The 71,088-nt window shown below is 38.6% G+C and overlaps 5 protein-coding genes and 2 non-coding genes across 7 annotated transcripts; 1 reads left to right on the forward strand and 6 right to left on the reverse strand.

Annotated features, from left to right (window-relative positions):
- The first annotated feature begins 17,766 nt into the window (after window positions 1-17,766).
- ino80c (INO80 complex subunit C) lies at window positions 17,767-22,381 on the forward strand. Its single transcript, XM_073847647.1, has 5 exons — window positions 17,767-18,072; window positions 18,152-18,250; window positions 21,000-21,111; window positions 21,245-21,312; window positions 21,420-22,381. The coding sequence occupies exons 1-5, from the start codon at window positions 17,857-17,859 to the stop codon at window positions 21,549-21,551; spliced, it is 627 nt and encodes a 208-aa protein (XP_073703748.1). The 5' UTR covers window positions 17,767-17,856; the 3' UTR covers window positions 21,552-22,381.
- Window positions 22,382-25,604: 3,223 nt separating this feature from the next.
- Window positions 25,605-29,284, reverse strand: LOC141343186 (nuclear factor 7, ovary-like). Its single transcript, XM_073847788.1, has 6 exons — window positions 28,892-29,284; window positions 28,339-28,434; window positions 28,014-28,244; window positions 27,872-27,894; window positions 27,678-27,796; window positions 25,605-26,155 (listed from the first exon to the last, which is right to left on the reverse strand). The coding sequence occupies exons 1-6, from the start codon at window positions 29,282-29,284 to the stop codon at window positions 25,605-25,607; spliced, it is 1,413 nt and encodes a 470-aa protein (XP_073703889.1).
- A 739-nt stretch (window positions 29,285-30,023) lies between these two features.
- Window positions 30,024-32,941, reverse strand: LOC141343018 (nuclear factor 7, brain-like). The gene is made up of 6 exons (XM_073847615.1): window positions 32,540-32,941; window positions 32,342-32,437; window positions 32,027-32,257; window positions 31,885-31,907; window positions 31,688-31,806; window positions 30,024-31,518 (listed from the first exon to the last, which is right to left on the reverse strand). Exons 1-6 carry the CDS (start codon window positions 32,930-32,932, stop codon window positions 30,929-30,931), a joined length of 1,452 nt encoding a protein of 483 aa, XP_073703716.1. The 5' UTR covers window positions 32,933-32,941; the 3' UTR covers window positions 30,024-30,928.
- Window positions 32,942-34,272: 1,331 nt separating this feature from the next.
- On the reverse strand, window positions 34,273-34,345 carry trnat-ugu (transfer RNA threonine (anticodon UGU)). Its single transcript has one exon. It is a non-coding gene; the product is annotated as a tRNA-Thr (tRNA).
- Window positions 34,346-35,906: 1,561 nt separating this feature from the next.
- Window positions 35,907-41,924, reverse strand: LOC141342972 (zinc-binding protein A33-like). The gene is made up of 6 exons (XM_073847564.1): window positions 41,532-41,924; window positions 41,245-41,340; window positions 40,914-41,144; window positions 39,877-39,899; window positions 39,668-39,786; window positions 35,907-36,830 (listed from the first exon to the last, which is right to left on the reverse strand). The coding sequence occupies exons 1-6, from the start codon at window positions 41,922-41,924 to the stop codon at window positions 36,280-36,282; spliced, it is 1,413 nt and encodes a 470-aa protein (XP_073703665.1). The 3' UTR covers window positions 35,907-36,279.
- Window positions 41,925-52,112: 10,188 nt separating this feature from the next.
- Window positions 52,113-56,229, reverse strand: LOC141343307 (zinc-binding protein A33-like). The gene is made up of 6 exons (XM_073847902.1): window positions 55,786-56,229; window positions 55,236-55,331; window positions 53,329-53,559; window positions 53,181-53,203; window positions 52,985-53,103; window positions 52,113-52,829 (listed from the first exon to the last, which is right to left on the reverse strand). The coding sequence occupies exons 1-6, from the start codon at window positions 56,179-56,181 to the stop codon at window positions 52,279-52,281; spliced, it is 1,416 nt and encodes a 471-aa protein (XP_073704003.1). The 5' UTR covers window positions 56,182-56,229; the 3' UTR covers window positions 52,113-52,278.
- Window positions 56,230-58,978: 2,749 nt separating this feature from the next.
- Window positions 58,979-59,051, reverse strand: trnat-ugu (transfer RNA threonine (anticodon UGU)). The gene has a single exon. It is a non-coding gene; the product is annotated as a tRNA-Thr (tRNA).
- Between the last annotated feature and the right edge of the window lie 12,037 nt (window positions 59,052-71,088).

A 71,088-nucleotide genomic window follows, 5' to 3' on the forward strand; every position in this document is an offset into this window, starting at 1 on the left:
AATAAAATAGTGTTACCTTGAGATCTCAGTTAAAATAAGGTTTTCCAGTTAATGTTTATTTCATTTCAAGTAACGAAAATGTTTTTATGGCTTTAGTTTTAGTTAACAATAATAGTTCTGTTGTGACTTCACAATAAAAGTAGTAACAGTTTGCTAGCATAACAGCTACGGCTAATCATAACAAGAACTGTGACACTAATAGGAGAGATTCAATTAGTCCTAAAAGACTTTTCCCAAATTCTGGAGTGGAACATGCAAAAGCTGGCCTGTCCATTAATGGTACTGTTTTGCATAGGCTGTGTTAACAGGTTCAACTCAGCGCTGTCCCTTTAGACAAGCCTGTCTCTGATCCCTTTTGGCTAAGGATGACCCATTTCCATAAAACACTATCTGTACTTGGAGAAGGCCGGAAGCACTGTCAAACACACACGCTAACAGCGGGCCATCCAGCACATGCACACGCACTTGCAGTTTTCATCCAATCCGCACTTCAGAAGACATTTCAGTGATGTCATGAAGCAGAGAATGAGCTCACCGGTCATCTCAGTGTCTAATGCTTTATTGCTGTAACATGTGCTTAATCTTAGCACCAGAAAAAACTGTGAAACTATAAAGTTATTAATGGTACTGTTCACTAAAAAGTGAAAATTCTATCATTAAATACTCCCTCATGTTGTTACAAACTCGTAAGACCTTTGTTTATCTTCGGAACACAAATTAAGATATTTTTTTATTAAATCTGACAGTTTTCTGACCCTGCGTAGACAGCAATGTAACTGAAACGTTCCCAGGCCCAGAGAGGTAGTAAGGGCATTGATCAAATAGTCCATGTGACATCAATTATTCAACCTTAATTTTACAAAGCTACGAGAATACTTTTTGTGTGCAAAGAAAACTAAAATAACAACCTTATTCAACAATTCCTGAAGAGCCACCCCTATGCAGGGTCAGAAAGCTCTCGGATTTCATCCAAAATATCTTAAAGCTGTAGTCTACGATGTTGAAAATCAGTCGAGAAAGCCTGAATTTTTAAAAAACTCATCCCGCCCCTCCACCCGCACACCCCTCCCCTCTGTGCTACCTGATCCCTCCCACCGGGAAACGACCTGAACAACGTCACTCAGTCAAGCAGGAGTAAACATGGAACAGAGATGTACCATGTGCGATGTCGGATTGCTTAGTCGCTTCAATCTAATGACCTCGCTAATGACACATCATATGTAAAGTTAACTTTCGACACTTGAACGTAGTTGCTTCATCAACAATGCAATGTCACCATTGTCCTAACAAAATAGCTCAGAGGCACACGTTTAAGTTCACGCACACGCAAGATTAGCAACACATGCAATGTTCTATCGGCTCGAACAGAAAACCGCTAACGTTAGGCATACTGAAATAGTCAAGCACTTCAAGAAATATAATTACTTTGACCCGCGATAGGCGATGCTGAACGGCTAACATTCCAATGCGTCTGCATGATCATGTTGTCAGACTGATAAAAAGCTATTTATGTAATACACCACACCATAAAAGTATAAATAAATGCTTAAGTTACCTGCTAAACAAAAAGTCAGCCATGTCAGCGTCGGTTTTAAGTCCAAGGTTTCTCTGAAGCTTCCACCAACGGGCAATGGTGGACCCTATATTGATTCGGCTTTGAGTCCGGCGTTTTTCACATTTTTTTTTTTTAAATCTCTGCTCTTTCCTCAATTGACTTTCTCTTTCTTCCAACCTTGACGTTTGGGGCGAGCAGGGGCCGCTTGCTGCTGTCTGTTTGTTGGTTTTTCTCCATTGCTGAGTTGATGCTGCCTAATTTCGCGCGAAATTTCATGTCGCAGGAGGGGGCGGGGTGGAGACGCGAGTGGAGCAGGGGATTGGATGAGAGCAGTTAACCAATGTAAGCTGTCCGGCCGGACAGCTTACATTGGTCAATTTCTCTGCGGGTGTACACCCAATAGAGTGAATGGATTTTTTTCATTCTTTTTTCTCTTTATATTATTAGGATTATACTGTAGAACCATAACCAGCATCTAAACGAGGTTATTAATAATGAACAATCTTTGAAATTGTAGACCATAGCTTTAATTTGTGTTCCGAATTTGAATGAAGGTCTAATGGGTTTGGAACGACATGAGGGTGAGAAATGAATGAAAGAATTTTCATCTTTTGGGTGAACTAACCCCTTACTGTTACCTAAAGTTAGTGGCGGACCAGGTCAGGCCACAAAATAAAATGCCACAAACAATGCTACAGTTAATAATAATACACATTACTCCAGGAAAACACATCCAATTTCATTTATTTTAGGGTCAGTAAGTTTCTCTGAAAGAAATCAATACTGTTATTCAGCAAGGATATTAGTAAATGAATCAAAAGTGACAGTAAAGACCTTTATATTGTTATAAAAAATCAATTTCAAATAAATGCTGTTCTTTTAAACTTTCTATTCATCAAAATTCTAAAAACAAGTATCACAGTTTCCACAAAAATATTAAGCAGCACAACTGTTTCTTGAGCAGTTCAGAATGACGCTTGAAATATATTAAAATAGAAAACAGTCATTTGAAATGGTAATATTTCTAAATATTACTGTTTTTACTGTATATTAATCTAATAAATGTATGTCATTGGTAAGCATAAGAGACTAATAATGATTGATATACAGTAATGCATATCAAGTACATCAAAAGTATATTTTAATAATATCTTCCAAAAATCAATGTGTGACCCTAGACCACAAAACCAGTCAATTTTTTAAATTGATAAATAAGCTTTCCATTGTATGGTTTGGTAGGATAGAACAATATTTGGTCGAGATACCACTATTTGAAAATCTGGAATCTGAGGGTGCAAAAAAAATATCTAAATATTGAGAAAATCGCCTTTAAAGTTGTCCAAATGAAGTTCTTAGCAATGCAAATTACTAATCACAAGTTTTGATATATTTACGGTAGGAAATTTACAAAATATCCTCATGGAACATGATGTTTACTTAACGTCCTAATGATTTTTAGTATTAAAAAAAATCGATAATTTTAACCCATACAATGTATTGTTGGCTACTGCTACAAATATACCTGTGCTACAGAAGACTTATATTTTTAGATTTATCTTTTCTTTTTTTTTTTTAAATGTCAGTCAAGTAAGATTCAAACCCGCAACCTCTCACACATTTTCACATCAGCTCAAGCGAGAAGCCAAGCCCCCGCAAGACTGAAATCCTAGAATCGCCCCCGTCTCAATGTCACATCCCCTCTTTACCTCCACTCACATCCACACAACGCCGCTCTCTCTTCAGTGTAACTCAACCTCCATTCCAGGTTCTGTTCACTTCAGTACACGCGCCTGTAACTCGACCAACAGCCCAGTTTCTATAGTTCTGTTCAGCGCACGTCTCTTTATCACAATGTAATCTGCCTGTTTCCTTTGTGCCCCTGTTATCCGATCTAAATCCAGTCACTTTACATCCTGAGCCATTATACCATCCGCCACTTAATATAGTTTAATGTCTCTGACTTCATTAGAAGACGGAAACAAGTGGACAACTAACTCATTCCTCCAGTTTAATTCCGAAGTTCTGCCGGATGCTCTATTGAACCATTTCCAGATATATATTTCACTTATATTGCAACTGAAAGAGTTTCAAATGAGTTTTACTAGCACAATGCTTGCCTATAATATTTTGCCCATCACAAAACATCAATTTAGATCACTGTCTCTCAAGTGACACAGATCAGAAAATTTTGATATTGCATTTAGGTCCTTACACTCGAAGGCAAAATGAATCATTGCTAAATATGACTGAGGCAAGAGAAAGAATCTCAGAGAAAGATAGACTGAACGCAACAGAGGAGGAGGGAAAGAAAAAGAGAGAGGGAATCATAGCAAAGGAGATGTGAGGAGCGAAGATGAAAGAAAATCAAAGTAGAATCCCAATGCGTGGAGAAGGGGATCTCCTGTGATTAATCATCCTCCAGCCCACTATGGGAAGAAATAATCTTGTTAATGTCAACAATGCCAAATATGCTCCAAATGCAGTTTCAAGAAGTGGAGATTCAAAATGGCAGCTGGAAGATGATGTCACGCAATCTGTTAGACAGCCCAACGTAAAGAACATGCAACGCAGATCAAATCAGTCCTAATGAGCTTTAATTTCATTTCAGATCAGCGTTGAACAGCGCAACATCGGCACAAAAAAAGCCTGTCAACATTTTTTACAGATATTGCCCCCAATCGAATGAGAAATCTCAGAGATCATCATTATGGTGAATTTGTTAGCCAGTGGACCATGAGCTGGAGATCTGCATCACCACAGCAATAAGAGTCTGGAGCAAATCTAATTACGGCCCAGCTGCCTCTGTTAGACAAACACATTGTTGGAACTTCAAGGGAGAGTTTACCCAAAAAATACAAATTTTGATTTCATTTACTCACCCTTATGTCATTTCATACCTGTGTGACTTTTTCTTTCTTTTCCAGAACAATGTTTAAGGTGTCATAGAATGCATTGATACAATATTTTAAATTGTTCTCTGATATCTACATAGAAGGTATGTGGCTTAGGTAAGGGCAAAAAGTCTCCAGAAATGGTTTTACAGGTCCATTTACAACCCTAGGATTTGTCCCTAGAATGAAATGCTCTGTTATTACCTTATTTGGAAGGTTCATGAATAATAATGATGAGCTCTGCTTGATTGGCTGTTTCACAGAGCGGCTCATTTAGCAGCACAGCAGGAAGGAAACACATGGAGGAAAATATATATTTAATTACGAAGCTCGAACCGCTATTAATATGCGGGACATTGAAACTGCCGTTTTGAATGCACGATAACTTTTTACTTTCACTTTTGAGATTTGCATTCGCAGGTGCTCGGTGCTCTTTTTCAGTGGTCTTTTGCAAACACCAGATTTATATAAGAAGGAGGAAACAATGGTGTTTAAGACTCACGTTATGTCATGTCCATGTACAGAACTGCTATTATTCAACTATGCCAAGGTAAATACAGTTTTCCATTCAATGGCACATTTAAAGAACATTTGTAACCACACCATTTTGGTGAAATAACACAAAATATCTTTTTGCATATGCATTTCTCTTAATTGTTAGACACATACAAGACATCTTACACTGCTCAGAACTTACCAGTAGGTGGCATTTTCATATTTTCGCTTTCCTTTTTCAAAAGTAACTTTGGTTTCGGAGGAATATTATGCTGATCTCATCTGTCTACTGTTCCACCGCTCACAGGACAGTTCCCCCTCTCTGTCTGGCTGTCTTTCTTTCTACATCCACCAATGTTTCAGTTCCTCACCCTTTTTTAAGGTTAATACAGTTAACATGCACGGTTATTACAGTTCACTAAAACTACAACCATTAAAAAAAGTTGTTTTTTGAAATATTAACTAACACTTAATGTTTAAGTTTTCGATTTGCTTTCAGTTCAAGCCATTAATAGATTGATTTCCTCAAAAAAATGCAAATACTGTGGTTGTGTGGTGCTAAATATTGTTCTGTTTGAGTTTTCCAACCTGTTCAACATAGCAACACAGCCTCAACCAATGGTCTGAGTTTGGGGGCAGGACTATCTTACATCCTAAAATTGTTTTAAAGGGAAAGTTAACCCGAAAATGAAAATTACCTCATGATTTACTCACCCTCAAGCCATACTAGGTGTATATGACTTTCTTCTTTCAGATAAATACAATCTGAGATATATAAAAAAAATTGTCCTGGCTCTTCCAAGTTTATAATGGCAGTGAATGGCTGTTGAGATTTTGAAGTCCACTAAGTTCATCCATCCATCATAAAAAAAGTGCTCCACGTGGCTGCTCCAGGGGGTTAATAAAGGCCTCCTGAAGCACACTGATGTATTTGTGTAAGAATAATATTTCCATATTTAAAACCGTAATCTCTAAATAATCCGCTAAATGTCATATGTTCATAAGAGAGTGACGTTCCAGCGGACGACGTAGGATGTACACTCTTACAAATAAAGGTGCTTAAACGGTTCTTCACAGAAATGCCATAAAAGAACCATTTAGTCAAAGGTTCTTTAATAAAAACCATCTCTTTCTTACCTTTTAATAATCTGAAGAACCTTCTTTCGCCACAAAGAACCTTTTGTGAAACAGGTTTATAAAGTTTTAAATACAGATATTTTGTGAAACAGGTTTTAAAGAAACAGGTTTATAAAGTTTTATAAACCTATAAAGTTTTAATTATAGATATTTAAATATAGAAAAACTTTAGTAAGAAGCTTTTTATGGATGGATGGATGCACTTTATCGGATTTTAAAAAAATTTAAAAGCCATTCACTGCCATTATAAAGCTTGGAAGAGCCAGGACATTTTTTAATATAACTCAGACTGTATTTATCTTATTATATAAGAAAAAAAGTCATATATACCTAGGATGGCTTGAGAGAGAGTAAATCATGGGGTCATTTTTATTTCTGGGTGAACTATCCCCTTAAAACTATATATCTTTTCAAAAAATTAAACTCTTCTAAATCTTTAAAAAAGTTCAATAATTTAGCTAATTTTCATGAGGAAAAAAAAACTCTACCACCTATTTAAACTCCTGCTATTCTCTCTAACATATAATAGTACTTGCACAATTTATTTTTTAAAATCATTTCAGCTATAACTAAATGAGTCTCTGCTATGCATTCAAGGAGGTCAATGTGGGGAATACGGGAGTCTGATGCATACAAGAATGATCACAAAGAGCAAACCATATTTTAGAATAGAAACACATTTAAACCATTTACAACAGTGACTATTTCTAATAACTTAGCTCTGCAGTCTTGACGACCTCAGGCTGGGCAAACTTAAAACCGAACAAACAGATTGAGGTTAGAAATTAAGCTTGAGCAAACGGTGGTTTCTGTCTGCGAGGAACCAGCAGGAAAGGTTATGAAACATTATTTGTTTGCGGTCATTTCTATTTAAGGCCTATGTATTAAAATATGGCCTTTAAGGTCCATCCTCGTCTAGCAGCCGCCATCAACCGGTCCTCTGGAGATCCCCATTAACCCGAATGTCAATATCAGAGTGCTTCACAAGTGCTAACGGAGGGTCTTAATCTAATCCATTACCGATGACCCTGGACAACAGTCCTAGGATTTGCTTCATAAGCTTTCGCTTTCCCAAGCTCTCATGTCAGACGTTGCCAATGACGGTCAACACCACTCTAACTGTTATTCATTGCGTCATGCGACTTATCATTCACTTCCACCCTCGTTTCGACATTGCCTGTCCAGGAAAGCGAGTCGGACGCTGGGTTACTGAGGAACAATGGCATTCCTGTGCTCTGTGATGCCAGGTGCCGGCAGGAACACGATCCCTTCCATCTGTCTGTCTGTTCTGGCAAGCGTTCGGCCAGGCCCGGGCAGCAGCTAGGGAGAGTCACAGAATGGGACTATTGTTCCAAAGCCTCTTGGAGGAACACACTAAACAGCCTCCCCCCTTCCCCAACACAAACATCGGCAAACACACACCAGCATAAACTCGCACATCAAGAACCAAGCTCAAGGCGAACGCACAGTAGCGTGTCAAACGCAGAGCCGCTCCCACTGTCAGTCTGACAACATGCGGCTCACTCGCGCAATCGAGCGTGCGCATGCACATGCCGAGCACTGTACGCATTAGGGATGCACATCTGCAGTTCTGCTGAGGTCTTGCTGAGAGGGGAAACAGCATGCTGCGCTGCACAGCCCGGTCCCGTGGAATATGATTCATTTCCTATAAATGTAGGACCCGGCAGTCTCCCCTCTCCGAGATTTCTCAGCACTGAGCTACTTTCACATCTGCCTGACCTTATCTATTGCCAAGAACATTGCATTATTAATGACTTTTTGTGTTTTCAAGTTAGTCACCATGAAATGGAAGTAGCAGTAGATGTAGATATTTTATTCCACACTGTGACATAAATCTGAGTATAACAGATTATCAAAAAAGAAAAAAAAGTGTGGGGTTGGAATCTGTTTCTATCCAGCTGTTGTTGTCTGGATTTTGAGATGTGGGTGATTGTAAAGAGGCGGACTTAAATGATTGGAGAAGTCTGCTATATGTCACCAGTAAGTTATGACATTACGATTATGAGGTCAGTTAAAAAAACATGCATTTATTAAACAGTGTGAATTTTTATTTCATGCCTACTGTAAGTATCAATTATTAGATAAATCTAGTAATTAAAGGAGTAGTACACTTTCAGAACAAAAATTTACAGATAGTAAAACATTTCAGGATTTCTCGCCATATAATGGACTTCTATGGTGCCCCTGAGTTTGAACTTTCAAAATGCAGCTTCAAATGGCTCTAAACGATCACAGCCGAGGAAAGAAGGGTCTTATCTAGCAAAACGATTGGATATTTTATAAAAAAAAAAAAATAAATACAATTTATATACGGTTTAACGTCAAATGCTCATCTTGTCTAGCTCGGCAGAACGAGCGTTTGAGATTAAAAAGTATATAAATTGCAAATGTATTTTGGAAGTTCAACCTCGTGGGCACCATAGAAGTCCATTATATTGGAGAGAAATCCTGAAACGTTTTTCTCAAAAAACAGCATTTCTTCATGACTGAAGAAAGAAAAACATGAACATCTTGGATGACAAGGGGGTGAGTAAATTATCTGTAAATTTTGGTTCTGAAACTGAACTACTCCTTTAATAAAAGGGACAGTTCACCCAGTGGATTATGTAGGACGCAGATGTAGCATAAGCTCCAGTGAAAAGTGATGAACGCAGAAGCGCAAAAGAAGAGCGCAAAACAAAACACCACGAATTAGAAGTACAAAACAAGGATTTGTACAGAAAAATGTTAGAGGATTTTGATATAAGCCAGTGGGAGACTGGTTTTCCTTTGCTGTAAACAAAACTTGGTTCCCACAAGACTGGCATATTCTCACTAGAGCTTATGCTACATCTGCATCCGGGAATGACACTATCTTGTGAATGTGAGTACGATAGTTAACGGAAGCTAGAGATTATGGTTTATGAAGTTTGAAATGTGGATATTTTTCTCATACAAAAGCATTGATTCACTTCAGGAGGCCTTTATGAACTATCCTTTTAAATCTACCAATATATCAATGAAAAAAAGACTGCTGCATTAGAATACTGCCTATTGCAATTTAGCAAACTATGTTGTCCATTTATTAATTTATCACAGCTGAATAAATTTTTTGTTTTCTATTAGGAATGCCACCATTTTTATCCATTTTTTTTTTCAACTGCATGAAATGATTATCATATTAGTATTTGCCTATGATTATTTTCCTTTAAAATGGTTCATTATATTTTCATTTTATTTGTTTTGCTCTTTTTCCACCAGTTTAAATTACTCTACTTAGGGATGTAACAATATCAAAATCTCACAATACGATAATAATGCCATGTGAAGTCTGCGATATTTAAAAAAAAAAAAAAAAATGAAGAATTGCAAAAAAAAAAATTAAAGTTAAATTATTCTATCTTTAACTTTGACAGTTCAAAATTATTTAAAATTTAAAATAAAACTAAAGTCAGAAAAAGTCACTGAACTGACTTGTACCTGAACTTTAAAGGGCTCTCAACCCTCTTTTTATTTGTGATATGGTATCTTAGTCTAAATTACATTCACACTAGTGTTTTAGGAAGCCAAACAAATTAGAATATAAAAACTATAATAACAACAATGACAGTAATAGCCATATATTGTAAAACAATTGGACTGCAAATTATAATAAATATAAGATACATATTATTTTTGCTTTACACTACAGTAGGGAAATTACAATAGTTCACCTATGTCTACACTTGATATTTTGACTTTGGACTGCAGTAACGTTTACCCATTTAAACCGCTAACTGTCAGCAATTCATACTGCACATTTAAGCTTTTAATTTTGACTGAAATGGAAGTATACCTTTAGTGAAAACAGGCTTACAAAAACACGTCTCACTACAAATCTAGTGAAATGCAGTAATCATCTGCCACGTAAATAAAGCAGAACTGGTGGCCGTTGTGTTCCCAAATGTGTGCTACACTCACAGAACATGCAATAATCGAGTTCACTGCATTCAATCACTGTGAACCGAGATGTTCTGAGGTGCGAAAAACACCGGATTATGAGCTGATCCCCTCAACAGTGTGCGTGCTTCGCTTTGAAATGCAGTGAAAACCAACTTGATAAAGGGATTAAGTTATATTGCACTTTCGGTTTTAGTTTGTTTGAGAGATACTGTGTCAAATGGCCCAAAACACAACTTTAAAGACCTTTTATTCTTACAATAATATGTTTAAATATTTTTAAAAACTACACTTTTTGCCTGGACGACCTATCGTTTCATACCGTCATGTGATCATGCTAATATCGAGACTACCGCAATATCACGTCACGACATTGATAATATCATTACATCCCTACTCTACATCCATTATAAATTTAAATCTCATGTCCCTTATCTTTTTCATTTTATTCTACTGCTTTATTCTACACTTTTTGTACAATACTATAATTTTTTGTAATGTTATTGTCAGTTGTGGTTTTGGAGTTTTAAAAACAGTAGCTGTAAAAATAAATTCCAAAAGTTATTCAAATCTGCCTGACACACAAAATCTTGTGTTGCTGCTATGAATTATTTACCAAAAAAAGTATCAAAACAATACTGCACAGACTAGAGATATATTACAGTCTCAAAGCGATGCTTTGCCTCTACCCTTTCTGGTTTAACGTATTCTCCAAGCTCAGCTACTATTTGATGCCCTCAGGCTACGCTTTACCCCCTCACACACTGGGACTATCAATTCCCCCCAACTAAGGCACGCATGTAGCCGGGGGTCTGTCCAAAGTCCACTGTTTAGAGCCAAGAAGAAGGCCAGTGAAAGTAGCAGCAGATAAATAATGGATTGCTCGTTTTCTCCTCTGAGAAAAAACATGACAGATCCGTTCCTTCACCCTCTGCTTGTACAGCTTCATTTTTGACTCAGAGGCCCGCCGCATGCTGTCTCCATGCTCTCATCTTCTAATGGTCCTTCCAGTGATTACTGAGGCATAAGTGCAGCGTCTGTCTTGATGATCAATCATCCGCTGGATCTATAAAGACAGACCCACCACAGAGCTCCAAAAGTAATCAAATTTAAAGGAGTGGACGCTGCCCGATTTGCCAGCAGTTCGAGGGGCGTCATTGGCTGTAAGCATGACTGACAACTTATTTAGTTGTGCTTAAGCAGCACGCAACACAATACGTGATGATGACAACTCGGGGCGTTCAACAAAAGCATGCTCAATTTCGCCTGTCATGTCATCAATGTGCTCCTGAGAGCCACTGAACCATAAAACAGCTCTTTTAGCAGACAAGTGCTATTCAGTAATAAAGCATAGCTGAATTATATAATTCAAACACACAAACAAAGCATCTGGGGGTCAAAGTTTCATATCAGTGAATTCGACAGCGGAAGAATAGATGCAGCTCACTAAGGATCAACTCCATGATCACTTCTTTTTAACGTCAGCCTACTTCTCTGACTCTTCCTACACGCTGTAGCGCACAGTAGCAGCCCTCAAAAGAGCAAATGTCTGAACAGAAATGTCAATCTGAACAGCGAAGTGCTTATGGCAAGGCATTTCAAGTAACCCAACAGTGACTAGTTGTCTTTTCCACAGTATTTTTGTCAAGTGTTTATACTTCACTGGTAGCTATTCATTACATACTAGATCTGACTACTTTTTCCATTCGTGACTATCCTTTGAATAAGAGATGTAGGCCATTTATTTTGGACTAGAATGTATTTAAAATACTAAATGTTTAGTACTAATGTCTACTTTCAGGGTTACTAACATCTCTTCCAGTTTTCCTAATGACAGCTGAATAGTTCCTGTTTATGAGACAGATATTCAAATTGTTGTACCTATAAAGCAGCCATTTTGGCTAATAATTATATTTGCCAAGTAAAAAAATGTGCAGCTAGTACTATAAGGAATGTTACTAGTAACACCTAAGATACTCCAATCTGTACTAGGATGGGATAGACATTACTACTAACTACTAGAATGAATACAAGAACCTGAATAAGTAGCCTAATAGTGAAAAATATAGGTAAACAAATGTTTCATTTGTTGACACCAGTCGACTCTGGTAGTTAACATGAACTAACAATGAAAAGCAATACTTAAATCCTACTTAATAAGCCATTTCAACACATACATGAATACAAAAGTTGTATCTGTTAGAATACTGAATGGGTTTGAACTAACATGAACTAGCAATGAATAGCTGTTTTATTAACGTTATTAACGTTAGAGAATAATAACGCCAATATAGCAGCAAATGTATTGCTCATTGCTTACTTATTAGTAAAATACTCAATAAGTAACGTTAGTATACCAAACATACATCTAGCGTTAAATTTGTTATAACGGTTTGCCATTCATGCCTTCACTCTGTCCGTTTGCGATTTCTTACAAGAAATTTTATAGACGCTTAAAAAAGTCGAATTCCTGTATTGAAACACTGCTGCTCCTGTTTAACCTCCTGTCTTTCTGCTTAACACTGACATATGAACAGACCAGACACCCAGTCGGCTACAGAAGAGCCCGAAAAACCGACTTGGGAGCGGTAATTCTGCGGGTTGAACGTTAGATGTGAGAATGAAATGATTTTACCTTCTCTCGTTTCGACAGCGCTGAGTCCTTTCGCTTCGTCCCAGTGCAGATCTGAGGCTCCACACGCTGGAAAAAAATGTGATCTTCAACCCGTAGTACCTCAAAAATTAATCCCAAACATGATCGAGCATAGAACTGGCCCGAAATACAGCGCTTTTCTCCAAATCCGCCGTCTCGTTCCGAGGGGAATGTTAACCCGTTAGTTTAGTGGGCGCAGGGCGGCCTGTTCGCTGGTAATTGTGATGTAAATTAGCCGAAGATCGAGGACACTTCGTCCGCTGGATGAGCGCTGCGCTCCGGCTGAAAGCACTGAGCGCCGCTACTCGGTCTAACGGAGACGGAGCATCTGAAGAGACCCGCCCACTCTGTCAACCCGGAAGAGAACTGTCAATGCAAAGGCATCAATGGCCTCTGTTGGACAACAGTTGGAGAGCCATGGGTGGACAGGGGAAAGATTATTATAAACCATCTAACTGTCTGAATTAATGAATAATACATCACTGTGAAAAAAAAAAAGAAAGTGAGAGAGTTACATACAGCTTTATTCCTTTGCTAACCCAATCAGTGCACAGCACCCAGTTGCTGTTCTAACAGTTTTTTCAGTTTTAAAATAAATACATGATGGTTATCTAGCTTTATTCATGCTATAATTCTGATTCATGAACTGCACTGGCCGACCAAACTGCAAAAATGACTAAAATGAACTAGGCCAAAGGAAAATTCCTGTATTGAAACGCCGCTGCTCCTGTTGAACCTCCTGTCTTTCTGCTTAACACTGACATATGAACAGACTAGAAAATCATTTGGCTACAGAAGAGTCAGAGAAATTGTTTCGGGAGTGGTAATTATGTGGGTTAGATGCTTTATTCGTGATATGACCCTGGCCCACAAAACCAGTCATAAGGGTCAATTTTTGGAAATTGAGATTTATACATCTGAAAGTTGAATAAATAATCATGTATGGTTTGTTAGGATATGACAATATTTGACCAAGGTACAACTATTTAAAAAACTGAGGGTGCAAAAAAATCGAAACACTGAGAAAATTGCCTTTAAAGATGTTCAAATGAAGTTCTTAGCAATGCAAATCAAATCAAAAATTAAGTTTTGAAATATTTACGGTAAGAAATTCACAAAATATCTTCATGGAACATGATCATTGCTTAATATGTTAATGATTTTTGGCATAAAACTGTTTTTGTTGGTCCAGGCTCACATATTCATGATTTAATACTGATTAATGAACTGCACTGGCCCAACAAAATGCAGAATGACTAAAACGAAAATCAGGAAAATGAACACTTTGTTCCTCGTAAGCACATATAGCGTTTGTATGAACAACTTCAGAAATGTGATAGCCCATCAATGAAACACTGATCCAAATACTGTATTAGGCATGTTATCAAGTGACAGGTGAATTTGCACCAAAATACTCTAGTGTTGATCATATACACAACCTTTGATGTGAACAACAAAAGTCCATTCCTCCATACCTCTTCAGAGTTTTTGGTGCATTTTGGGCACCATTTGAGACCACTGGGTTGCAGTTATGTCACGGTTTTTGTCAGTTACCTGGATGCGCAGCCATATTGGAGATTTTGATGATTGATTGCACTGTTAATGTACTACTGAATATGTTGCTCTGCTAATTTATACCGTCTAAACCACAGAACAAAATGTGTGAAAGCTGCTAAATCATATAGAGAAGAACTTAGTAAGCAGGAAAGGGTGCAATAGTTTGACAAACTAAGGTTAATAGATGGTAAAGATACACACAAGAAGTATTAATTAAGATATTAGCATAATATGTCACCTACCTAACCCGAAATGTTAAGAACAAACATGAATGTTGTCAAGATTCTTGCCCTGGAAATCCTGGTTCAGTTTGGCCAACCACAGACGCCCTTTGCTCCTCAGACAGTTTTTTGCACTCCTCTCCTTGATTTATTATAACTTTTGGCTGGCTATAGTACTCCAAATGTTTTTCCCGGTCTGACCGATTACTACAACCCAATTACTGAGTACATGACAATACTTGACCATTTTCAGCAGCAATAATCAGCAAAATATGCAAATTTCATTCAGTTCATTGGCATTAGTGCCGCCAATATGACTGATTGATGACGCAACGTAAAAACACTTTATTACAGGTGTGATCAGTTTCATGCTGTGATGTGGGTCTGCTGTTGGGAAAGTTTTACAATAACAGCACTAACTATGTTTACACTTTTCAATATGATACTTTCACCTTTTATTGCTTATATATTTATATATAATATCACCCCTCATCATCATCCTCTCTCTACCACATTGTTTTGCACTGCTTTGATATAAACTGCTCCATAATGTTGACATCCTGTAGTGAGATTATTTCTGCACTTTGGAAAAAAACACACACTCACTTCCTGATTTGTGGAAAATACAAAATGGCAACAGCAACATGACCCTTGCTCTGTGTGTTTGGCAGCTGTAAAACCTCCCAGAGAATTATATGATTCGTCATAATGATTAATGTTAATGTTTTTCTAGAATAAAATTCAGGTTCTTTACTGTACTTTGTGCTATACAGTACCAGTCATAAGTTTGGACACACTTCCTCATTCCCTTTAATGGAGAAGTGTGTCCAGACTTTTGACTGGTAGTGCATATACATTAGTTTTTAACTTTATGTCACATCAGAATTTAGCTTGTTTAGTAAAAACCTAAACATAAATAAAAATGAAGATGTTTCTTAAGTATGCTTGTTTGACTTTGCATTGACTTTTAGTAAAGTAGTAATATATCTTTGAGGAAAACAACAGCGCCATATCTGGTGCTAATAAACCTAAAGACTATAATATTATTTGTCAAAACTTACGCTCTTTGTACATTTGTTCCATAGACTAACATTATCACACACACACAGCCAACATCTCTCTGTATTCAGTTGTGTACTTGAGCTTTGTTGAGATGGAGTGACTTTCTAAACAATGACCCAGGAAAAAGCCCTTCTTTTCTTCAATCTGTCATTTATTGCATTTTAAGTTTGTCTCATGAAATATTCATGGTTGTTTGCAACTGAACCCCACACAGAATCTCCATCTATAGTTTATTTATGTATTGCATGCGCCAGCCACTTGTAGCAGCATCGTCTTGATGAAATATAAATGAGACGTCAAGTGCATTCAGTGCGTTCTTTGCCCCGTTCCTCTCTCAACCTTTTATAAAAACAGTAACTCAGCCATAGTACATCCAAAATACAACAGCAGGACTAAATTGAGGTGAACCAAACAGATGTATTCAGGTCAACTTCTAAAAGAGGATGCAGACCCAGCACTACAGCAGGAAAGAGGAGCTCTGTTCTTTCTTATCAGCAGCCGCCTGCAACATCTCAGTTGTTTTCTTCAAGGAAGAGGAGTGAGTGTATGTGCAGGATAATAGTGATAATTATCGAGCAATGTCAACAGGATACCAGGAGAAACTGTGGGAAAGTTTCATTCACTATAAGACAGCAGAAGCACTAGAGGAAATATCTTAGCCTATATGAGCACGTCCTTGAATATTGGCTAAAAAAAAAAAAAGATTGAGAACTAATATGAGGTACTACAACAACACCTGGTTCAGTTTGGCCAACCACAAACGCCTTTTGTTCCTCAGACAGTTTTTTGCACTCCTCTCCCTGATGTGTAATAACTTTTGGCAGTCTATAGTACTCCAAATGTTTTTTTTTTCCCTGTCCAACCGATTAGTATAGCCCAAAATGACAATGACTGATCATTTTCAGCAACAATTTTCATTCATTTTTTATTCACTATATAAAACAGCAGAAGCACCAGAGGAAATATCTTAGCCTACATATGAGCATGTCTTTGAATATTGGTAAAAAAAGGTTGAGAACTAATATGAGGTTGGCCTAATGTTCACAAAATCAAATATGCTACAACAACACCTTTGCTTTTAAAACAGCAGGATCACATTTTCTCATTAATTTTTTATAGAATCCAGGCAGAATAAAGTAAATACATCGCCTGCTTTTTGAATAGAAGTTTGGGTGATAAATGCACTGGCAGAACTGAATAAACTCAAGGACAACATAATGTTCTACTGAGCGTGTAGCTCGGCATGGGGTGATTTCTCTGTCGCATTTTTCTCTTTATGTCTCCGACAATATTTCACTTCAAAACATTCAGAGGGGTCCATATGAAAGAGAACGAAGTGAACTCTGAAGTTGACATTTGCGATGGCAGAAAAGGTGAAATGACAAGTAATGGCATTCAAAGAAAGGACAAGAACAGAGAGAATGAAATGAAGAAAGGTAACACTCACCTCTTTGAAGTCTTATCTCTGTGGATATGATGTAAAATAGACATATTGCTAGCTATAATTCCATATCTGGCTGCTGCAAAAAATAATCTCAAATTAGACATCCTTAATAAGAAAAAAAACTATGCTTTCATATGCAGGCTTACTGTGGTTTGGTCTGTACATCAGATGAAATCACAATTCATAGCTACACTGACAAATTGAAACATCTATTTTTATTGCTGTGTACATTTTCGCTACCTTTCTCTCAGTGAAAGAAAGACAAGAAGGGAGATGTAAAGGACAATGCCACTGTGCTGTCTGTTGTATCAGACTCTACAGAGAGAGGAGAAATAATTACCTGACATCTGTTTTTAACAAAGTTAATTAGTCATTTATTTCCCCCAGCAACACATGTGATTGAAATATAAATGCCATTATCCTCTTGTATTCTATAATGAGCCTGTCATAGAGCATAAATCAAACTTCACTTCAGTGCTAACTGCTGTGAAAGGGAATAGGCAATGTCTTGGCCCTATTTCAAATGAAATTACAAGTATATTGCAGAGATGTTAGGCTCAGTCACTTTATGTTGAACATCCATTTTATTGTTTTCAGTTCAGATTAGAACAAGTGTTGGGCATACTAACTAAAAACAGCACGAAAGATTATTCATTTCAGAACAGTTATATATAAGAATCAACCATCTTGAATTTTGTTTTTTATATTTGTTCTACAATAATCATATTCTAACACCAGCGGAACCATGCAGGCAATCGAGTGTAGCAACGGAATACAAACCTCTGGTACTTTCTCATCACTTCCGGGTGAACGGGATGTTGTGATTATTTGCAGGCTAACGTGCTCACAACAAAATATGTACGTAATTTCAAGTTATGTTTGTTGAATGTCAGTAAAGACAAATGTCTAGCTCTTCTGAACCGGGAGTATCAAAAGCAAAGGATTTAAATCCAGCGACGCTCTCGGCAGGTAAAGCTGTTACAGCGGCGGCGTTAGTTGCTCAGGCCCGGAGCAAGAAACGACCCATTAGTCCCGCGACCCACACAACCCCGCAGCCAAATAATAACAGCAGCAAAAAGAAAAAAACACAACCTATATCGTCAGCTACTCCGGCTCAAGTAAGAGTTCAGGCAAGCGCCTCGACATGTTTTATTTATAACGAAATGCTTCTCATTGGTGTTGCTGCTTTTGTTACAGGTTGCTCCAGTGGAGTCGACTTCTGAGGGAAAACTAGTGGGAGCTGTTGATGTAGAGACTTCTACCAAATGCCTTCCTTTTAAAAACCCCAACTTTGTGGTAAGATTGTTTTAGAATACTAGAAATCTAAAATCTTATGTTATAGATTAATACATTCATTAGGGGTGTGTAACGATATTACAAACCGAACCGAAATATCGCGATACACCAACCACGATACGTATCGCGAAACTCTCGTGGCGTACCGCGGTACTCTCACGCCCCCTGCTGCCCATTTTTGGGGTTGACGTCACTTGTCCCTAACTAATTTAACCAATTTAAACACATCTTTATTTTATCACATTTTGATTAAATTGTATTAGTAATGATGAGCTTTTGTTCTAAATTTTGTTCTAAATATTATATTCTAAAGTTAGTATTTTCCAAGTGCCTGTCATGTCATGTGACTTGAGTGAGCGATCACACTCGGTTACTACTCAGGGCAAGACATTAACGCTAGTCCGGGACAAGTGGATTTTGTGAAAGGGCAAGTGAAAGGGGATTTTACTTGTCCGACCGGACAAGTAACCTGATTAAAACGTCAAGTACAAACAATAACTAGCGCAGCAACGAAACTTTGGTGAGCATAATTCTGATTTTATTACTTAAGATAACTGAAAACGGACGGTATCAAGCTCGTGCAGGCTATCTGACTCACAGAAAATCAACACTAACAGGCTCAACAGTACACAAAGAAACAAGCATGAACAAACATACTGCGGTAGGAAAGCACTATTACGATTGCAAACGTGAGTGACATTGATTTTATACAACAGTAGTTCAATAAACTAGTAGTTAATATTAACTGACTTACATTTTAGACACATCATTAACCATTTTTGCAAACGAAAATAGTTCTAAGCAACAGCAGAACCTCCGTGAATCTCCGAGCAACACAGCGGTATTTCAGTACTGAATGATTTAGCATTTTTTTTTTATGAATCGAGTCAGTGAACGAACTGGGTGATTCCATCTATGGTTGAATCCGTGACTCGCTCATTAAGACAGTGACTACTGCCACCTATTGGTGGTTCGATTTTATATTTAAAGGTATTGCATTTTTCCAATAGCCTGGCAAGCCAGACCCACATAAATGTAGGGTCTGGGCACTCTCCATAGACAGGGCTCAACCGGAGGGGTGGGATAAACGGTTGTCTTTCAAACTCCTCTCCACGCAATAGGATAGCGCTACAACCAATCAGAGACGTAGTCGGTCAGGTGACGTAGTCAGAGCGACGAAGATTTTTAACAAAAATCAGTGCACTGTGCAGTCTGTCAGCTAAATAATAGACATAGATGGGCACTAAACCTTTAAAAGTAAACAAAAACATGCACAGACAAATCCAAATTACACCCTGCGGCTCGTGACGATACATTGATGTCCTAAGACACGAAACGATCGTTTTTTGCAAGAAAATGAACAGTATTTATATAATTTTCTTTTTACCTTTGATACACACCCACGTCCATCTGTCATGAGCACGAGTTTAGCATATCTATGATTCGACTCGTCACATGTGAACGCGCTTTGATGTAGTATACGCAAACACCGAAAGGGGAAATATGTAAAAAAAAAAAAAGTCCAGGATGAGTTTGCGCAAGCAAACGTAATCTTTTTCAGCTTTAAATGGGTTTGAACAACCAGGACAAGCGCAAGTAATTACCATTTTGAATAGCCGCTATATCCACAATCTCTTGTGCTGTGTAAACAATGAGTGTCGTATACACGCCACAGATCGCTTCCGGTGTTTGCGTATTCTACACCACAGCGCGTTCAGATGTAACGAGCTCCTGCTCAGGACACATGGACGTGGCTGTGTATCAAAAGTAAAAAAATATATAAATACTGTTCAGTTTTCCACGCTTAATTCACGGAACCAGGAATTCATGTCTGACGGAACTTATGGTCGCAGGTCAGTCGTCATCATGTTAAGCCCGCCCACCGACTTGTGATTGGCCAGGTACATCTTGGATTTTTCGGAAATTTAAGTGAATTGAGAGTAACTAGACTGACCTTGGAAGCAAATGTAATTTGCTGCCGCTAGGGGCGCGTCTAGATTCTAGGCTATTTTTCCAATATTTTTGTATAACATTAATCTTATTACATTATTTATGTATTTGCAATTTTACTGTGTAAATGCATTTTTTGGAACCTCTTATCTTCATTAAACAGTCTAAGTAAATACAGTTAAATGTCAATTTCATTGCAGGTCCGGTTTTTCCTGTGCAATGGAAAGATGGAGTTTGTTGATACTGATTTAATTTGTGCAACCATACAGAGTCTAATTATTATAATTTGATGTATTGATAAAATTTAATAATTTGATGTGAATGATGACACATACAGTTAGTAAGGTTAGGAAAATAAAGTTAAAAAGTGTCCTAGAAATCAATTTAAGGCAAATATCACAAATATTCAGATTAAAGTAAGACCTTATAGAGTAGTGATTAGACTATTGCTTCAGAATGGATTAATTTACAGCAAAAAAGGCATTTTTTTGCCCCGGACAAGTAAATTTTTAACTCGGACAAGTGAATGTCTAATTTTCACTAACTTACTCAGGTATCCTGACTGTACTAAAATGGGTTGGCAGAGTTAATAAAGAAAAAGTTTAGTTGTTCTTGTTATTAAGTGAATCTATTGTTCCTTAGCATTGCTGTTAAGATGACATCAACCCTAACCCCACAGCAAACAGAAACCGAACCGAACCGAACCGTGGCTCCAAAACCGTGAACCGAACCGAATCGTGCCTTTGGTGTATCGTTACACCCCTAACATTCATAAATTTCTGTATATCTCCTTCACTAGCATTCCGGTATTGGTGGAGCAGCAGCAGGAAAGAAGAATCGGACGTGGAAGAATCTGAAGCAGATTTTAGCAGCAGAGAAAGCACTGCCCTGGAATATAAACGATCCTAACTGTGAGTCTGACCTGCAAAAGTAATAAAACATAATATTACGAACATCTAATCTAACTGTCAAATCATGTCAGTAAACTAATGCCCTGTGTGTGTTGATTTCATTTGGCAACATGTTTTCTATTTGGTTTGTCAGACTGCAACATAGATGCGCCTCCTTCTATGAAACCTGCTAAAAAGTACTCTGACATCTCAGGTCTGCCGGTGAGTTTGTGGGAGAATGTTTTCTGTTTAATAATTTAAAAGCAGTCATTATTTTATGAGAGTAGTTGGTTATCTAATTATGCTTAATGTTTGTATCTGTGTCCCAGGCAAACTACACTGACCCTCAGACTAAACTGCGCTTTGCATCGACAGAGGAATTTTCCTACATCCGTCAGTTGCCCACAGATGCGGTGACTGGATACCTGGCTCTCCGTAAAGCCACCTGCATTGTCCCATGAGAGAGAATATAAATCTTTCCAAAATGCAAATGTATACACCGAATGACCACCGGATGCAACTGGATGTAAAGGACTAGTATACACATACTCGTATCATATCACATTCTGTTCCTTGTGAATGTTTCTATTTGCCTTCATTGTGAATTTGATTGGTCTACTACAAAATAAAGAAGTTTTTTTTTATTTAGATTTTCACTGGGTTGTTTAAATAAACTACTTGAATTCTTATTATGTGTTTGGTAAAATGAAATCTGAGATCACCTGTATGTGTAACTTTGTTAAACCAGAAACAATACAAAGCACAGCGTTGTTACAGTTGGCTTAATATATTTTTATTTTGCTGCCTTTTACCAGCATCATGACATATTTACAGTAAAGAAAAACCATCAAACCCAAAATTTCTCACCCATTGTTCTAACCAAGAAAGCCTCAACTTTTTAAATAACTTAAGCTATGTTAAGAGAGCATTGTAAACTAAACACCTGTAAGTTATATAATAACTTAATAGATATAACACCAGAATGAATTGATTTCCAAGGGCATTTTTGTCACCACCTTAATAATTGTCTGTGTTATCTTTAATGTCAAATATTTCAATTTAATCCATAACTTCAATCAATCAAAATACTTAAACTGTTGCCAGTAACAATCAACCCTTCACCATAAGTTTGACTGGCAGGTGATCTGACCAATCATAATGGTAAATATGCCAAAATTAGTCTGTTAAACAAATCAGACAGGAGAGTAGATTAAAGTTGGTGGACTTGAACTTGGAAAATAGTGTTTACTGACATCATTCTGTGGTTGAAATAAAATAACTTCTGATGGAATTCATGTTTATTTTGTTATATAACTAGTAAAGAGGAAGATGAGATTCATATAACTCTTAATTGCATTATGAAACAGACATTTGCAATGTTTAACCAGCCAGCATGTTTGTTTGCTGTGTGCTGCTGCAGAACAGAAGAGAATGATATAAAAAAGCTCCTGAATAACAATTTGTTGCTGTATTGTTTATCCCAAAGGGAGTGTTATCCTGTAAACTATATAGTAATCCTGTGATATCTCTCATGTGTAAAACTATTTTTGTATTGTTACAACCATTTTAGCTGGTAATATTTTCAGAGAGGAGTCTACATTATAGGAATGAAAGAATGGAAAGACTCACTCTGTGAAGGTGGTTGTCAGTGTGCACAAATGCGTGTTAGTGTGTACAGGATCACAAAATGATAGTTTTCCCCTGTCCCAGTCCAGCTCCAATCTTACCCTATGAAACGTTTCCTTAACTGGAAAGGGACACACTCTTTGCAGACATTGTGGCCACATGACAGAATAACAGGAAAACTGAAGATTTCACAGCACACTGGACAAGTAAGATCTTCCACGGATATCGTTTTCACAGAAGCCATTCTTTTACTTTTACTTTCTCTTCTTTGGTTTCATAAATAACCATCAGAATCAGCAGGCCTGCTGTCTATTCTGTTTTCAGTCCAGTAGGAATATATGCCTAAAATTCTTTTTAAGTATGTTTTTTTCTCTACATCACAGAATCCTTTCTGCTTTTGTCCAAGAGCTTAGAGAAGTGTCAATCTGTGACAAGAAAGCGACCATAAGAGTTTAAGTTCCTGTAGGGAAACAAGCATGTGAGTCAAGAAATAGGTATTTGGTTAAACTGTCACTAGATATCTTATGATAAATAAGTTTTGATGAGCTTAAACCATTCTGTGGATAGACAAGGAGGTTATTGTAGTAGTTTGTTGATTCATTTAAACTCACAAAGCAAAGCCACAGATTTGCTTTATATGACCAAACATGTTGAATTGAACTGAAAAGTTCCTTGTCATAATCCTACTCCGATGTGCTGTCATACAGTTTAATATATTCATAAGTCATTCATTTTTCACAATCTTGCCTATAAATAAAGACTTGACTGATTTGGATGATGGTGCCTGGTTGAACCTTTTTTCCACAGTTACTAACCAGTAAGAATTGTCCCCTGTAAAGATTCACATTCATTCATGTCAGTACTGAGTGTCATGTCATGTATAGACCAAATTTCCAGTCATTTTCAGAACTTTATAGGTTACATTATGAAATCTAATCACTGAGATATGGAGTCTCACCTTCAATTAATATTTTAATATTATGTCAAAAATGCTTCTCAATTGTTACAAAGGTGTTGAGTCAAAGAGGAGTGTTGGATTGACATGCAATGACAATTTTATTAAGACAAAATAACAAGCAATAAAGGCATCCATCATCAGCTCAAGCTCAGGATTGACTCTAGTTCTCTACATGACAGGTCTAACGTTTACTCATTTTACTCATTGATGGTGCTGCATTTGTCACAGGTTGCTCCAGTGGAGTTGACTTCTGATGCCAGCGGGAGCGGTTGATAGAGACTTCTACGAAAGTCTGCCTTTTTAAAAAAACAACTTTGTGGTAAGATTGTTTTAGAATACTAAAATGTTATGTTACAGTTGAATACATTCATGAGTTCTTCCTCTTTTACTACCACCCAGGTATTGGTGGAGAATAGCAGGAAAGAAGAATCGGACGTGGAAGAATTTTAACGTAAAGCAGATTTTAACAGCATATCCACGTTGCTTGTATATTAGGTGATGAATTCAAGTTTGCACTGTTATCAGTGTTTTATGATGATCATATTGATATTGTGGTGCCTGGTTTTTGTGCTCACACCAACAAGAGATAGATGGACATTGGGCCTGCTGTATAAATGTTGACAGGTCCCAACATGGTTTAAGTTAGTGATGTGCAATTCTTGAATTAATCGTTCACAAAATCAAACCAAACTTTTATAAACATGCAGCTTTTCTCTTCTCAAGACAATAATTAATGCAAAGGAGTCGTGTGGATTACTGTGATGTTTTAATTAGCTGTTTGAACTCTTATTCTGACAACACTTATTCACTGCAGAAGATCCATTCAAAGTCAAGTCAAAGTCAGCTTTATTGTCAATTCTGCCACATGTACAGGACATACAGAGAATTGAAATTGAATTAGTTCCAGACCCTTGGTGCATAACAGATACTATTAAATACATTTATATTTAAAATTTTGAATAAATACAATTATACATACAATGTAAAAATATATATACAATATACAAGGAAGGGCATGTGTTAAGCAAGTGATATAATGACAAATTTCTCCAAAATGTTGATGAAGAAACAAACATTTACATTTTGGATGGCCTCAGGGTGAGCAAATTTTCATTTTTGGGTGAACTATTCCTTTTACAACTATCAAAATGTCAATCAAGACTGCAGGTCAGACCACTGATCTATAATAGAGAACAAACACTGGGATTGACTACAGCAGGGCTGCCAACTTTTGATTTCAGCTTGGTGTGAGAATTCCAACAGCAGTCTCTGTAGGGGGGTCCAGGGGCATGCTCCCACGTAAGAAAATTTTATACATTTTACAGTTATACAATTCATCTATCTGGTGCACTTTGAGAGTTCACAATTAAGAGCTCCAATACAGTTTCAGTGTGCAAACTAAACAAAGAAAAAAGCTGGTCAATTGACTTGATCTTGAGGTTTAAAGGGGACTCAATCCTCTTTTTAGTTGTGATATAGTGTCTCAGTCTAAATTACTCTCACACTGGTATATTTAGAAACCAAACAAATTAGAATAAAAAAAGAATTAGAAAAAAGAATAATGATAATAATAATAATAATAATAAAAATAATAATTTTAAATTATTATTCTAACGACAGTAATATTGAAAACAGTTCTGTAAAGTAAATAAAAACAAGTGTTTCACCGGTATGTTATTTTTTAAAGCATCTCTCAGTTTAGTAAATTTGCAAACAAACAATCAACGAGCCTTTCTATGAAATGAAAACATTACATAATGAGCATTTATAATATTAAAGACTAAACCTTGTACAAATGAAAATTAGTGAACATTTATTTTACTATTTATAACCAACTATTATACATTTTCCTCTCATTGTGTTATTCTTTCTTTAAAAATATTTATTTTGCATTGGTTGCCTCCTCTTTATATTATCATTCATAAACCTGTCACGTGTAACACTGTTTTTCTGTTGTTACAACCGTTTTAGCCGGTAATATCTTCAGAGGAAATGTTAAATCATAACTTTGAAACAATGGAAAGACTCTCTCTGTGAAGGTGGTTGTCAGTGTTCGTAAATGTGTGTTTGTTACAGGATCACAGAATGACAGTTTTCCTCTGTCCCAGTCCAGCTCCAAGCTCACCCTATTAAGCTTCTTTCTAACTGGAAAGGGATGGTTACAATTTTCTGGAGATTGTGAGGAATATTTATTATTTCTGTACCAAACACACCAGACACTGGTGTTAAAGACAGCTGCTCCCTTTCTTTGGTTTGATTCTGTGGTCACTCCAATAACCCACTCTGAATTGTCTCCAACCTCGACATCCCAGAAGTGTGTTCCTGAGTTAAAGCCCTTTGAACCCAAAACACAGGGATATACATCAAATCTCTCTGGATTATCAGGAACTGGTTGATGCATCTTGCTGCGTATCAGACTGATCAGATCATCAGACAGGATCAGATGGGAATTTGCAGTGTTTGTGTCCAGAATCACAGGAGCTGATGAGAGACAAACAGCAGATGTTTTTTTCTGATGATAATTTAATCAACATGAGTGAACAGGTTTCTTTTCTAGTCTTATGGCTGAACATTTTTCAAGATGATTTAGGTCAGTGCTGTTATGGATAGACTCTCTTACATTCCTGTGCCTGATGAATTTTACCATTGACCCTCCGTATACAGTCAAGCCCGAAATTATTCATACCCCTGGCAAATTCTGACTTAAAGTTACCTTTATTCAACCAGCAAGTTTTGACACAGGCTTCTCCCAAAAGATAATAAGATGATGTACAAGAGGCATCATTGTGGGAAAAAAATATTTCTCAGCTTTTATTTACATTTGAAGAATTTGGCATGTCCAAAATTATTCATACCCTTTCTAAACTGTCACAGTCTTTGGGAAAATCCAAAGTTCTATACCATTCCAAATAGTCCAAGCTGTTCTAAAGCATCCAAATTACACTGATTCATTGAGAACAGCTGTTTTAATCAACTCAACAGGTGAAAAACAGAAGCTCTCTGCTGTTGGTTTGTGGACAGTCATGACTAAGACAAAGGAGCTCACTGAGGACCTGCGGCTGCGCATTGTGGCTGCTCACAAGTCAGGAAAGGGCTATAAGACCATATCTAAATGCTTTGAAGTTCCAGTGGCTACAGTGCAAAGTATTATTTAAAAATACAAGACGTTCCGCACTGTGAAAAATTTCAGAGGACGTGGTCGGAAGTCAAAATCGACACCTGTGCTGGCCAGGAGGATAGTGAGAGAGGTAAAAAAGGATCATCACTAAGGCCATCCTGATCATCAAAACATCTCAAGGCAGGCAGTCCAACGGACACTGCACACCGCTGGGTTCAACGGACGCAGACCAAGGAGGACACCACTTCCTTCGCTTAGCCCTTATAAATGCTCATCTGGACAAAGAAGAAGACTTCTGTACTTCTGTTTTATGGTCAGATGAAACAAAAACTGAATTGGCCACAATGATGTAGCCTTCATTTGCAGTAAAAAAGGAGAAGCCTTCAACCCTAAAAACACCATCCCCACTGTCAAACATGGTGGTGGGAACCCAATGTTTTGGGGTGTTTTTCAGCCGGTGGACCAGGGAACCTAATCACAGTAAACGGCACCATGAAAAAGGAGCAATACATCAAAATTCTTGACAACAACATCAGGCAGTCTGCAGAGAAACTTGGCCTTGGGCACCAGTGGACATTTCAGTACAACAACTACCCAAAAAGATTTGATAGCTGTAATAGCCAATAAAGGTTTTTCTATTGATTATTGAGAAGGGTATGAATGATTTTGGACATGCCACTTTTTGTTCAAATGTAAATAAAAGATGAGTAATATTTTTTTTCCACAATGATGTCTCTTGTACATCTTCTTATCTTCTGGGAGACGTCTGTGTCATTTCTAATAATAAAAAAAACTTGCTGGTTGAATAAAAGTAACATTAAGTCAGAATTTGCCAGGGGTATGAATAATTTGGGCTTGACTGTTTATCTGTAATATCAGACTTACTGTTTTGAACAAGTTCCTGCATCTTCTTCCAGACTCCGAAGGTCAGGTTTTTAAGGTGATCTGCCACATTAATCAAAGCTCCTGAAAGCATCGGCGGATCCTGCTGTGAACTCTGGGCTCTGGAATAACATTCAGTAGTCAAAACTTCAGGGAGTTCACAATCAAAGACACAAGTGACATGATGTCTTACTTACCTTTCCATTGTGGCATTAAAGTTCTGGAAAATATACAAAAATGTATTATCTTCTTAAATTATTAATATTTGGATACATTTGTTAAAACTTTTCAGCACAGGTTGACAGTATGAAATAGAGAAAATAAGGCATCAGCTCTCACATGTAGAAATGAGATGTCACTGGCGTTCATCTTCTCCTCGATGTCTTTTATTGTGTCTGATAGAGCTGAGATCTGTCTGTTCATCTCCTCAAGCTTCTCCTTCATCATCTGACTCTTCTGCTCTTCCTCCTTCCTCAGTGCAGTGATTGAAGCTTCTTCTTCATCTTGTAGAAACCGATGAAGCTTCTTAAACTGCTCATTAATCTGCTGCTCTGTGTGCTCAGCCTGACTCTGAACATAAAAACTATGAGAACCTAAACTGCATTTCCATAACAGATTACATATTTTCATAAGAAATATTGATGATTTGACTCCTGATCCTCACCTTGATGTGCTGGACTGTTTTTTCACAGTCTCCTTTATTTTTTTCTGTGTGTTCAAGCTTCTTTTGTAAGGATTTCAGTGCTGTTTTGAGTTCCTCCTTGAATTGAACAAAGTGCAAATAAATGATCGTTTGATCTCTAGGAGAACAGGTGATATATTTGCATGTTCTTTACATGTTCTTGTTACTCTCTGAATCTCTGGAATGACTCAAACACATCAATTCTGAATATTGTGTTTATTACCTTCATTGTGATTTTATGTTACCTTAATTACCCAGTCATAGACTTTCAAATTATTGTTTAGAATTAACTACTTTCCTTCTTATGCTGTTTATTTAAGAAAATATACTCTGGTATTACCTATTTGAACTGTATGTGAACCAAAAACGGTTGCTGGATATAGAGTAATTTATTGGGCTGCCATCTACCAGCATCATGAGGTATTACAATGATACACAGGTAAAATAAACCAACAAACCAAATATTGCTCTAACTTGCCTGTTTTAACCAGTTATGATTTCATTATTGTAGCAGACAAGACAAAATGTATCCTACCTTGTTAGATGAAACAACTTCATTGATGGGTCTGAAACTGTGATTTACATGTTTTTCTGAATCTCTGCACACAACACACACAGGCTGTTTATCATCCAAGCAGAAGAGTTTGAGTTTCTCATTGTGTAGACTGCAGACCTCCTCAGACCTTGAAGCACTTTCTACTGTGAAAGACTCGCATGCATTTTTTAACATCAGATTACAAGGAGGTCTATCTATTGAGGATCTTCTCCTGCAGACGGGACACTCCTGAGTACTTCTGGTTTTCCAGAACTGTTGAAGACACTCTTTGCAGACATTGTGACCACATGACAAAATAACAGGAAAACTGAAGATTTCACAGCACACTGGACATGTAAGATCTTCCACAGATACCGTTTTCACAGAAGCCATTCTCAGCTTTTCTCAAATTGAATGATTTTTTCTTTCACTTGATCTTCTTTGTTTTCATAAATAACCACCACAATCAACAGACCTGTTGTCTATTCTGTTCTCAGTCCAGTCAAAATATATGCCTAAAATATTTACTGTTTTCTCTCTTATCACTGAATCCTTTCTGCTTTCGTTCAAGAGTTGAGAAAAATGTCAATCTGTGGAACCAAAGAGAGAAATAATAATGGTCACTTCCTGGTTGTGAAAGAGGGAAGAGTTGATCATGATGATCTGGATGTTCTGGTATTTTGAGTCTTCTTTAGTTGATATTCAAGTTCCTGCAAAGAGAGCAAGTATGTGAATCGAAAAATAAGTGTTTGGTTAAACTCACTAGATGACTTACAGGAATTAAGTTTTGATGAGGTGAAACTGTTCTGTAGACAGACAACCATAAACATCTACAAGAAACTGTATTTGTTTTGATGCAAATATGTCCTTGCCCAATATAAAAAAGAGTGAAAATTTTTCTAATAGATTTTCAGTGGATTGTTTTCAATGAACTACTTGTATTCATGAAGATATGTATTTGGTAAAATGAATTCTGTACTCTCAATTTGTGAACTGTGTGTAAATTAAAAACAATACAAAGCACAGTGTTGCTACAGCTTGATATATTTTATTTTGCTGCCATCTGTCATCCTCACGAGGTATTTACAGTGATGCACTGACAGAAAATCCAACAAACCCAAAATTTCTCACACATCAGCCTCAACTTTTTAAAAATACACAGTGAAGCTACATTAAGGCACAACTGTAAACTAAACAACTGTAAATTATATTCAATGGTAACTGAATAAATAGAACAACAGTCTTGCCACTGTCTTATATGGAGCCCAGTTGGCTTCATTTTTTTTTATCCTCAAGACTAATGATGTTTCTATACTTTCTATACATTTTCCGATGATGTTTTCTATACTTCTATCATGTATTGATCATGAAGCCTTTGAAGATGCTATTAAAGTTCACTTTCAGAACAAAAAATTACAGATAATGTACTCACCCCCTTGTCATCCAAGATGTTCATGTCTTTCTTCAGTCGTAACATTTCAGGATTTCTCTCCATATAATGGACTTCTATGGTGCCCCCAAGTTGGAACATCCAAAATGCAGCTTCAAATGGCTCTAAACGATCACAGCCGAGGAAAGGCGGGTCTTATCTAGCAAAACGATTGGATATTTTCTAAAAAAAAAAAAATTTAAAAATGTATATAATTTTTAACCTAAACTGCTCATCTTGTCTAGATTTGTGTGTACGCTGTGTAGAAATAAAAAGTATACAAATTGTAAATGTTTTTTAGAAAATAACCAATCGTTTTGCTAGATAGGAACTTCTTCCTCGGCTGGGATCATTTAGAGCCCTTTAAAGCTGCATTTAAATTGAATTTTGGAAGTTCAAACTCAGGGGCACTATAGAAGTCCATTATATGGAGAGAAATCCTGAAATGTTTTCCTCAAAAAACAATTTCTTTACAACTGGAGAAAGAAAGACATGAACATCTTGGATGACAAGGGGGTGAGTACATCATCTGTTAATTTTTGTTCTGAAAGTGAACTACTCCTTTAACATTACTGAGCGAACAATTTCAGATAGCAGAAGAATTAGATTCATTTAGGTATAAGTTCATTCAGCTCAAGACTGAATGATATTGGTTTGAATGCAACGTCTGTTGTTACAACTACTTTCGCCGGTAATATTGTCAGAGGGACAGATCCATCAAAAGTATAAAAGAATGGAAAGACTTTTTCTGTGAAGGTGGTTGTCAGTGTGCGTAGATGTGTGTTAGTCACAGGATCACAGAATGATAGTTTTCCTCTGTCCCAGTCCAGCTCCAATCTCACCTTTTGAAGCTTTTCTATAACTGAAAATGGACGGTTGGGTTTCTTTGGGGATTGTGAGAAATATTTACCATCTTCATACCACATGCACCAGACATTGGTTTTAAAGAAAATGTCTCCTTTTCTTTGGTTTGATTCTGTGGTTACTCCAATAACCCACTCTGAATTGTCTCCAACTTCCACATCCCAGAAGTGTGTTCCTGAGTCAAAGCCCTCTGAACCCAGAACACAGGCATATTCATCAAATCTCTCTGGATTATCGGGAACTGGTTGATGCATCTCGCTGCTTTTCAGACTGGTCAGATCATCAGACAGGATCAGATATGTATTCGCAGTGTTTGGATCCAAAATCACAGGCGCTGATGAGAGATACAAACAACAGGTGATTTTAATTTAAGGCTTATTTAATCAGTATGATCCAATATTCATCCATGACTTTAAATACTGGGGTCAAGTTTGGGGGTGAATGTTTATCCTACATATCCTTCATATCCTGCATATGTTTTATCTACAACATATTAGACTCACTGTTTTGAACAAGTTCCTGCATCTTCTTCCAGACTCTGAAGGTCAGGTTTTTCAGGTGATCAGCCACATTAATCAAAGCTCCTGAAACCATCTGTGGATCCTGCTGTGCACTCTGGGCCCTAGAATAATCATTTAATAGTCAGAACTGCAGTTTGAGTCCACAATCAAAAATATGAGCGACACAATGTCTCAATTACCTTTCCATTGTGACATTAAAGCTCTGAAAAATATACAAAACAAGTATGTCATGTCAAAAGAGCTTCTCAAAACAGGTGGAAAGTTTGACTGTGCTGGGGAATAAGTAAGTGTTGTGCATAAGAAGAAATATTCAGTTCTTACTAGTAGAATTGAGATCTCACTGGCATTCATCTTCTCCTCGATGTCTTTTATTGTGTCTGATAGAGCTAAAATCTGTCTGTTCATCTCCTCAAGCTTCTCCTTCATCATCTGACTCTTCTGCTCTTTCTCTTTCTTCAGTGCAGTGATTGAAGCTTCTTCTTCATCTTGGAGGAATTGATGAAGCTTCTTGAACTCCTCTTTAATCTGCCGCTCGGTGTGCTCAGCCTGTGTCTGAAATAATATGCATTCCCATATAACAGGTTGCATTTTTTTATTCTGTGTTGAAAAAATGATCATTTCACTCCTGATCCTCACCTGGATGTGCTGGACTGTTTCATCACACTCTCTTTTATTTGTTTCTGTGTGTTCAAGCTTTTCTTGTAAGGACTTCAGTGCTATATTAAGCTGCTCCTTGAATTTAACAAAGTAAAAATTTGTGAAATTGCAGTTTTTGTTAGACCCAATTATGTTTTTTTTTTTTTTTTTGTAGGGAACAAGATAAATGTGTCCTACCTTGTAGGATGGAACAACTTCATTGATGGGAATGAAACTGTGATTCGCATATTTTTCTGAATCTCTGCACACAACACACACAGGCTGTTTATCATCCAAGCAGAAGAGTTTGAGTTTCTCATTGTGGAGACTGCAGACCTCCTCAGAGCCTGAAACACTTTCGGCTGTGAATGACTCGCACAAGTTCTTTAACACCAGATTACAAGGAGGTTCATCTCTTGAGGATCTTCTCCTGCAGATGGGACACTCCTGAGTGTTGCCGATTTTCCAGAACTGTTGAAGACACTCTTTACAGATACTGTGACTACATGACAGAAGAACGGGAGTCTTGAAGATTTCAAAGCACACTGGACAATTAAGATCTTCTGCAGATACTATTTTCACAGAAGCCATTCTCAGCTTTTGAATAAATTTCACTTTCTCTTTCTCTTCTTCGTCTTAAATAATAGGAATCGTTTCCTTGTAAGTTTTGAAGGGAGGAGCGGATCATGCCCTGTTTTCCACCTTATTTTTCAACGCGGAAGTAAGCTGTTATGTGAATGTGGACTTCCTGCTCATAAGCCGCCATCGGGAAATAACGAGAAGAATAACAAAGTGCAGTAAAGGGTACAACTGTTTGCACGACAAACCACTGTCATCATAATTAAGATACTATATTAAAATAAATGGTCAGACACAACTGTTTGCAATATCTAGCAGCAAAACGAGCTCTTTGTACAGCAAAACATAACTGGAAGCGATGAGACTATAAACCTCACATGAAACTTTCAAATGGCCGCGTCACTCTTATGGGAAAAATAAGTTGAAAAAAAGTTTTGATTTGTTTTTCTTGAGGGAAATAGGGGAACATGTTGGGGACATGGTCGGTTCACTTAATTTTGACGTGGCCAAGACATAAGTACACAAACTTGCGTGACTAAAACAAATGGATATATTGATACTTTATTTTGAATTAAGAATCACAAAAAAACTGTAGACAGGATTCAAATTAAGCTTGTTTTATCAACACTGAGTTTTAAAAGAATATATAAAACATAAAATAAAATAGGACTACAAGAAAACATACCAATCCCATTTTACATTCATCGTTTCTTTATTTAATTATTACTTGTGTAGCCTGTTTTTGTCAAAAAAAAAAATGAAGTGACCCCCTTTTATACTTATAGGATAACTGTTTCAAATTAACAACCTTTATTCTTGTGCTGTACATTTGACATAATATTATCTGAGATCGGTTATTTGTATTTGTGAACCAAAAATATTACAATGCACACTGTAGCTCTTTATAGCTTATTCAGACATTTGATTTTGCTGCCATCTACCAGCATCTCAAGGTATTACAGTGGTAGCTACATTGAAAAATAAACCAGCATTGTACAGTACAGGTAAATAATAAAAAATGAGAAAATAGAAATAGGTCCCACATCCTCCAGAGAAAGGAATAACTTCATTAGTTAATTAATTCATATTTTATGTCTCTTGAAAGCCCTCTCTTTGGAACAGCTTTGTTGCTGGTAAAGTCTCTGATTTTATAGTATTGATGTGAGTTTGCTAGTTGGTCTCCTCAAGGACAGTTTTTCCCAACACGAGCCTGTGTGATGCCCAGCTTTTCTTCTCTATGGAGGTTTATGTTCATCTAATTGACCATAGTATGTCTCATGGTTCTTAACAATCTTCAGCTTAATTTTAGGACCATTTTCAGAACAGGTGACTTTTTAAAAAGTTTTCTAATCAGGCCCCAGCGAGGATCGAACTCGCGACCCCTGGTTTACAAGACCAGTGCTCTAACCACTGAGCTATGGAGCCTCGCCTGATGGCTGTCAATCATGTAAGTGACATAAAGAGCTCGCATTGAGTTAGCATAACAAAGACACACCTACTGGGCAGACAGCCTAAGATGTCTTAACAGATGCTTTAATGGTTTGAGGAAAAAGTCAAAGCTTAAGGTGTGAATCTGTTGGAGGAGGGCTCTAGTAGTTGGTGGGGCCTTTTATTGGTGTAACACAGAATCCCTGCACATGTATGCATATTCTTACATAATTGAAAACACAAATATAAATCAATACTCAAGCTGTTTTAGTCTGACATGATGATACTCAGCCCAAACAACAGCCAGGCCACTTTCTTGTATCTCAACAGAATTAATTTGTTTAAAAAGTGAGGTTTTTATGTACATAGACACTGTTCTGAAGGAGAAGTAGTAGCTGTGTATAAATAAGGTGAAGACAAACTTGACAGTTCTAGAGATCCCAATAAAAGTCACTCAGTATTACAGTCAGAATTAAAGAGTTCAATAGAATCAGATTCATTTGACTGTAAGTGCTGAGGGAGGATGTTAAATCAAGTCCAGAAATGTAAGGACCCAACTAATAAGGGGACCCAAATAATCATGTAACTCGCATTAAAATATGGTTTAAATGAGTATAGCTGAATACATAACTATACTGATTCACAAGATGATGAACATACCCAGACTGCAGCTTTGATCTTCATTTCGACTAGGTCTACGTATTATCTGCAAAAAAACGTTTTACATGCGCTGGATTGTCAGTACACTCACTGGATCTCGGATTGAACAGGACAACAACCTTTCTCTTCTATTTTTTCTTTATTTTTCACAACTGTTCAAATTGAACTGAACTTCATCACACAACGGTTGAACTGAACTGAATGCAACACAACAACTGAACAGAACTGACTTAAAGTGCTACAGTCATGTAACATGTGATTGTTTATTTTGCTTATTTTGAGTTTGATGAACTTCTGTGAGAAAAAATAGTTAATTCATAAAAATTAGCAAATCCTAAATAGGTATAATCAATTAAATAACCTTTACTAATACTAACCTTAATAAACCAACAAAAACAAGTGGATCCACTACACTATTAACACACTTTTTATATTTATTAAAAAACAAAATTTAATAAAAAAGAAGAGTTCACTTTTATAACATTTGTGTTTTAGTAAAGTGCCAGCTTTTTTTTTTTTTATTTAAGATCTGTTCTCCATTCTGATTTTGTGTTTGTTTCCCCACTCTGTGAGAACCTATAAACCCACATCAATTGTAAAGTAAAAACGGACAACAGGCTTGCAGCTGTTTTATATGGAGCCCAACTTATTAAATTTGTTTGTTAACGTATTACACAAAAAAGTCCAAACATAAATATTACAGTCTCTGTTTAAAATAAATGGCAGTGCTTTTGCAAGATAGAGGTATTTGTCAGAATGCTTGGGTTCAATCAATCAGACAAAATTGCAATGTTTTTTTCTCGACAGGTAAGCTAAACTCAAAGTTAAAAGCATTCCTAAAATGTTCAACCATTTCTTGAGAGCAGTCGACTTTTACCTGTTGAGACATGCCTTTCCTTTAATAGACTTTTATAGACCTGTAATAGCTGTTTAAAATGGCTTAATTATCAAAAAAGATAACATTTCACATCAGCTCACCAATAGGGTGATCATATCCTTAGAAACTATCCCGATTGCAGAATGAGACTTAAAAACTTTACATGCAAAAAGTTATAAAACGTGTTTAGCGTCTTGACCATGAAGGTCAAGTTAGACTTGTTAAGAGTAAGACGATGGTACTAGAGATGCTTAATACAAGAAATAAATATAGCATTAACCTACAACACTCACTATGACACTGTAAAATCAGATTAATTTGACTGTAATAAGTTCACTTAGGAGTTTAAGACTGAAGACTACACACAAACCGAGATTAATTGCAGCCAGTTAAATCACTTCCACAAACTTGACTGGACTCCAACAACCACTTTAGGCGGTAATATTTTTAGAGGGAAGGTTTCATCACGACTATAAAAGAATGGAAAGATTTTCTCTGTGAAGGTGGTTGTCAGCGTGTGCAGATGTTTGTTCCTTACTGCATCACAAAATGATAGTTTTCTTCTGTCCCAGTCCAGCTCCAATCTCACCTTCTGAAGCTTCTCTTTAACTAAAAAGGGGTTGTTGGGGATCTCTGGGGATTGTGAGAAATATTCATCAGCTTTGTACCAAACACACCAGACACTGGTGTTAAAGAAATCTGCTCCCTTCCTTTGGTTTGATTCTGTGGTTACTCCAATAATCCACCATGAATTGTCTCCAACATCCACATCCCAGAAGTGTGTTCCCGAGTTAAAGCCCTCTGAACCCAGAACACAGGAATATTTATCAAATCTCTCTGGATTATCAGGAACCAGTTGCTGTGTCTTGCTGCGTCTCAGACTGGTCAGATCATCAGACACAGTCAGACGTGGATGTGCAGTATTTGGGTCTAGAGTCACAGGAGCTGATGAGAGATACAAACATTATGCTTTAATTCAGATGTTCATTTAAAGGGGACATAGGATGCAAAATACACTTTTACATTGTGTTGATACATAAATGTGTCTTAGCAGTGGGTGGACACAACCACCATACAATAATAAAAAATCCATTTATGTTTTTTTAATCCCTAAAAAACCTAAACATTTTCAATTATCAAGCTGTTTTGATTTTTTGAGCAGTATGACGTCATATTGCTCAAGTCCCACCCATGGCTGCTGATGGACTGTCCTGTATTAGTGTAGAATTCCCAGCGGAACAGATGCATTTTACTCTCAGGAATTGATGTTTATAAAAGATTTAATTTCCAAAAAACAACATAAGAGCTGCATAAACACATTAAACGTCATTAAACATCTGCCTGCAAATTGTGTAAAAATGCCCATTACTAATAAACACACATTTGCCTACACAATTAATAGTGTGTAAATCACATTGTAGTATACAGACCTTGCCTTACTGCACTTTAGTAAGCCTGAATAATATGAATTATTTTAACACTGACAGTAATACTTAATGTAGATAAAACACCTACCAAAAATGAGTTTTTAACAATTGACAAACTTCTTTCAAAGTACTATCTGGATGACCTATATTTTATAAATTACCACAATCTCCTTTTAAAGTGCAATATGAACTGAGCACAAATTAATGAATTTCGGTACAACTGACGATCTCAATTTAAAGAGAAAAACTATCTATCTGAAATGCAAACCAAGAGAAACAAAAACACTAAAGAGACAATAATACATTATGTTCTGCTTAAGAGAGTAATAATGAATCAAACACTCTGTGAAAAACAACATTAACAAATGAACTGGTCATCACTGATATTCGAAATCTGCATATATGATAATGACCTGCTAAACGTTCTAACGAGTTCGCTAAATAAACACTTCAAAGCCTCTCAAAGCTTAACACATAGATTGAACATAAACAGTGCCTTGTGCCCTTCATCAGCCAGGAGCTAAGAGGTAGGGAGAAACCTTTTAAACATACACAGCGTGTACCTAAACGTTCGTGTTTCTTCTCCAATAGCGTTAATCAGAATGAAGCTTCACGAAGAAAGTTTGCCAATGTACACCTGATGTATACAGTCGTGGCCAAAAGTTTTGAGAATGACACAAATATTAGTTTTCACAAAGTTTGCTGCTAAACTGCTTTTAGATCTTTGTTTCAGTTGTTTCTGTGATGTACTGAAATATAATTACAAGCACTTCATACGTTTCAAAGGCTTTTATCGATAATTACATGACATTTGTGCCAAGAGTCAGTATTTGCAGTGTTGGCCCTTCTTTTTCAGGACCTCTGCAATTCGACTGGGCATGCTCTCAATCAACTTCTGGGCCAAATCCTGACTGATAGCAACCCATTCTTTCATAATCACTTCTTGGAGTTTGTCAGAATTAGTGGGTTTTTGTTTGTTCACCCGCCTCTTGAGGATTGACCACAAGTTTTAAGATCTGGGGAGTTTCCAGACCATGGACCCAAAATTTCAATGTTTTGGTCCCCAAGCCACTTAGTTATCACTTTTGTCTTATGGCACGGTGCTCCATCATGCTGGAAAATGCATTGTTCTTCACCAAACTTTTGTTGGATTGTTGGAAGAAGTTACTGTTTGGAGGGTGTTTTGGTACCATTCTTTATTCATGGCTGTGTTTTTGGGCAAAATTGTGAGTGAGCCCACTCCCTTGGATGAGAAGCAACCCCACACATGAATGGTCTCAGGATGCTTTACTGTTGGCATGACACAGGACTGATGGTAGTGCTCACTTTTTCTTCTCCGGACAAGCCTTTTTCCAGATGCCCCAAACAATCGGAAAGAGGCTTCATCAGAGAATATGACTTTGCCCAGTCCTCAGCAGTCAATTCGTCATACTTTTTGCAGAAGACCAATCTGTCCCTGATGTTTTTTTTGGAGAGCAGTGGCTTCTTTGCTGCCCTTCTTGACACCAGGCCATCTTCCAAAAGTCTTCGCCACACTGTGCGTGCAGATGCGCTCACACCTGCCTGCTGCCATTCCTGAGCAAGCTCTGCACTGGTGGCACTCCGATCCCGCAGCTGAATCCTCTTTAGGAGACGATCCTGGCGCTTGCTGGACTTTCTTGGACGCCCTGAAGCCTTCTTAACAATGCAGTGGAAAGTTTTTTTCGGGATTAAGTTAATTTTCATGGCAAAGAAGGACTATGCAATTCAATTGATCACTCTTCATAACATTCTAGAGTATAGGCAAATTGCTATTATAAAAACTTAAGCAGCAACTTTTCCAATTTCCAATATTTATGTAATTCTCAAAACTTTTGTCCACGACTGTACACACACATCGCTATTCCATGACAACAGCGCCCTCTACGGACGGAGCTAAAGGTGTCAGTGACTGGGGGATTGGCTGTTTTGTATTTGGATGTACATAAGAGTCTTTATTTTCTCCCAAAATCAGAGCCACTGAGGATGCAGTGGATTAGTTTGGTTTTTGATGGTAATGTGCCACCGAATACATCTAAATTCTTTTATTTCTACGCAAATAATTTCTGAAAGAGGGACAGTTCAAGGCAGATTTTGCTAAAAAGTTCGAACTCAAGGATGGATCAGTACCCACTGTTTGTGATTCAGCTGCACCTTCAGTAGAAGTAATGCTGCATTCACACCATATCGTAATTACTATAATGTCAAGATGACAAGACGTGGCTTTCTACTTGGAGCTGTTCAAAGCTTTAAACTTGAAACTATCATGCTATCAATGTTTACATTGCATATGTTTACACTATGTCACTATATATCTTAGCTCTTTGAAAGACTCACTGTTTTGAACAAGTTTCTGCATGTTCTTCCAGACCCTGAAGGTCAGGTTCCTCAGGTGATCTGCCACATTAATCAAAGCTCCTGAAAGCATCTGTGGATCCTGCTGTGTACTCTGGGCTCTGAAATAACATTCAACAGTTAAAACTCTAGTAAGTGTAGTGAGTTCACAATCCAAAAACACAAGTGACACAACAGTTCACTTCACTTACCTTTCCATTGTGGCTTTAAAACTCTGCAAAATATGAACAAAATTATTTATTAAGCAATCAATCAATATCTGCATTAATTGTGCAATTAATTGTCTTAAAAGAGTAGTTCACTTTCAAAACAAAAATGTACAGGTAATGTGCTCACCCCCTTGTCATCCAAGATGTTCATGTCTTTCTTTCTTTAGTCATAAGAAAATTATGTTTTTTGAGAAAAACATTTCAGGATTTCTCTCTATATAATGGACTTCTATGGCTCCCCGAGTTTGAACTCCCAAAATGCTGTTTCAAAGGGTTCTAAATGATCCCAGCCGAGGAAAGAAGGGTCTTATCTAGCAAAATGATCTGTTATTTTCTAAAAAAAAAAAAAATACAATTTATATACTTTTTACCCTCAAATGCTCTAACTCTGTGTGTATTTTCTCTTCCAACTTCAAAATCATCCTTCATCACTGTTATACCTTTTTTTGTAAAGGGTGTTTGGTCTTATTTGCACATGAACTTTGTAAACACTGGGTCGGTACTTCTGCAGCGATGTAGGGCGATTTTGAAGTTGGAGGAAAAAATGAGATGGGAGTTTTCTGACATACCCTAACTGTCATGAACCGGAATACACAGAGTACACACAGAGCTAGGCAAGACGAGCATTTGAGATTAAAAAGTAAATAAGTTGTAAATGTTTTTTGGAAAATAACCCATCGTTTCGCTAGATAAGACCCTTCTTCCTCGGCTGTGGTCATTAAGAGCCTGTCTGAAGCTGCTTTTAAACTGCATTTTGGAAGTTCAATCTCAGTGGCACCTTGGAAGTCCATTATAAGGAGAGAAATCCTGAAATGTTTTCCTCAAAAAACATAATTTCTTTACGCCTGAAGAAAGAAAGACATGAACATCTTGGATGACAATGTGGTGAGTACATTATGTGTAATTTTTTGTTCTGAAAGTGAACTACTCCTTTAAAGGAGTTTCTCAATACAGGGTAAGACTTTGACTGGACAATAAGCAAGTTGTCTTGAGCACAAGAAAAAATATTCAGTTCTCACATGTAGAAATGAGATGTCACTGGTGTTCATCTTGTCCTCTATATCTTTAATTGTGTCTGATAGAGCTGAGATCTGTTTGTTTATCTCTTCAAGCTTCTCCTTCATCACCTGAGTCTTCTGCTCTTCCTCTTTCCTCAGGGCAGTGATTGAAGCTTTTTCTTCATCTTGCAGAAACTGATGAAGCTCCTTAAAGTCGTCTTTAATCTGCCACTCGGTGAGCTCAGCCTGAGACTAAACATAAAAACAGAAATATTCACGTGTTTTTATACTGTATAGATTACATTTATGTCCATATAAATTGTGTTTAAAGAATTGAGAATTTGACTCTCACCTTGATTTGCAGAACTGTTTTATTATACTCTCTTTTCATTTTGTCAGAGTGTTTAAGCTTCTCTTGTAAGGACTTCAGTGCTGTTTTGAGCTGCTCCTTGAATTTAACAGTGAAACAGTGAAAATCTGTTAGATTGCAGTTTTTGAGAGATGACATGATATGTTTGCATGTTGTTGCATGTCTTTATTACACTCTGTCTCTCTGAAATAAAAAAATAAAATACAATTCTGGATATAGAAATTAATTATGATATCATTACTTCCAGTAAAGAAGTGAATGTGTCCTACCTTGTAAGATGGAACAAGTTCATTGATGGGGCGGAAACTGTGATTTACATGTTTTTCTGAATCTCTGCACACAACACACACAGGTTGTTCATCATCCAAGCAGAGAAGTTTGAGTTTCTCATTGTGGAGACTGCAGACCTCCTCAGACTCTGAAGTCTTTTCTTCTGTCAGTGACTCGCATAGATTTTTTAACACCAAATTACAAGGAGGGTAGAGTTTTGAAGATTTTCTCCTGCAGATGGGACAATCCTGAGTATTCCTGGTTTCCCAGAACTTCTGAAGACATTCTTTACAAACACTGTGACTGCATGACAGGAAAACAGGACCTATGAAGATTTCACTGCACACAGGGCAAGAAAGATCATCCACAGATACTGTTTTCACCAAAGCCATTCTCAGCTTTCAAATCCAATGATGACTTGTCTTTCACTTTCTCTTCTTGTGCTTCATAAATAACCAGGTCTGCTGTATGTTCTAGTAGAGTTTCAGTCCAGTAGAATTACCATCCTTTTTGTTAGTTTATCTGTCTACATCGCTAAATCCATTTTGATAAGTTGAGATAAGTCACCCTATGACACCAAAGAGAGAAATCCTTCCTGATTCTTTTTGAAAGAAGGTGGAGTTGATTATCTGGTCTGTCTGGTTTTTTTAATCTTCTTTTGTTGATTTTAATCAAGTTTGTCCTGTAAGGGAGTTAAGTATGTGAATCAAGAAATGATTTAACAACTGCACAAGTTGAATTATACTGGTGAATTTAGCATCTTATATCATGTTTCTTTTCTGACGTGCTGTCATACAGTTTGTTGGATTCATAAGTTATTGCTCTTTATGGATGTTTATGGCTGTTTTGTAAGCTTGATTTGTTACTCAGCTATAAAATGACCCCAAAACTCATAGACTTAGGTTTTTATTGGACTGAATAAAACAATTTTTATTCTTGTGCTAAATATTGGACACAATATTTACTGAGTTCACTTATATTTGTATCTGAAGGCTATTTCAGTTAAAAGAAAATTGGCATCGAAGGAGCATAAATTCATCTATGATTTTTAAAGGAATAGTTCACCCAAAAATGAAAATTTTATGTTTATCTGCTTACCCCCATGACATCCAAGATGTAGGTGACTTTGTTTCTTCAGTAGAACACAAAGATTTTTAACTCAAACCGTTGCAGTCTGTCAGTAATATAATGACAGTCAATGGGACCCTCTGCTTTTAGAGTCAAAAAAACATACACAGACAAAACCAAATTAAACCCTGTGGTTTTTGACGATACATTGAGGTCTTAACACACGAAACAATCGGTCTGTGCAAGAAACTGAACAGTATTTATATCATTTTTTACCTCTGATCCACCGCAATGTCTAACTGTCCTGAGCACGTTCACAATAGCTGATGCTTGACGAAGAGCAAGTGACCATAACTTTAGTCGATCAGGCTCAAAAGTTGGGAGTTGGGAGCAAGCAAACATAATCTTGTAGTTTATAATTGGTTACAACAATCAGGATAAGCACAAGTATTTGCCATTTTGAGTATAGCCATCGTACCCACAGTCTTTCTGTGTAAACAATGAGTGACGTATATGCACAGCATAGACAGGTCAGATCTTCAGACAGAATAAGGTGTTTATTTGCACTGTTTGGGTCCAGAGTAACAGGAACTGATGAGAGATAAAAACATCATATGCTTTTATTCAGATGTTCATTTAATCAACACAAGTAAACCGATTGTTTTTGCTGATTCATTTTCTGGCAATTCCATCTAACTTTGGTGTGTGTTGATATAGATAGACCTCTCGTCTGAAATATCTTAGATCTTTAAAAACACTTACTGTTTTGAACAAGTTCCTGCATCTTCTTCCAGACTCTGAAGGTCAGGTTAATTAGATGATCGGCCACATTAATTAAAGCTCCTGAAAGCATCTGTGGATCCTGCTGTAAACGCTGGGCTCTGAAAAAACATCCACTAGTCAGAACTGCAGTTTGAGTTCACAATCAAATACACAAGTGACACGACAGCTCTCTTACCTTTCCATTGTGACAATGTTCTGGAAAATATACAAAATTCATTATCACCTTAAACTAATGTGTCATATAAATGTATCAAATGAGCTTCTTAATACAGCGTAAAAGTTTGAAATAAAAAAATTTCAGTTCTCACATGTAGAAATGAGATGTCACTGGTGTTCATCTGCTTCTCTATGTCTTTTATTGTGTCTGATAGAGCTGAGATCTGTCTGTTCATCTCCTCAAGCTTCTCCTTCATCATCTGACTCTTCTGCTCTTCCTCCTTCCTCAATGCAGTGACCGAAGCTTCTTCTTCATCTTGTAGAAACTGATGAAGCTTCTTAAACTCCTTCTTAATCTGCCGCTCTGTGTTCTCAGCCTGAGTCTAAGGAAAAAAGGCTTAAGTGTCACCTGATCCTTCAAGAATCATTCTAATATCCTGAATTATTATTAGTGTTGAAAACAGTTTAATGTGCTTTATATTTTTTGCAACCTGTTATACCTTTCAGGATTTTTTGATTATTTTTTAAATCACTTTTTATCACTATAACATATCCTTGCTGAATAAAGCATTAATTTCTTAACAAAAAATAAAAAGGGAAAAAATATGTAATGACCCCAACATTTTGAATGGTACTGTTACAAAACTACATTGTTACAAAATGTATATACAATTTGTATAAAAACTAAACTGATCAGGTATATTTGATCACTACCAATTAAATACTCACCTTGATGTGCTGAACTGTTTTGTCACACTCTTCTTTAATTCTTTCTGTGTGTTCAATCTTCTCTTGTAAAGACGCAAGTGTTCTACTGAGTTGATCCTAGAATGTAAGTTTAAAATCTTAAATTAAAACATTTGCCTGTTTTATAGGCTGTTATATGTAGGCCTACATACAGTGCTTACAGTGCAAAATGGCAAAATATGACAAAAGATAACGGTTAAATAAAAAGCCAAACTAGGCTGTCAAATTTTATAATTCATGATCATAGCTCTTATTTATACCTGTGGTCACCTGTATGAACTAGATTGGAACAGACTTCCAACATTATTACAGCATTTCTATATAGTGAGGGACTGCTTTAGCACATGATATGAGAGAGATGACCCTTACCTTGTATGATGAAACTACTTCTTTGATAGGGCGGAATTGGTGATTGGTATGTTTTTCTGAATCTCTGCACACTAAACAAACAAGATGTTTATCCTCTAGACAGAACAGTTTGAGGGGCTCATTGTGCAGAGTGCAGACCTCCTCAGACCCTGATGAAGATACTTGACGTTTCTTCTCTGTAAAGGACTCACATAAGTTTTTTAACATAAGATTACAAGGTGGATCATTCCTTGAGGATCTTCTCCTGCAGACGGGACACTCCCGAGTACTCCTGGTTTTCCAGAACTGTTGAAGACATTCTTTACAGACATTGTGACCACATGACAGAAGAACAGGAAAACGTACTCGGTTACTAACGTAACCTCGGTTCTCTCTAGAGAGGGAACGAGTACTGCGTAAGAAGTATCTTACGCTAGGGGAAAATCCTTTTCTGCGAGATATTGAAGCCAAAAATTATCCTTAATTTTGAAATAATGTAAAGCGCGTTGCAGCAGCATACAGACATAGGCGAAACAGCTTGCGCGCCTATTGGCTGCTCTGCGGCAACTGCAGCAGCCTATTAGAGCGAGGCCTGACGCGACGCCAGATCCAATGGGGGCATTTTGCGCCCTTTGCGTCGCTTCGCGCCCTTTTCGTAGCTTCCCGCCTAAAAGGGCGTGGTCTAGACCTATAAATATCGCTCATAGGCAGCTATTATCTGGTTTTTCATCATCAAAGCAACCAGAGCGTGCGCATGCACGGCAAGATACGCAGTACTCGTTCCCTCTCTAGAGAGAACCGAGGTTACGTTAGTAACCGAGTACGTTCTCTTACAAGAGGGAACGAGTACTGCGTAAGAAGTATCTTACGCTAGGGGACCCAGTGTAAAACGCCGTGCATGCTGAGATCTGACACCAAAGACCCAAGGGCGAAAGCCCGGGGTTCATACAGTTCATAATCACCTATGGAACTCACAGGGAGTCCGGGGAAGAGGGAGGGGCAATGCCGCACTCTTCCACATAGTGCAGCGTCACTCAGACGCTAAGTAAACGTACATACAGGGCGGGGTTACGGCCTGAGCTGACGTAAGAATAAGGGTCTTCACACAGTTTGCTCAGACACATCTTGTGCTATCACTTTCACTGTCGACCCTAGAGCTGTGCTCAGTAGACGCAGCATTCCGAGCTGATAACATCAGGTCAGACAACACTGAACATCTAGACTGACAGCAATCTGGCCTGTAAGGCGGGAACCTCCAGGTTGTAAAACCTTATAAATGTAGACGGAGAGGCCCAGCCCGCCGCCGTACAAATATCTTGCAAGGCAATCCCACTCGACCACGCCCACGATGAGGCCACGCCCCTCGTGGAATGTGCTCTGACACCTAGCGGGCACTGCATGCCCTTGGAAGCAAGCATATGCCAACGCAATAGCATCAACTATCCATCTGGATAAGCTCTGTTTCGACGCGGCCAGTCCCTTGGGACGCCCGTAAAACGAAACAAAAAGCTGCTCTGTCTGTCTAAAAGCAGACGAGCGAGACACGTAAGCTCGTAATGCCCTGACTGGGCATAGGAGGCTCGCGTCCGTTTCCTCATCATTGACCGGTAGGGCTGACAGCGCGATGACCTGTGCCCTAAACGGTGTGTTGAGGGATTTTGGAACGTAACCATGTTTGTGTTTGAGTATGACTTTAGAGTCATTAGGTCCAAATTCCATGCACGTCGCGCTCACAGAGAGTGCGTGCAAATCCCCTATGCGCTTCACTGAAGCGAGAGCCAGCAGAAACACGGTCTTAAGAGACAGGTATTTCAAATCAATAGTCTGCAGAGGCTCGAATGGTCCACCTTTCATGGCCTCTAGTACCACAGAAAGGTCCCATACGGGGACTGTGGGAGGTCTGGGGGGATTTAGTCTTCTAGCTCCCTTCAGGAAGCGAATAACTAAATCGTTCCTTCCTATTGACTGACCTAGCGTTGTGCTCGAGAACGCTGTTATGGCCGCCACATAGACTTTGAGCGTGGACGGGGTTCTGCCCTTGTCCAGCAGCTCTTGTAGAAAGGAAAGCACCTCAATCACACCACAGTTAGTGGGTGACGAGCCGCGAGCTGCGCACCAGCCCGAAAACACTGACCATTTTGAGGAATAGAGCCGTCTCGTAGACGGGGCTCTAGCCTGCGTGATCGTGTTTAATAGTCCTTTAGGGAGTTCATCATATATTCGCTGGTGGCCCAGACATGAAGGGACCACAGCTCTGGGTGAGGGTGCCAAATCGAGCCGCTGGCCTGAGAGAGAAGGACTCTCCTCACTGGTATCGGCCACGGGACAGTGCTCGTCAGCTGCATCAGCGCTGGGAACCAGGGCTGGTTTTCCCAAAACGGCGTTATCAGCAGTATTGAACATCCTTTTTCGCTGACCCTCTCTATCACCTGAGGTAGGAGAGAGACGGGGGGAAAAGCATAGAGATGACGGCGGGGCCATTCGTGGGCCAGCGCGTCTCTGCTTTTTGAGTAAAATTCCAGACAGTGAGCGTTGTTCGGAGACGCAAACAGGTCTACTTCCGCTCTGCCGAATTTCTTCCACAGTAGTTGTACTGTCTGTGGGTGTAGAGACCATTCGCCTGCTGGAACATTGTTCCTGGACAGTCTGTCTGGCCCTATGTTTAGAAGCCCCGGCACATGCGCTGCTTTCAGCGAGCGCAGGTTGCGCTGAGCCCATACCAGGAGGCGTTCTGCAAGTCTGTATAGGTTTTTGGACCTGAGACCGCCCTGGCGATTTATATAGGAAACCACTGACATGTTGTCCGAGCGGACTAATACATGGTTTCCTTTTATTTGGGGACAGAAGCGCATCAGCGCGTTCTGTGCTGCCAACATTTCGAGGCAGTTGATATGCAGGAGCTTTTCCCGTTCTGACCACTGGCCAAAAGACGGTCTGCCCTCGAGCAGAGCCCCCCATCCCGAGGTGGACGCGTCCGTAGACACCACTTTTATTCTCGAGGAAGTCCCCAGGCTTACACCTAACTGGTACCAGTCGATTGCTCTCCACGGATTCAGGGCTGTGACACATTACTGATTGACCGTGATACGAAGCCGACCGGGCGCCCACGCTTGACGCGGGACGCGCGCTTTCTGCCAGAACTGCAGTGGGCGCATACATAGCAGACCCAGCTGCAGAACTGATGACGCTGAGGCCATGAGACCCAGCATTTTCTGAAATTTTTTGAGCGGGACAGACGCGCCGCAGCGGAACGAGCCCGCTGTGCGCTGAATGTCTGCTGCGCGCTGTGGTGACAGCCGCGCTATCATTGACAGCGAGTCCAATTCTGTGCCCAGGAAGGAAGTTTTCTGACTGGGGGATAGTGAGCTCTTCGCCCAATTGACTCTGAGACCCAAATTCTCGAGGTGATCAAGTAACATGGGCGTATGCTGTACAAGCACTGAGCGAGACTGCGCTAGAATCAGCCAATCGTCCAAATAGTTCAGTATGCGCACGCCTTTCAGTCTGAGAGGAACGAGCGCTGAGTCCATGCACTTCGTAATGTACGGGGTGCCTGGGACAAACCGAACGGCAGGACTGTGTACTGATATGCCTGGCCCTCGAAGGCGAGTCTCAAAAATCGCCTGTGACGTGACGCTATCTGTATTTGAAAATACGCGTCTTTCAGATCCATTGACACGAACCAGTCTCCTTGGCGAACTTGCGCGAGGATTTTTCTGGTCGTGAGCATCCTGAACCGACGCTTCACCAACGCTTTGTTCAGTTTCCTTAGATCTAATATGGGTCTGTGACCCCCGTCTTTTTTCGGTACCAGGAAATATCTGCTGTACAGCCTCCCTTCGCTTTGAGCTTGAGAAAGGGGCTCTATGACCCCTTTGCTCAATAGTTTCGCCACTTCGGCTCGAAGCAGGTGTGCTGCTTCTGTCTGCATTGTGGTCTCGACGCGCGCTGTATAGCGGCGCGGACGTCGGTGAAACTGTAGCGAATAGCCTCCTTTTATAATGTCCAGCACCCATTTCGAGACCCCTGGAAGCTTTTCCAATGCGTTTGCATGAATAGCTAGAGGCTGAATACGAAGCGCGCTCCGTTCTTTCATTAACGGAGTGGTTTCGGTATGCTGTGGCACCAGAGACGTGCTCGTGACATTCGGGGCGTGGGGCACGCTGATAGCGGGAACTATTATGTCTGTGTGTGTATGTGGATGTGTGGCAACAGGCACATTTAACACACTGCAAACACCGTTCGCCTGCATACACGTTAGTTTCGTTTGTACAGAAACCTTTTGACGTGCATAATGTGATGTCTGTGAGCACTGTTAAGTGGACACGTTTACCACATGTGAAGCGCAATCGATCTGAGCCGATTTTATGTTCGCAGGGTCTGTATGACAGGTTGTGCTTGTGTGTAGAAATGAGCACTGGAGGAGTGGGCATTTTTGACTACACGTGAAACACCATCGGCCGTGGCCGGGACTCCAGAAAATACACTCTATTGGGGGTTTATCTGGGTAGCCGTGAAAACAACCTTTGTGTGCAGGCAAGCGGGCGACAGAACCGGCTTGTTGGCTGCAGCAAACACTGGAACAGTCACATTTAACACACTCCAAACATCGTTCGCTTGCATGGAGCGAATGCACGCTGATTTCATGCAAAACGTGCTCGTGATATTTGAGGCATGGGGCACGCTGATAGCGGGAACTATTATGTCTGTGTGTGGATGTGGCTGTGGGGCAGCGGGCACATTTAACACACTCCAAACAACGTTCGCCTGCGTAGAGCGAATGCACTTTTGGTTTCGTTTTCACAGAAACCGTTTGACGTGCATAATGTGGTGTCTGTGGCCACTGTGAAGCGGGCATATTTACCACGTGTGAAGCGCAATCGATCTGAGTCGATTTTATGTGCGCTGTGCTTGTGTGTAGAGATGAGCACTGCTAGTGGGCATTCTTACACGTGAAACACCATCGGCCGTGGCAGGTTGTGAAGCGCAATCGATCTGTGTCGATTTTAAGTGCGCTGTGCTTGTGTGTAGAGATGAGCACTGCAGTGGGCATTCTTACACGTGAAACACCATCGGCCGTGGCCGGTTGTGAAGCGCAATCGATCTGTGTCGATTTTAAGTGCGCTGTGCTTGTGTGTAGAGATGAGCACTGCAGTGGGCATTCTTACACGTGAAACACCATCGGCCGTGGCCGGTTGTGAAGCGCAATCGATCTGTGTCGATTTTATGTGCGCTGTGCTTGTGTGTAACGTTAGAGATGAGCACTGGTTAGTGGGCATTCTTACGACACATGAAACACCATCGGCCGTGGCCGGGACACCAGACAATACACTTTATTGGGGGTTTATCTGTGTAGCCGTGGGAACGACTTTTGTGTGCAGGCAAACGGGCGACGGAGCCGGTTTGTTGGCTGCAGAAAACACTGGAACAGTCACATTTCCTGGAACTGGACGAGCGAATAACTTTGGTGGGGGTCCGGCAACAGCGGGACTCGTACACCGTCGTTTTCCCAGTTGTGCTAGGACGATTTCGGAGGCTCAGGTTTCAACTCAATCCTGGGCCGCGGGCCGCGTCTGGCGGGGCGGCGGCCAGACGAGAAAAACGTCAGAAAGCGTTAACCACGGGTGCCTCTCAGCAACGGTGAGAGACCATGTTACGCAGCGCTGACGCGGCTAGGCGGCGGCGAAGCAGGTTTGACGTCTGACGGCAAGCTTTAGAGGGGAGGGCCGACTTAGCACGCCGTCCAGCGGAGGGCAGACATAAGTGGGCTGCTATCGCCTCTTCTGAGCAGCATGCGCGTTCCTGCTTTGGCGGGAAACGGAAATCAGAATCAGAAACCTCTTCCTCCTTCATGGCCCCCCTCGTCAGCGGCGTCGATGGAAGCGGTGGCAGACAGCGGCCGCTTTACGTCCGGAACAGAGGCTGACGAGGTCGATGAAGCAGGCGGGCGAACCGGCGAGCTTTGTCGGCTGGGGGAAGTGTCCGGGGCCCGCTGGGCACGGCGCTTTTTACGGCGCTACACCGCGGCGGGCGGGGGAGCAGTCTCAGTGAAGAAGGCAAGGCAAGTCCTCAGAGTCACCATTGGCATCTGCACGAGCCGTATGAAGGCATCTTTAAAAAGACGCTTTGCTCTTTTTAGAGAAACAGTGTGTATCGCAGCGGCGACACACACTGTAGATTATAAAGGATATAGGCGCCGGAAAGCGCAGCAGGAATGCACGGAAGGCGGCGTGGCCAGCAGCTTCAGTGGCTCGTCCCGCTGAGATGCTTGCAGTCAAACGGCGGCTTCTTATCCGGCTCCAGCGATGCGTGTGCTTCGCTTGAAGGATGAAAAATCAGATAATAGCTGCCTATGAGCGATATTTATAGGTCTAGACCACGCCCTTTTAGGCGGGAAGCTACGAAAAGGGCGCGAAGCGACGCAAAGGGCGCTAAATGCCCCCATTGGATCTGGCGTCGCGTCAGGCCTCGCTCTAATAGGCTGCTGCAGTTGCCGCAGAGCAGCCAATAGGCGCGCAAGCTGTTTCGCCTATGTCTGTATGCTGCTGCAACGCGCTTTACATTATTTCAAAATTAAGGATAATTTTTGGCTTCAATATCTCGCAGAAAAGGATTTTCCCCTAGCGTAAGATACTTCTTACGCAGTACTCGTTCCCTCTTGTAAGAGAACTGAAGACTTCACAGCACACGGGACAAGTAAGATCTTCCACTGATAGTAAATCCATTCTCACACGTTCAAATTTCTCCAACGATCTAAACTTTACTTTTACTTTGAGAATGCCTTTTGCGTTTTAGAATTTGTCGCAACTGAGGAAAAACAAGAATCACTTCCTAGGTGCAACGGGGGTGGAGTTTCTGATAGTGTGGACTGGATTTAGTGCTGTGAAACAAAACGAAAACAAAATCTACCACAAAGCAAAAAAAAAAATGTAATACCAAATATCCCCATGTGAAAATATATTTGCCCCTATAATTCTATGAACTGCATTCATAATGGAGTTCTGCGGAACTTGATGCAACCAGTCCTGATTCCTACATGAACATGAACATTAAGTTGGTTAAAAGGTGTTCCCCAATAACACGCTATGCCTAAGTGAAAAAAAATCCGTTCCTATGCTGTATATTTGACAACATATGTCACCTGTATTTGTATCAGAACACGTTATAGCTTCTGATTCATAGATACTTTTTATTTTGCTGCCATCTACCAACAACACAAGGTATTACATTGGCATATTAAGGGGAAAAGGGCAGCATTGTACAGTTACAGGACAGTTAATAAAACATATAAATAGGTCTCACACATGACAAAAACAAACCTAAACAACTTGGCAGACATCGAAGATATCTTAAGTGGCTTAAGTGGCTCTTGTAGTTGGTGAGGCCTTTTAATAGTTATAACACAGAATCCCTGCACATGTGCATATTCGTTCATGAATGAAAACCACTTTCTTGTATCCCAATTGACTTAATTATTCTTACAGCAGCAAATGGAATGTGAACAGAATTATCAGTAAACATGTTTTCACTCTGTTTAAGACACACTAAGAGACATTTTCACTCAACTTATTGTGTTATTTTGTATTTATATATTTGATTCTTTCTTTAATAGATTTATTTTGTTCACTGTCATGTAAAAGCCTGTCAGGCATTGCACTGCTTTTCTGTTGTTACCACCATTTTAACCGGTAATATCCTCAGAGGGGAATTTACATCACGACTATAAAACAATGGAAAGACTGTCTCTGTAAAGGTGTTTGTCATTGTGTGTAGTGTTGTGTTAGTTACAGGATCACAGAATGACAGTTTTCCCCTGTCCCAGTCCAGCTCCAGTCTCACCCTCTGAAGCTTATCTTTAACTGGAAAAGGTTTTTTGTATTTTTTTGGAGTTTGAGAGAAATATTTTCCATTCTCATACCACATGCACCACACACTGGTTCCAAAGAAATCTGTTCCCTTCCTTTGGATTGATTCAGTGGTTACCCCAATAATCCACAATGAATTGTTTCCAACCTCCACATCCCAGAAGTGTGTTCCTGAGTTAAAGCCCTTTGAACCCAGAACACAGGCATATGGGTAAAACCTCTCTGGATTATCAGGAAAAAGTTGCTGTGTCTTGCTATATCTCAGACTGGTCAAATCATCAGACACAATCAGAAGTGGATGTGCAGTGTTCGGGTCCAGAATAACAGGAGCTAATAGACACAAAAAATTTAGAAGTTCATTTAATCAACATGAGTGAACAGACTGTTGTTAATAAACAAATTTTCTGGTAATTCCTCTAACTTTGGTTTGTGTTGTTATATAGATAGATGTTATCTGAAATATCATAGATCTTTTAAAGACTTACTGTTTTGAACAAGTTCCTGCATCTTCTTCCAGACTCTGAAGGTCAGGTTTTTCAGGTGATCTACCACATTAATCAGAGCTCCTGAAAGCATCTGTGGATCCTGCTGTGAACTCTGGGCTCTGGAATAACATTCAATAGTCACAAATGCAGTTTGAGTTCACAATCAAAGACACAAGTTACACAACAGCTCGCTTACCTTTCCATTGTGGCATTAAGGTTCTGGAAAATACACAAAATGTATTATCACCTTAAATAATTAATATTTGCATACATATTAATAAATATAAATGTGTCAAAGGAGTAAAAGTTTGAAACAAAAAATAAATATTCAGTTCAGTTCTCACATGTAGAAATGAGATGTCACTGGTGTTCATCTGCTTCTCGATGTCTTTTATTGTATCTGATAGAGCTAAGATCTGTCTGTTCATCTCCTCAAGCTTCTCCTTCATCATCTGACTCTTCTGCTCTTCCTCCTTCCTCAGTGCAGTGACTGAAGCTTTTTCTTCATCTTGCAGAAACTGATGAAGCTTCTTAAACTCTTTTTTAATCTGCTGCTCTGTGTGCTCAGCCTGAGACTGGGGGGGGGGGGGGAATAATTAATAAGTCATTTCTACAGTCTTCAGTGTCACATGGTCCTTCAGAAATCATTCTAATATGCTGATTTATTATCAGTGTTGAAAACAACTGTGCTGCTAAATATTTTGAGGGAACTTTTTAAAAAAAGAAAATAATTCTTTTATTCCCCTAGGATGTGTTAAATAATAAAAAGTGGTAGCAAAAACTTAAATTGTTAGAAAATATTTCTATTTTAAACAAATGCTGTTCTTTTTAACTTTTTATTCATCAAAGAAATCCTGAAAAAAGAACCACAGTTTCCAAAAAATATTAAGCTGCACAACTGCTCCCAACATGGGCATGGCTCAAATTTACTTATCTGACTGTAGGTATCATACCAAAAACAAGTGCATTATGGAGTACCTCAAGGCTCAGTACTAGGACCATTACTTTTCATGCTTTACATGTTTCCCTTGGGAGATATTATCAGGAAACATGATGTTAGCTGTCACTTTTATGATGATAATACTCAGCTCTATATTTTTTTGCGGCCCAAAAAAACATACTAATTTGCAAAACTAATGGATTGCATAGTTGATATAAAAAACTGGATGACAAGTAATTTCTTACTGCTAAATTCTGAAAAAAAAACATGTTAATAATTATTAGACCAAAAACCTCCACATGTAATAACCTAGAATACTGTCTAACACTTGATGGCTACTCTGTCAATCCTCCCGTCATCAGGAACCTAGGTGTGCTATTCGATAGCAATGTTTTCTTTGAAAGCCACGTTTCTAGAATTTGTAAAATCGCATTTTTCCATCTGAAAAATATATTTAAATTACAAAATATGACGTCAATGTCAAATTCAGAAATTCGCTTAAAAAACAAACTCCAGCTGGTCCAAAATGCAGCAGTTCTTACTAGAACCAGGAAGTTCTTTCATTCTGTGATCCTAGCACAAGACCATGGTAACTAGACGAGTCCTCTGCACAATCTAACTTTGTTGCAGCATGGAATTAAACTGCTGGTTTCGTCTGGCCCAAGCAGAACGATGGAATTTTGGTTCCTTTAACATAATACCCTGTTGAAAAAACCAGCATATGCTGGTTAGGTATGTTTTGAAGCATGGTTGCTGGTTTAAGATAGTCCTTAGCTGGTTAGATGATGGTCCTAAGCAACTAGCTCCTGCTCAGGGCCAGCTAAGGACCAGCACATGACCAGATTCAACAGCTCATGATCAGCACATGACCAGCTAAGGACCAGCTGGTTTTTCAACAAGGTATTTTCATGTTTAATAGCACAAAGCTGCTTTGACACAATCTGTATTGTAAAAAGCCATATATAAATGATGGTGACTTGACTTGACAACATTGATTATAAAGAAATAAATCAGCATATTAGAATGATTTCTGAAGGATCATGTGACATTGAAGACTAGAGTAATGGCTGATGAAAATTCAGCTTTGCATCACAGTAATAAATTGTATTTTAAAATATATTAAAATAGAAAACCATTCTTTTAAACTGTAATAATATTTTGCGATATATTGCTGTTTTGTCTGTGATTGAACATTGAACAGAATTCTTTAAAAACCTTACTGATCCCAAGATTTTGAACAGCAGTGTATATACAATTTATATAAAAACTGAACTAATCAGGTGTATTGGATCACTACAATTAAATACTCACCTTGATGTGTTGAACTGCTTTATTACACTCTCCTTTAATTCTTTCTGTGTGTTCAATCTTCTCTTGTAAAGACTTAACTGCTCTACTGAGCTGATCCTAGAAAAATTAAAATCTGTTCAATTAAAACATGACATTTGCCTGTTTTTATAGGATGTTATATGTAGGCTACATTCAGTGCCAACGAAAAGTACCTCCAATCAAAATATTTCACAATATTTTAGTTTTGTTGACACAAAATATGTCAAAAGATTCATTGTTAAAAATTAAGACAAACTAGTACACTTTCTGGTTGTCAAATGTTATAGTTCATGATAATAGTTTTTAAAATAATTTACACCTTTGGTTAACTGTACGAACTTGGAACTGACTTTACACAGTATATCCCTGAAAAATGACTGTGTAGCTGCTTAAAATAATTGAAAAAGTGACTTAAATGTCCAAACAGGTCTGAGGCCACTGTAAGTAGTGCATAGTCTGAGCAAAATTAAACAGTTCTATGTTTATACTGAGGGACTGCTTTAGCACATGATATTAGAGAAATGACCCTTACCTTGTATGATGAAACTACTTCTTTGATAGGGCGGAATTGGTGATTGGTATGTTTTTCTGAATCTCTGCACACTAAACAAACAAGATGTTTATCCTCCAGACAGAATAGTTTGAGGGGCTCATTGTGCAGAGTGCAGACCTCCTCAGACCCTGATGAAGATATCTGACTCATCTTCTCTGTGAAAGATTCACATAAGTTTTTTAACACAAGATTACAAGTTGGTTCATTCCTTGAAGAGCTTCTCCTGCAGACGGGACACTCCCGGGTACTCCTGGTTTTCCAGAACTGTTGAAGACATTCTTTACAGACATTGTGACCACATGACAGAATAACAGGAAAACTGAAGACTTCACAGCACACGGGACAAGTAAGATCTTCCGCAGATAGTAAATCCATTCTCACATTCTAATAACTCAAATGATCAAGCGATCTTTAGTTCAGGGATAGGCAATGTTGGTCCTGGAGTGCTGGTGTCCCGCAGAGTTTAGCTCTAACTGTTAAAAAAAACTGTAATCCTGAATACCTTGATTATCTGGTTCAGGCGTGTTTGATTAGGGTTGGATCTAAACTCTGCAGGACACTGGCACTTCATGACTGACATTGCCTATCCCTGCTTTAGATAATGGCACAACAGAGAAAAATAAGAATAAAAAAGAAAAAAATTCTTCACAGCGATGCCATAGAAGAACCTTTTTTTAGTCCACAAAGAACCATTCAGTCAAAGGTTCTTCAAAGAACCATCTCTTTCTTACCTTTTTATAATCTGAAGAACCTTCTTTCACCACAAAGAACCTTTTGGGAAGCAGAAAGGTTCTTCAAATGTTAAAGGTTCTTTATGGAACCATTTAAACATAAAAGGTTCTTCTACGACATTGTGAAGCACCTTTATTTTTAAGAGTGTATAGAAAAATAATGAGAAGAATAACAACATGCAGTAAACAGTAAAACTGTTTCCACTACAAACCAGTGTGTTCATAATTCAAATAATACATAAAAAAAAAAAAAAATTGCAAAATCAAGCAGCAAAACAAGCTGTTTTGTTAAGGCTGAAATAGCTGGACACAGATGAGACTGGAAGCCTGGCCCATAAAACTTACAAATGGCCTCACCTGTTCTTATGGGAAAAAAAGGTGGAGAGACTTAGTAAACCTGAAGACCTTGATAAGCTCGTTCAGGTGTGTTTGATTCGAATTGAAGCTAAACTTGGATTTGCCTACTCCTGCACAATGCCTAAGTAAAAAAATAAAATAAACTAAAAATTTAAAAAAATCCAGAAACTATGAGAGAGAGAGTGACTGAAATACATCAGTCCAAGAAGGCATATAAAGCTATTTCAGGCTCTGGGACTACAAAGACCCAACATGTGGTAAAGCAGCATGTGTGACAGCCACAATTCATCCATATCGTAGAATTCAAATGAATCAGATACGTTTTATGGTCTGCGACAATTTGCGCATATGACCGCTCCGTGCTATTGTGTCTCTTGATGGGAGCAGACTGTGTGGGAGCTATGGTGGATCGTGTGACACAGCGCGAAACCACACTTCATTCACCCCAATGGAAAGCATATTTAAACTGTCTAAATCGTTCCATATCCCCTATATAGTACACTAGGTGCCATTTACCCTATAGAAATGACTAATTCTGTGAACAAGTGACTGATTTCAGCCGCAGCTTTAGCATCTATTTATAGTGTAGGGAGTGGGACACTTCAGATTCTAGAGAGCATTTGATTGGACAAAAGGTTTGATGAAAAGGTGACGTGCAGGGTGATGTCATCAAAATTGTTGATCCATATTGGCAGAAGTTATAAGTTTTGAATGCTTATATCTTGTAAATGGGAATTTTGTCATCATTTTGGAGCACACTAGCTTAAACCTTAAGGATAACATTCATACTAAAAACATAAAACTTTAATTTGATTTCAAGGGGACTTTAAGGGAACAGCAAAAAGTGACTAACATGGCCAGAATATGCTTAATATCTACTGAAAGATTAGTTTTTTTTTAACATCCTGATCATAATATTTTCTTATAAAAAAACATGGTTACTACACTTTTACTATAATAAAACCATGGTTAAGCATTGTTGAAGGTATTATAGTAAAAGTATTCAATACTATTTGTATAACCACAGTTTTACTACAAATATCATGGTTAAACTATGGTAAGTGTAGCAAAACCATGGTTAATTTGTGGTTACCATGGTTGAACTATAGTACAGTGCCTTGCGAAATTATTCATACCCCATTTTTTCACATTTTGTTATGTTGCTGCCTTATGTTAAACTACTTTAAATTACTTTTTTCCCACATCAATCTACACTCCCTACTCCATAACGGCAAAGCAAAAAATAGGTTTTTAACATTTGTGCAAATTTATTAAAAATAAAAAACTGAAAAGATCCCGTTGCATAAGTACTCATACCCTTTTCTTGGACACTCGACATTTAGCTCAGGAGCATTCATATTGCTTCTAGATGTTACTACACTTCGAGTGGAGTTAAACTGTGGCAAATTCATTTGAATGAGTATGATTTAGAAAGGCACACACCTCTCAGAAAAGGTCTAACAGCTGAAAATGCATATCAGAGCAAAAACCAAGTCCTGAAGTCAAGATAATTTGTAAAATTTACACTCCATAATAATGACAAAGCAAAAACCAGATTTGCAAATTTTACAAATTTATTAAAAATAAAACACTGAAATAAGTACATTGCATAAGTATTCATACCCTTAAAGGTTGTATCAGCGATTTCTAGCCTAAAACATAAAGTGTCAATTTCAGCTGACATTTCTTCACGATCCGCTCGCTGCCTGCCCCATAAATTGTCTGTGAAAAAACGTGTCTCTCTGGTCAGCCTAGGGTCCGAGATATGCCAAAAAAAACAATCGGCACTACCAACCTTTCCACACATAAACAAACAGTGTTCCAACCAATCAGCGTCAGGGGTTTGGTGTTGTGGACTTTCCTACTGGTGCAGGGATGTGAGGGAGGCGGAGCGAAAGTCCACAACACCAATGTTACACTTTATGTTTCAGGCTAGAAATCGCTGATACAACCTTTAACTCAGTACATAGTTGAAGCACCTTTACAGCCTCAAGTCTTTTTGGGTATGATGTGTCAAGCTTTGCACATCTGCATTTGACAATTATCTGCCATTCTTTGCCTCACTTTTCAAAAGTTTTCTAATCAGGCCCCAGCGAGGATCGAACTCGCGACCCCTGGTTTACAAGACCAGTGCTCTAACCACTGAGCTATGGAGCCTCACCTGAAGGCTGTCAATCATGTAAGTGACATAAAGAACTCACATTGAGTTAGCATAACAAAGACACACCTAGAGGACTTGGCAGACAGCCTAAGATGTCTTAACAGATGCTTCAATGGTTTGAGGAAAAAGTCAAAGTTTAGGCTTTGAATCTATAGGGAAATGGCTCTAGTAGTTGGTGGGGCCTTTAAATTGTTGTAATACAGAATCCCTGCACATGTATATTCTTAGACGAATAAAAAGATGAATATCATTCAACACTGTTTTTAGCTGTTTTAGTCTGAACTCAGGCCAAACAACAGTCAGCTTACTGTCCTCTGAAAATAACTTAACATACAGCCATTATTGTCAAAATAGCTGGCAACAAAAGTGAGTACACCCAAGTGAACTTGTCAAAACTGTGTCTAAAGTGTCAATATTTTATGTCACCACTGTTATCTATCACCACACATGCTGGACATCATCTGAGCCAAACAACTTTATCTTGGTCTCATCAGACCACAGGACATGGTTTCAGTAATTCATGGTCTTGGACAGGTTGTCTTCAGCAAACTGTTTGCAGGCTTTCTTGTGAGCCAGCTTCAGAAGAGGCTTCCTTCTGGGACGATGCCTATGCAAACCGACTTGTTGCAAACCAGTGTGCGGCGTATGGTCTGAGCACTGACAAGCTGACCTTCTACTTCTGCAACCTCTAAACTAATGCTGGCAGCACTCATACATCTGTTTTTTGAAGCCAGGTTCTGCACCTGACGCACAGAATGAGTGCTCAACTTCGTTGATCGATCCTTGCAAGGCCTATTCCGAATGGAACCCGTCTTGGAAAACCTCTATATGATCCTGGCCACTGTACTGTAACTCAGTTTCAGGGTGTTACCGAACCTCTTATAGCCTAGCCCATTTTTGTGTAGAGCAACAATTCTAATTCTCAAATCATCAGAGTTATTTGCCATGAGGTGCCATGTTGAACATCCAGTGGTCAGTATGAGAGAATTGTACTCAAAGCACCAAATTTAAACTGATACAAGATACACAACTGGTGTATGGTCCTGTCAAGCAGGCGAAAAAATTAACATGATGAATAGGATATGTGGCTTTGCATGGTTAAACAATATATTGCTGTTATCACTTAGGATTTATTTACTTATTTTCAGAGGACAGTAAATATATACTGCCATACAAGCTGTACGTTGACTACTCTAAAATATATCCAAGTTTCATTTCTAAAGTATTGTCCCTTGAGAAGATATTAAAATGGTTGCTGAAATGTGAGAGGTGTACTCACTTTTGTGAGATACTGTCTATGTGTGTAAATATATGTGGGGAAGACAGAGAAGGGGTACAAACTTGACAGGAGCAAGACTTTCTGGTTCTAGAGATGGCATTAAAAGTCACTCATTATTACAATCAAAATGAAAGAGTTCAGAGTGCAACAGTATCAGATTCATTTGACTGTAATAACTTCAATAAGTTCAAGACTGAAGATACGACTGAATAAACACATCTTCAAATTTTAATAACAGCACTAAAATCAATAGATCTGTTTATAAAAAGATTCAAGTTAAGGTTTAAGTTCATGAAAAGATTCAGTTTAGTTAAAACGAAGGGGACAACACAAGAATGATTTAGCTTCAGTTCTGTGAGTTTATTATTTCTTTAAATATTAATGTAAACCAGTAAACTGTCATCATTTTAAGGAAATGTATGCTCTTCATTATTTCATATGTTTGCTTTTTAACAAATAGATTATTGTTATAAGTAAGGTTTATAGCAGGTGTAAACAGTGATTGACAACTATTAATCTGAAGGGCGGGGTCGGGTGGGGTTGCTATAAACCATTATTGCTCATTTAATTTGAGATAATACAACCCCGCACCTCTTTTGTCAATGACTGTGTCACACCCCCCACCAAACACAACACACTACACCACATCCAGCATTTAAGGCACTATAGTGCCCCCCCTGCACTTATCCACCACAGCCTTGCAGGGGGGCCCTAGAACTTACTTGCGGTCCCTAGCGTTTCCTCGTAAGTGGAAAGAAAACATTCACTAGAGTGCAAAAGAAACTCAGGTAGGCTAATAAAAGAAATCTGAGGATTGAATCTGCAGCAAGAGTCATTCAGAAGCTTCAACTGAAGATCGAAGATTCCGAACATTCTATTTATGCTAATGACTCAAATTGTGACATCATACTGCGCATTTGAATCTGGTAGTGTGTTCTTCATGAGCGGTAAGTAAAGCAGACATATTTCATGGTAATAGTAATTTGCCTCGGACACCACAAATTTAGGTAATTACTTGGCCCCCCTGCAGGGCTGTGGTAGGTGGGTGCAGGGGGGGCACTATAACGCCCTAAATGGTGGATGTGGTGTAGTGTGTTGTGTTTGGTGGGGGGGGTGTGACACACTGATTAACAAATAAGGTGCAGGGTTGTATTCTCTCCAGTCAAATAAGCGTTAAAGGTTTATAGCAACCCCACCCGACCCTGCCCCTTAGATTAATTGTTGTTGATCACTGTTAAGACCTGCTATAAACCATATTTATATCATATGAGTAGATCCAAACACATACAAAATAATAAGGAACTCAGTAAAATAGTTCACAATTCTACAAAGCACATTAATACTCATTGACATAATAAAATGACGAAACTGAAACTATGATTCTTGTGTTGTTGTCTTGATTTAAACATGCAATGTGATTAAATAAATCATATATAAGGCTTATTATAAACTGATCACGAGTTTGGTGCAGTTACTGAAATTTTAGAGGTGTGTATATGTGTTTATTCAGTAACAAACAAACATTAATAAACATTATGTTTCCTGCCATACGAATGTGTGTATAAATAAAAATATGCATTTTATTTAATTTAATATGTTAAATTTCAAGTATTTTTATTTAAACAAAAAGGGCTGTTCAAAATAATTCAATATTCCATGTTTTTTGTTCAAATTTGAAAATCAGTCCCTTGTGCAGCTGAACTGAGGAATTTGCTGTAATATCCATAAAACGCACAACAGCTAAAATCATGCTGTAAGTACATATTCTGATCACAAGATGTCGCTATTTAGACAATAATCCCACAAACATTAAATACAGAACATTCCAGCTCTTAGGTCAAAGTGCATGTGCAACATTTACAATACTTTGAAGAGTACTGTATAATAATTATGGTGATCGTAGTGTAAATAAATTAATAAATAAATAAGGTGAGATTCACTAGACCTGCAGAGAATCAAATATCAATATTTTTGTCCTAGAATCAGTGGTCAAAACTGTGTCTAAAGTGTCAATATTTTATGTCACCACTGTTATCTATCACCACACATGCTGGATATCATCTGAGCCAAACAACTTTACCTTGGTCTCATCAGACCACAGGACATGGTTCCAGTAATTCATGCTCTTGGACAGGTTGTCTTCAGCAAACTGTTTGCGGCCTTTCTTGTGAGCCAGCTTTCCTTCTGGGACGATGCCTATGCAAACCGACAAGCTGACCTTCTACTTCTGCAACCTCTAAACTAATGCTGGCAGCACTCATACATCTGTTTTTTGAAGCCAGGTTCTGCACCTGACGCACAGAATGAGTGCTCAACTTCGTTGATTGAACCTTGCAAGGCCTATTCCGAATGGAACCCGTCTTGGAAAACCTCTATATGATCCTGGCCACTGTACTGTAACTCAGTTTCAGGGTGTTACCGAACCTCTTATAACCTAGCCCATTTTTGTGTAGAGCAACAATTCTAATTCTCAAATCATCAGAGAGGTATTTGCCATGAGGTGCCATGTTGAACATCCAGTGGTCAGTATGAGAGAATTGTACTCAAAGCACCAAATTTAAACTGATACAAGATACACAACTGGTGTATGGTCCTGTCAAGCAGGCGAAAAAATTAACATGATGAATAGGATATGTGGCTTTGCATGGTTAAACAACATATTGCTGTTATCACTTAGGATTTATTTACTTATTTTCAGAGGACAGTAAATCTATACTGCCATACTGTCAGTGTTTTGTCCTGTCCTGTTCTGTTTTCCTAGTGTTTTTCCCCCTATGTTTCCTATTCATGGTTTAGTCCTTGTCTCCCCCTAGTGTTTAGTTCCATTTGGTTTGATCATGCCCATATTTGTATTTCCCCCTCGTTATCCTTGTTATCTTGTTTGTAACCACGCCCTGTCTTCTGTGTATTTAAGTCTGTGTCTGCTCACTACCCTTTGTCCGTTGTTAATGTTACATGTTCTCGTTTAATGCTCCTGTTTTTTGTTTTGTTTGTAATTTTCTTCAGTGTTTTGTTTAATAAACTTTAATATATTCATTTACTCCGGTTCTCCTCCTCCATATCCACTCCTCAACCCACCAGATTGTGACAGAACGACGGACCCAAACAGAAGATGAATCGGGCTGAGGAAAAACTGTGGAGACTGCGGCAGGGCGGCCGAACGTTGGAGCGATATGTGGAGGAGTTCCTCGAGCTTTCACATCAGGTGGGCTGGCCCGATGCTTCACTCGGCGCTGTGTTTATTTTGGGACTGGATGATGAGATTATTCGCTGCGATTTTCCTGCCTGTCAATTCCCCTTGATCGAGCTAGTCAATCTCATTCTGTTTTTAAATGGGTCTGATTTCGAAGTCGAAGAAATTTGTCCGATCAGTCCGACTAAGTCTCATCATCCAGCCCCCTCTGCGGCACAGCACATCGCGCCAGCCCTCCATAAGCCAGGACCCCCCACATACCGTGCCAACGGTTCGCACCGCCAGCCCAGTCTCCTATCCCCTGTCGTCCTCCAAAGCTCCGCTGCTGTCCTCAGCCAATGCGGCTGGCCTCTTCCCCGCACTCTAGTCTACCGGCCTCCGCCCAGCGCTCAAGCCTGCCGGCTTCCTCTCCACGCTCAAGCCCGTCAGTCGCCAGGCCAGCGTCAGCTCGCAAAATGGCCGCCACGCCAGTTCACAAGATGGCGCTGTAGGAATTTTTTAGCTCAAAGAATTTAAAATGATCAGTATGTGTATGCACATGTATGAGACTATGTTTCTCTCATCACATGTACACAGTAAATCTCCAACAGGTCTTTTGACCAATGAATAGAATGAAATGAGTTATTTAAAACATACATTTCACTCAGGGAAAGTACTTTAACTCACAGGAAACTGTGTATAATAATCGTCATTAAATATACACATTTTCCAGTTTCTGATTAGTAACAGTAATGATGATATCGACTTGTTCCTTTGTCCAGCAAATTCTTCAGTGATATCGATTACTGTTACGTCAGCTCGTCGTCACGGCAACGTGTTTTACTAATCAGAACGGAGTTAAAACAATTGAACAAAACAGGGCTTAAGGTAGCAATATGAGATCGAAACAGTTTAAGTGACTATAGTAATGTAAGCATTCAGCACAGAGAATCATTATATGTGAATATATGGTTGTTTATTAAACTATTCTACTTACAAACGATCGCACATAGACAAACGTACATAAAACACAAATAGACCGGGAACGCGTGAGAGAGAGAGTATGAGAGAGAGAGAGAGGGAGTTGCATGGTACAGGAACGAACGGTTCTGAACAACCTGAAATCGTTTTTCATAAAACGCCTTAAACGCAGCTATCTACGTTTGTAGACAGAACGGATACTTGCAAGCTCTTGTTGTTGTGCATTGGTTCCGTATGTGTTCAGTTCAGAAAGTCCTTTCCAGTTCCTTGAGACCGCATGGCTTCGAAGAAGGGTGTGTAGGCCGCATGGCTTTTCAAGTAAGTTAGGCATCATCTCCTAATGCTAGGTGAGCCGCCCCTCCCCCATCGATATGGGGGAGGTGGCAGGATGACGTGTGTTCGAGTCGAGGAGAAGGGAAGAGAGAGAGTTGGACGAGAAGAGGGAAGACTTTTAAACCTGTAGGTCGTTCACGCCCACAGTTGGACCTTGTCCAATCCGGTTGATCTGAGTTTTGGAGGGAAGATTGAAAGTCTTTGTCTCCCACCATGGTGTTTGCATGTGGAAGCTGATTGGTTGTTTTGCCACAAAACTTCAATAATACCTATCAAGCAAGGAGTTATTAAGATGCCACAAACATTAACTTTTAGGAGATCATAAATGCAGCTCATAGACACCAAACATGATCTATGTATCATCTCGGTTGAATGAGTGATTCTAAATGAGAGAGTCTTAAAGGTGCAGTGTGTAGATTTTTGCGGCATCTAGCGGTGAGATTGTGAATTCCAACCAACGGCTCCCGTCCACCGCTCACCCCTCCCTTTACAGAAGCTACGGTGGCCCACACGGGATTAAGATGTCCTCGTTTTAGACAGCAAAGAGTAATTAGGTTTCTTTTAAAATGTAAATTAAGGAATTATATTTACTTAATTCAATAAAACGGTGTTATTGTGAATATTACAGTTACATGTTCATCATTGTGTCAGTGTTTTTCCGCTAGAACAACAGTGATGAAACGCGATCTGTAGAGCAGTTTGTCCGTTCAGGGCTACTGTAGAAACAATACGGCGACTTCCATGTGAGGGGACCCGCGGTGTATGTAGATATAAACTGATAATTCTAAGGTAATAAAAACATAATGGTTCATTAAGTAAGGTCTTTATACACCCCTGAAAACATAGTTATGTATACTATATTGCATTTCTGTCTAGAGATCATCTTAAATATTACACATTGCATCTTTAACACACACAATAATTCACCTATTGCGGATTAATGTTTGAGGCAGACATACATAACAGAAACAACAATATAAGAAAAGGTAACACATTGGTACGTGTACATTTCTATATAACTGTATGTCTGAATAAGGAGAGTGTATCTCCCTACATTCTTATAGGCCATAAAGAGTCTTATCTTGATGGTGGGGGATGAGTTGGATAGTAACCAGGTCTGGCTCATAGCAAACAGGTGTTAAATCGCAGATCGGGGGAAGAAGTTATAAGGAATATAACTAGTTATTTCATGTCTGATGGGCTCCATGCACTACACCGCCATGCCAGATTCTGCACGCAAGATGGCTGCCACGCCAGAATCTGCAAGTAATAAGGCTGCCACGCCAGCGCACAAGATGGCCGCAATGCCGAGTCTGTTCACAAGATGGCCACCATGTTACTAGCGGCCCTCAAGATGGCTGCCATGCCAGAGTCTGCAAACAAGATGGCAGCTCTCTCCTGCGCGCCCTCCAGAGCCAGAGCTCTCTCCTGCGCGCCCTTCCATGCTCTCCTGGGTGGACTATGCCCTAGGTTCCCCCAAGAAAATTTACTGTTTACCTGGCCATGGGCACCTGGACTGATCCCCCAGACCCGCCATGGTATATTGGACTGTATGCCCACCCTCCCTCCCCTATGGATGTTAGACGGCGCGAGATGCGCCTTTTGGGGAGGGGGGTGTAATGTCAGTATTTTGTCCTGTCCTGTTCTGTTTTCCTAGTGTTTTTCCCCCTATGTTTCCTATTCATGGTTTAGTCCTTGTCTCCCCCTAGTGTTTAGTTCCATTTGGTTTGATCATGCCCATATTTGTATTTCCCCCTCGTTATCCTTGTTATCTTGTTTGTAACCACGCCCTGTCTTCTGTGTATTTAAGTCTGTGTCTGCTCACTACCCTTTGTCAGTCGTTAATGTTACATGTTCTCGTTTAATGCTCCTGGTTTTGTTTTGTTTGTAATTTTCTTCAGTGTTTTGTTTAATAAACTTTAATATATTCATTTACTCCGGTTCTCCTCCTCCATATCCACTCCTCAACCCACCAGACTATGACACATACAAGCTGTACATTGACGACTCTAAAATATATCCAAGTTTCATTTCTAAAGTATTGTCCCTTGAGAAGATATTAAAATGGTTGCTGAAATGTGAGAGGTGTACTCACTTTTGTGAGATACTGTCTATGTGTGTAAATATATGTGGGGAAGACAGAGAAGGGGTACAAACTTGACAGGAGCAAGACTTTCTGGTTCTAGAGATGGTATTAAAAGTCACTCATTATCACAATCAAAATGAAAGAGTTCAGAGTGCAACAGTATCAGATTCATTTGACTGTAATAACTTCAATAAGTTCAAGACATCTTCAAATTTTAATAACAGCACTAAAATCATTAGATCTGTTTATAAAAAGATTCAAGTTAAGGTTTAAGTTCATGAAAAGATTCAGTTTAGTTCAAATGAAGGGGACAACACAAGAATGATTTAGCTTCAGTTCTGAGAGTTTATTATTTCTTTAAATATTAATGTAAACCAGTAAACTGTCATCATTTTAAGGAAATGTATGCTCTTCATTATTTCATATGTTTGCTTTTTAACAAATAGATTATTGTTATAAGTAAGGTTTATAGCAGGTGTAAACAGTGATTGACAACTATTAATCTGAAGGGCGGGGTCGGGTGGGGTTGCTATAAACCATTATTGCTCATTTAATTTGAGATAATACAACCCCGCACCTCTTTTGTCAATGACTGTGTCACACCCCCCACCAAACACAACACACTACACCACATCCAGCATTTAAGGCACTATAGTGCCCCCCCTGCACTTATCCACCACAGCCTTGCAGGGGGGCCCTAGAACTTACTTGCGGTCCCTAGCGTTTCCTCGTAAGTGGAAAGAAAACATTCACTAGAGTGCAAAAGAAACTCAGGTAGGCTAATAAAAGAAATCTGAGGATTGAATCTGCAGCAAGAGTCATTCAGAAGCTTCAACTGAAGATCGAAGATTCCGAACATTCTATTTATGCTAATGCCTCAAATTGTGACATCATACTGCGCATTTGAATCTGGTAGTGTGTTCTTCATGAGCGGTAAGTAAAGAAGACATATTTCATGGTAATAGTAATTTGCCTCGGACACCACAAATTTAGGTAATTACTTGGCCCCCCTGCAGGGCTGTGGTAGGTGGGTGCAGGGGGGGCACTATAGCGCCCTAAATGGTGGATGTGGTGTAGTGTGTTGTGTTTGGTGGGGGGGTGTGACACACTGATTAACAAATAAGGTGCAGGGTTGTATTCTCTCCAGTCAAATAAGCGTTAAAGGTTTATAGCAACCCCACCCGACCCTGCCCCTTAGATTAATTGTTGTTGATCACTGTTAAGACCTGCTATAAACCATATTTATATCATATGAGTAGATCCAAACACATACAAAATAATAAGGAACTCAGTAAAATAGTTCACAATTCTACAAAGCACATTAATACTCATTGACATAATAAAATTACGAAACTGAAACTATGATTCTTGTGTTGTTGTCTTGATTTAAACATGCAATGTGATTAAATAAATCATGTATAAGGCTTATTATAAACTGATCACGAGTTTGGTGCAGTTACTGAAATTTTAGAGGTGTGTATATGTGTTTATTCAGTAACAAACAAACATTAATAAACATTATGTTTCCTACCATACGAATGTGTGTATAAATAAAAATATGCATTTTATTTAATTTAATATGTTAAATTTCAAGTATTTTTATTTAAACAAAAAGGGCTGTTCAAAATAATTCAATATTCCATGTTTTTTTTTTTTTTTCAAATTTGAAAATCAGTCCCTTGTGCAGCTGAACTGAGGAATTTGCTGTAATATCCATAAAACGCACAACAGCTAAAATCATGCTGTAAGTACATATTCTGATCACAAGATGTCGCTATTTAGACAATAATCCCACAAACATTAAATACAGAACATTCCAGCTCTTAGGTCAAAGTGCATGTGCAACATTTACAATACTTTTAAGAGTACTGTATAATAATTATGGTGATCGTAGTGTAAATAAATTAATAAATAAATAAGGTGAGATTCACTAGACCTGCAGAGAATCAAATATCAATATTTATGTCCTAGAATCAGTGGTCTGTTCTTGGAGTCGTGGACAGCAGGGGAAACTATTCTTAATGCAAATACTACAATACAAATAACCATATAATTGTGTTTAGTTCACAATAAATAGGACAAAAAAGTTTCTTACATTTTTTTGTTGTCAAAGTTTATATGTTTAATCAAACTCTACTAATTAAAAAAAAAAGTTTTTTTAACCATGGTTTTGCTACATAGTTTAACCATGGTATTTGTAGTAAAACTGTGGTTATAAAAATGATCAAATACTCAAATAAATAAATAAAACATGGTTACTACACTTTTACTATAATAAAACCATGGTTAATTTTCTTAAGAGATTTGTATGTGTACACTTTCTTTCTGTGTTTTGCTTTTATAACTGCCTTAATGGTTTGATGTTTTGTACTGTTTAATAAAAAAGAAAGAAAAGAAAGAAAGAAAAAAAAATCATGATGCATGCTGCAAAGTCCCAATTTGAATCAAAATATTCACAAACTGGCTCCAAAGTCCTGATCTGACTCAAATGACAAATGATTCATGAACCCGCTCCGAAGTTTCGATTTAAATTAAATGATTTGCATACCTGTCAACATTCCAATTTTTACCGGAAGTCTCCTGTATTGTCACCTATCTCCCACCCCCCTCTCGTTTTGTTATTTCTCCCAGGAAACTGTCCCAAACATCGTTATATGATTAATCACATCAATATATTATTCCAAGGTTGTCCAGTTGCCAGATCTTGAATGAAACACATACCACTCACACATCATACAAATTTCAACCCATTTGTGACTCAACCTGGCAACATACAACCCAGTGTGCCATTGATACAATAAAACTTACCATATAATTTTAATGTATTATCTTAACTATGAACAAACTGGTTTGTAGTGCAGACAGTTTTACTGTTTACTGCACAGTGTTATTCTGTTATTTCACTATAGTGGCTAATAAACCAGAAATCTTATGCTTATTTAATAGCTCGAAGCCATATTGATAGTGCCCATGCCTTTTGCAAAGTGTGTCACACTAATTTTAATATCAAACAAGGTGGGAAAGATGACATTACTCAGCACATTAAAGGTGTATTTACACTTGTAATGTTTAGTTCGACGAATCCTGGAAGGTTTGTTTGGAAGTGGACCAAGATGGGTCTCGGTACGCTTCCAGACAAACTCTGGTGCGGTTCGAATGAAATATGAGCGCAACACGGACCAAATACTTTTAAACAAACAAAAACAGGAAGTAACGACAAGGTGCAACACTATGCGACATGATTATCACGAAGGGAACAAGCAGTGTATCCAAAACAAAATGAGCAGAGGGCAAACTTGGAGCAAGGAGGAGGTAAAGTGAGTTTTGTGGGTTCGCAGGTGGTGAAAATAAAATGTACACACATATACACGCAACAATGAGTGTGCTTAGTTCAGCAGACTGCATTAGGTGTAATGCAAGTGTGAATGCTAAGCGGACCACAATCAAATGTATCATTTTCCTTTTTGGTCCGGAACAAATAAACCAAACAAACCGGAATACAAATGTGAACAGATCCACAACGGCACAATCGTGCAAGTGGAGGCACAGAAGGACAGACCAGCCATTTTGACCATTTTGACTGTGTTGCGGGGTAAGTTTATTTACGTGCAAATTTAGTTGTTTTAGATTTAAGGCCATAAAAACTCTTAAATGGTACAAGAAAGAGTTAATTATGATTCAAGAGGTCCTAAATTGGGGGAAAGACTGACAAGAATTGAAATATAGCTTTATGATTAAACTTCAAAAAACTATGATTTTATTGATTAAACAAGAGAGCTGCACGTTTTCAACGTAAGGTGTTGTGCTGCATTGTGTACTGCCTTAATGGTAAACCCGCTACCTTTCTGCCTTTCCAAAAGCGCCTGCTGCTGGCAGATAATGAATTTGCATTTTTTTTAAAGAACCCTACTGCTGTTTTTATTCAGACCAAAGTGAAAATTGCCTCATATTTTTAAGCAGAAACGTCCAGAGTTGTAAATGTGAACTGATGGATCGACAAGAAAATACTGGGTAAAATGTATTTGCATTTACAAAAGGCATTTATTTTAAAGAAATATAGCAATTAAGCATGAAGGGAACATGAAATGAGAGTCATCTTTCTTACCTTGTATGAAGAAACTGCTTCATTGAGGCAGAACCTGTGATTGGCATGTTTTTCTGAATACACATCCCATCAGTGTG

The sequence above is a fragment of the Garra rufa genome, chromosome 9, assembly GCF_049309525.1.
Source record: "Garra rufa chromosome 9, GarRuf1.0, whole genome shotgun sequence".
Classification (NCBI taxonomy): domain Eukaryota; kingdom Metazoa; phylum Chordata; class Actinopteri; order Cypriniformes; family Cyprinidae; genus Garra; species Garra rufa.

What these genes read in the sequence shown, in the direction of transcription:
- ino80c (XM_073847647.1), top strand. Translation starts at nt 17,857, where the DNA reads ATGTCTAGCTCTTCTGAACCGGGAGTATCAAAAGCAAAGGATTTAAAT. An exon ending in CGTCAGCTACTCCGGCTCAA is followed by an intron (nt 18,073 to 18,151) that starts GTAAGAGTTCAG and finishes CTTTTGTTACAG; the next exon opens with GTTGCTCCAGTGGAGTCGAC. An exon ending in TTAAAAACCCCAACTTTGTG is followed by an intron (nt 18,251 to 20,999) that starts GTAAGATTGTTT and finishes CTCCTTCACTAG; the next exon opens with CATTCCGGTATTGGTGGAGC.
- LOC141343186 (XM_073847788.1), bottom strand. Translation starts at nt 29,284, where the DNA reads ATGGCTTCTGTGAAAACGGTATCTGTGGAAGATCTTACATGTCCAGTG. An exon ending in GTGACATCTCATTTCTACAT is followed by an intron (nt 27,895 to 28,013) that starts GTGAGAGCTGAT and finishes TATATTTTCCAG; the next exon opens with AACTTTAATGCCACAATGGA. An exon ending in TTTAATGCCACAATGGAAAG is followed by an intron (nt 27,797 to 27,871) that starts GTAAGTAAGACA and finishes ATGTTATTCCAG; the next exon opens with AGCCCAGAGTTCACAGCAGG.
- LOC141343018 (XM_073847615.1), bottom strand. Translation starts at nt 32,932, where the DNA reads ATGGCTTCTGTGAAAATAGTATCTGCAGAAGATCTTAATTGTCCAGTG. An exon ending in AAGTTGTTCCATCCTACAAG is followed by an intron (nt 32,438 to 32,539) that starts GTAGGACACATT and finishes GTTAAATTCAAG; the next exon opens with GAGCAGCTTAATATAGCACT. An exon ending in TTTAATGTCACAATGGAAAG is followed by an intron (nt 31,807 to 31,884) that starts GTAATTGAGACA and finishes TGATTATTCTAG; the next exon opens with GGCCCAGAGTGCACAGCAGG.
- LOC141342972 (XM_073847564.1), bottom strand. Translation starts at nt 41,924, where the DNA reads ATGGCTTTGGTGAAAACAGTATCTGTGGATGATCTTTCTTGCCCTGTG. An exon ending in AACTTGTTCCATCTTACAAG is followed by an intron (nt 41,341 to 41,531) that starts GTAGGACACATT and finishes GTTAAATTCAAG; the next exon opens with GAGCAGCTCAAAACAGCACT. An exon ending in TTTAAAGCCACAATGGAAAG is followed by an intron (nt 39,787 to 39,876) that starts GTAAGTGAAGTG and finishes ATGTTATTTCAG; the next exon opens with AGCCCAGAGTACACAGCAGG.
- LOC141343307 (XM_073847902.1), bottom strand. Translation starts at nt 56,181, where the DNA reads ATGGATTTACTATCTGCGGAAGATCTTACTTGTCCCGTGTGCTGTGAA. An exon ending in AAGCAGTTCAACACATCAAG is followed by an intron (nt 53,560 to 55,235) that starts GTGAGTATTTAA and finishes CCCCCCCCCCAG; the next exon opens with TCTCAGGCTGAGCACACAGA. An exon ending in GCAGGAACTTGTTCAAAACA is followed by an intron (nt 52,830 to 52,984) that starts GTAAGTCTTTAA and finishes TGTGTCTATTAG; the next exon opens with CTCCTGTTATTCTGGACCCG.